This window comes from Culex quinquefasciatus, chromosome 3 (assembly GCF_015732765.1).
Source record: "Culex quinquefasciatus strain JHB chromosome 3, VPISU_Cqui_1.0_pri_paternal, whole genome shotgun sequence".
NCBI lineage: Eukaryota > Metazoa > Arthropoda > Insecta > Diptera > Culicidae > Culex > Culex quinquefasciatus.
In genome coordinates, this window is record NC_051863.1 from 113344788 (window position 1) to 113397229 (window position 52442).

The window sequence follows — 52442 nt, forward strand, 5'->3', positions numbered from 1 at the left end:
TATACAAGAAACAATTACCACGATGTGTGAAGAATGGTGCTGCTCTTCGCGATCGGGTTCCGGTTACAATCGAACACAATCTGTTAAGTCTGAGGTCGATCAGTTTGTTTGATTGCATCATTTCTCAAACCGATTGAATTCCTTATTTTACGATCGAAAAATGCAGAAAATATTCGCGTTAAAACTAATCAAAACACAATTTCAACGTGACGTTCGCGACATTTGTGAATGCAGATGTCATTGGTTCACTGATTTTGAAACATAGAATAGACGGTTCTTCAACTGCATCCTTTAGATATAGTTCAAGGAAGTGACTTGATTTATGTTCACCAATTACTGATTAGTAGTATGTTTAAGTTTATTGAAATCAGTGTCAGTGCATCTGCAATTAATAGACATAAATAACACTTCAATTTAAAATAATTATTACAAAATAAAAACAGAAGTTTATCATGATAACCTAAGCAATATTATACAAAAATGAAAGGGCTTTATTGAATACCTCAAATAGCATGTCACATTTTTATACAAAAGATCACAACAATAGCTGCTACTAAAATGTCATGGATACCCAAAACAAAACACGCAAACAACTTCCGATGACCAATAATTATGAGAACATTGTGAACCTATTAGCACCAGGTCATCAAATCTCCACGGTTCATCACGATAATCAGACGGTTCAGTTCGGTTTCGATGACTCAAACAAACCCATATGAAATCATAGTTGCCAATGCCCAAACTTCATGAAAAAAACGATCGCTATCGTCTTTGTAATCCTTGACGATCGGATGGAATTTAAATAGCATCTTCTAACACAAGTCTAGTCCGTGGGTAGCAAACAGTAGAAGCAACCACACCAAAGAAATACCATCAACGGGTTGACCAAGTCAAATGTTGGAGTGTAAACATCATCCACCTATCGGTATCACGCTGCGTGCGACAAAGTTTGGCATTGAAATTGATTAACTCTGCAAATTCGTTGGTAGAAAGGTAGGAGAAGATTCACAGACGCAGGTTGATTTTATTTTTTTCATTTTGTGTTTTGACGAGGAGTTCCAAATAAGGAATAATTGGTGCTAATATACCACATTGTTGTGAAACACTTTCAACTAGGCTGGATAAATTATGAAGAAGTGTGCATTATTGCTGGTTACTAACAAATCTGACTTCGTTTTTCTACTTATTCCTATTTATTCAGTAAAATAAATATTGCTTAAAAGTGAGGATTCATGTTTTACTTCAATTTTTAAAATGCATTATGATAATTTTCTACCAACTCACACAAAATCGGGAAAGGTTGCCCCGACCCCTCTTCGATTTGCGTGAAACTTTGTTCTGAAGGAAAACTTGTGTCTCTGATCATGAATCCGAGGTCCGTTTTTTGATATCTCGTGACGGAAAGGTGGTACAACCCATCCATTTTTTGAACATGTGAAAAAAGGACATGTTTTTCAATAATTTGCAGCCGGCAATGGTGATGAGATAGACATTTGGTGCCAAAAGGACTTTTTTGTAAAATTGCACGCCCGATTTGATGGCGTACTAAAAATTCTGGTAAACGATGAAAACATCGAAGAAGCACTAACAAAGTTTAAAAAACGCTGTCATTTTCCGATACTCAACTGTAATTTTTTTTTAAGCCTGTCATTTCGAGGAAAATTTAAAATTCTTTTCGAATCCATATTAAACCAGAACGTCACGAGATATAAAAAACGGGCCTCTGATTCGTGATCAGGGACAGAAGTTACAAAAGTTTCCGAAATCTCCAAACATTGAGAAAAAAAATCAATTTGTTTACCTACCGTCAGTGGGGGTGACTATGGGCCAAAAAACGATACAACTCTCGTATTTTCTGAATAACAAAAACAATTTAAATAACATCGAAAATCTTTCTACGTAGATTTGTTCTTAGATAGTTTACTAACATTTTCCCAAAATATGGTGGATTTTGATGAACACTACCTTAAATGCCAATTGTTTGAAAATTGACCCAATCTCACTCCTTAGAGGGGGTGACATTGGGTCAAATGAAACTAAAATGATGCACAAATACAACGACATGGTAAAAACAAGTCATCCAACAGTGTTTCTTGTTCGAGGGAATCGTATTGACACGCTACAATGTTTGAAGTGGAGATTTTCAAACATTTGGGTAGTTTTCGAGCAATTCTAACAATAATATAAGAAAAATGATTTTTCGAGAGGTCATTTTTGCCAAAAACGTACCCCTACTTTAGACAGCTGCCAAAATAACAGGATTTGTTCTAGGAACGAGATTTTTTCAGCGAAGTCATCTTAAGATGTCCCCTACACAACCCTTTCAACAGAATTCATTTTCATTGAGAAGAATATGAGAAATGGTAAAATCCGTAAAAAATCACTTTGACCTAATCTCACCCCCCAGACCCAATGTCACCCCCACTGACGGTACATTACATTGGAAATATACAAAAATAAAAACTAGAGATGCTCTATATGATTAACAATGCAGAAAAATGCATTTAATTTTTTTTGCGTAATCATTGACTTCATTAAAGCTTTGAAGTTTGCTGGAAAAATATTTAATTTGTTACCTGATTTTCCGGGGCCGATTTCGAAGGAGAGGCGACATAACCTTTAAAAGTATTGGCAACGGTCCATGAAAAGTTTCATTAAAATTTACAGTTTAAAACTCTGACGTAACTCTGATTGTCACAGTATTTCTGAAAATTAACAATCATGGAATTTTATTCAAATCTCGATTTTGATGAGGTCCTACAAATGTAGACATTGAGTGTATCCCTTTCACACCTTATGTCACAGTTCATCGGAGTAAGCGAATACATTCAATGTTAACATTTGTTTATAGGACCTAATCATAAATTTTTAGAAATTTTTCCTTAGATATAGTTCTGACCATTAATTTAAAGAAAACGGTCTCAGGATAAATGACAATAGCCAGAGAATTCCCAGAAAAAAAACTAAGTAAGGAGCGTTTTGCTGTTTTTTTTCTCACATTTTTTCAATACAAAAATTGTAAAAAAAATTATAACAAGAAAAAAATGTTTAACATACTTTTAAATCACTATTAGGGAGTTTCAAATGTTTTTCAAAGTTTATGTGAAACCAAATGATTGTAAAACAACTATACTGATTAATAATGCATTTTAGGACACTGAGTCGATAGAATCGTTCCCTTAAAATTGATTGAGGGCTCACTGCCAAAATCGAAACAATAATGCTACCAACTCACACCATCAAACAAATTCTTTAATTGAAACAATAAATCTCCAACAAGTGCCATACATCGACATCTGATCACTCCTTAGCCACCAAGCTGTGGTGGCCGAGGCATTTAAGTCATTGGATTAGTCTGTCAAGGGTCTCTGGTTCGATTCCCATAATCGATACTTTTTGTTTTTTTTTTGTTTTGACGGATGAACATTTTTTGCAAATGAACCTCGAGAGAATAATTCTCTTGCCCATCACGAGCTGTGTTCTCTGTGTCCGTGAATGGTACCACTGCTATCTCTCCCTTTTGGGTGTATGAATGCCTTAAAAAAAAGAATTGTTTCGCCTCGCTTTGAAGTGAAGAAAACATCTTGTTCATATCCGGCGCCGACCAACAACGACGCTTTATTTTCTCTCTCCGCGCGCGTTATCATCAGAACAAGCGCGACGATCTCTGGTCGCCGACTGCGATGTTGTGACGATGCTTTGGCGCGCACTCACGTGCTTAATTCATTAGGGTGATTTTTTTTTTAAATAATATTGTGAAATTATGATCATTCATAAGTTTCGATGAATTTGAAACCAAAATTATATTTAAAAGAAAATGTAAATTTGTTAAAATTTATTATGAACTTGCAAAAATTCAAAGTTCTAAAAATTATTGAAATTTAAAAAAATACCAAAAAATAACGATATATAATAATTTATAGCAGAAGATGAGATCACCCTGACGAATCTTCTTCTCCTCGAGAAGATAGCGGATGACGACGAAGAGGTCTTCGGCTAAGCCGCGCGCGTTGGAGCTCCACTGGCGTGGTATAAAAACAGTCTGACAACTTGAAGCACCTTTTAGTTCTGATTTGAATTTTCACCGGACAACGGGCGACGACAACAAGCTCCTGTGTCCGTCGTAAAGCGAGTGCGTGCGAGTGTGTGTGCTCATCACTGCCAAATTTTGTGGGAAAATTTCGTTTTGTGTGTTCGTCGTGGCATGCTTTGTGAAGTATATTTGGGGACCTTTTTGGAGTGAAGACATTGGAGGGTGTGGTGGACGATTGCCTTCCACGTGGTTTGGCCAGGTGGGTCGCTGAAGAGACCGTTTCAAAACCGGAACTAGTCGTGATTAGTGGGCCAAGGAGTGCAACAGCAAGTGCGATTCTGACTGAATATTACGCAAGGATATCGTTATCTCGGAAGTTGGTGGCAGGAAGATATTAAAATGGTGAGTGAGTACCGGCTCATCGAAACGTCTCAACAGTAGTTACACTGGGACTAAATGGCAAAGTGTAAACCCGTGGGGACCTTGCAAGGACCTCTCTGAACCGGCTGACTCGCATGATTGATTGCAAGTATGGTAACTTTTCCCCTCCTTCATGCGGGTGAACCGGTAATAAAGAACCTGCTGCTGAGAAGGCTGAGATGATGCCTGTGTACTTTGTTGCTGTGAAAACTACACCCAAAAGAGTAGTTAAATAATATGGCTACCATTGAACACCATCAAACGCTATTAGACCTTTCGTGTTAAAACGTTACTGTAAATCACTCGCGACGCGATTTTTTGCAATTAAATCAGCGAAACAACGTGAATATTTCAAGCAAGAATTAGCACATTAACGCATGATGAATCCGTTAGATTTTAAAATTAAAGCATATGATGACAAATCATTTAGAGTATATGTGATCTCATGTATCATGTTTATGAAAAACTGCCGTTTCATCCATTCTCTGGACTCGAGTCTAGAATTGTTTTATGTTGCTTTTTCAAGTCTAGATAGAAACAAAACAATACTTACAATGTTTGATAAACCCTATTCCATCATCATTTTTTCTTAATGGATGTTGCTTTGCATGCAATTAAGTTAATCATTTTATAGATCTTAATTATTTGTTGATTAGGCATATTTTAGGAATCAATCTAGTATTTTTTTTAATAAATGATAGATTTGAAAAATAAGATTTATTAATTTTTTAAAAAAATCTTCATCAATATGCATTTTTATATGCCTAGTTAAGCTATTTCAAATTGTGGAATATCGTAGGAGGGAGTAAAAACCTGATTTAAAAGCATATTTTTTAATTTTGAAGCAAAATTGTTTCATTTTTTTTCCTATATGTGGTCCAAAAATATTTTTTAAAGGATCCTTAAGCCCATTTTAAAAATTAATTTAACATTTTTAAAATTAGCATTGTATTATTGATGGTTTATAAACAAGTATTTTTTGTATAAATTTTATTTTCTGATTTTTTAGTTTGCAATAAAAAATTTTTGGATTCTGATTTTTCTGAAAATTGGGTGGAGAGGATACAAACTAATACAAAATAATAATAATACACTGTTTAAAAGTTTCCCATACAATCTTTACCCTTGAGTATTATAAGTATTAATAGAAAAATGGCCAATTTTGGTCATATTGATCGAAAAGGAAGCGATACATCAAACTTGTTACCACCGTTCAGCTGTTAGTATAGGAAACTTGAAATGATTTGCTTTTTTTGATCATATGGATTTTGTAAAATTTCTGTCCCCTCTCTTTAAGTATGGACACATTTAACATTCTCTAACTATTAATCACAGATTTGAAATATAAACAAAGCAATAAACTTTCCCAAAGTGTTCTAACCTGTTATGCAATTGTACTATGTAAGCAGTTTCCAATTAACAGAAAAATTTATATTACAAAAATCAAATTTAATAAAGTTGGGTTGCTTTACGCTTTTGTTATAGTTGTTCTGATTGAACTGGATAATTTTTGTAGATATTCCATACAACTAAATATAATTTACATAGTATTTGAAGGTTGTTTTTTAAACTTAGTGACGCAGTGTAGGAAAACAATCGAAAACTTTTCAATGTTATTTACATCAACCAAAACCTCTAAATGAATAAACTCATGCCATTTGAAGTGTAAGAAAATAAAACTGCACTTTCGTGTTCAAGCCTGCTAAAGTGCTTAAAAGTTCAAAGAGCTCTAAAATTCCCGATAGACTCGATAATCGTTTGAAAAATTTCCGCATTTGCCCACCCAAAACGCACTAAAGATAAGAAGAAAAGCCGATGTTGACAATTTGAGTTTGCACTCAATATTGGCACTTCAATTTTCGAATAGAGTAGCCAAAAGCAGCGTGACCTCATGCGACGGTGCATATATTCGCACTTCAACCCATCCCCAGAGGTGACCAACAACCGACTTGCTCATGCTGGTTGTGGTTATTTTGCGAAGAAGAAACCTGTCCGCTGATTGTGTGACCTCCCTTCGACAATTGCTTTTGGGGCGAAACGAGAGTCCGTACACGTATAGGAACGTTTATTGCCTCCCCAGTGGACAATCAGAAGATGAAAGATGATCTTCGCAGGTTTCGTCCGCCAAGCCCTTTCCCTCAGATAATGCCATTGGCCACACCTTACAGGCAAAAGACATCCTTCCACGAACTGGTTTCGTGGAATGAAGTCATGTTTTGACTTGAAATTGTCTGTTTTTCGGTCCTTTTAAAATTGTTTAAATGGCTAGCGATCAACAAACTGCTCGTTACCCTATAGTAATCATCCTCATTTACCTTCATAAATTACACCACGCTGCTTAACGGACCTACCAGCGGCCGTCAGAAAGCCTCTGGGGTAGGACTTCCCTTTTTCTCCGTTTTGTTTCTTTAAACCCGTTGCTAACCTTCAGGGGCCTATATCTGGAGAAGATCTCAGCGTGTTGGAAACTCCGAAAACCAGCTGCGGTCCGCGCAGCCGAGAAAGATGTCCATAATTTTCACGCTACTGGTCGTCGTCGCAGACGACTTGGGACATTTTGGAGAGTCTTTCATTAAAAACTCGGTGCGGCATAATCACTGCCAGAGCATCTCGTGGATGCTGCGTGGACAGTTTACCGTCCGAAAATTGGAAGATAACCTACTCAGACAGATTCTTCAGTAAATCTGTTATTTTAATTTAAATTTTGTTATTTTGCTACTCCGTTTATTTTTTATCTATCATTCAAATCATCATTGTGAATGTTTGAATTACGTATTTTCCTAATATGTTTTTCAGTTGTCTAATTCAACTAGCACTTTTACAACATAACAATGTTTTTTTTTGGATTGGAATAGCTTTTACAGTCATCCTCCCTCATGTTCAGAACAGTTTACGGATTGTCTAATGCTTAGAAAAAAAAATCGATAATTGAACATTTAGATTCATTTTTCCTTCCATTGTTTTTTTTCATCTATTCTTTTATCGACCTATCAATAAGCTTCATTTAAAAAAAAATGTATCAAGTTTTTTTAAAAGAAAATCATTGACCTTTGAAACAAAATTTGGAAAACTTTCTGTTACAGATGCGAACTAGCTTTGCTTCATTCCAGGAGTGCATATTTTCTAATAAAATAATAACTTCAAGCGCTTTTACTAATACAACTCAAGCTTTATTATGATCAAAAGAATGTAATGACATTTATAGTGAAACCATCAGTTTCAGGTATTTCACAATTGTGTGAGGTATAATATATTTTTTTCATTCAATGACAAGATTTGTTTTTTTTATTATCAAAGTAAGTATTTTCCAATTCCTAGTTGTAAAATGAATACCATGGATGCATCAACAACATAAGCCATTGCTTTATTTTATTTCAAGTTTTTGTCCCTCCTTTCCCGATCCTTTTGATCTTTTCAAATATTTTGAATTTTGGTCCAGCAGATTGGTACAATCGTAGAAGTCGAGGAAAAACTATTTTCATAAATTTATTGATATTTTGCAAATGTTTGGTACTGTTGTCGCGATCTTCAATTCTGTCTCTCCTCTTTCTGTCCTAGGTTAGCTTAATATTTCTCGCCGCAAATTGCCAATATAAGCAAATAATTATAAATGTTTGGTAGAAGTATAACTGTAATGATGTACTTTTTGCTTAGAATTACGATAATAAGTCTTGAAATTTGAAAATCATTATATTATTATAATCATAGAATTAAGTAAATACTACTAACTGGTGATAATCTACACTTAAATCTAAAGAAGAATAGCCGTTTTTATTTTGCTTAATTTGTTTTTTATTGTGCTTTCGATTTTAAAATAAATATCTTATAAGTATTTACAAAGAAAAGACAACAAATAAAATGATACCAGTCAATGTCAAATTTACATACACATTTGTTAAATTTTACATACTATCATCAGGGGTGACATTGAGTCTGGGAATGAGATTAGGTCTAATCTAATCTAATAGGTCTGGGGGTGAGATTGGGTCAAACAAAAAGGCCGAAATTTGTATGATCAAATCTCACCCGCAGACCCAGTGTCACCCCTGGTGACGGTTAGTATAGACTTTATTGCTTTATACAAAAATATTTTACAAATTATCTTGAAGTCACTACCTTACAGGAGATTTTAGAGCAATAGAGATTTGGACTTATTGTGTTTTTACCTATTTTAATCAAAATCAATCAAAAAATCAGAACAATAACCAAAAAAATACTAAAACAGCTGTTTGAGATATTGGTCCTGATTTGCCAAAAATGTTGGATGAAAAGTCATTTAAAATTATATATATTTTTTAATTTAAAATTATGAATATACGTTGTTTTTTCAAGAACATATAAAATTAAATAGAAAATATTTCAAGCACTAGCACTGCAGATCTGTAAACTAAAATTTCAACAATGTTTACCTTAAATAAATGCTGATATATGATGGTTCCTGGGAGTCTTTTTTAACAATGAAAATTCGACCTTTGGTTGTTCAGTCTAGAGAGTTGCTCTCCCCCTTTTTTCAAATGTACGTTATTATTATTGTTTTTTATAATGTAAAATGTACCTAAGTATCAAAAACTACTCGTTAATAAAATAATTTAAAGCTAAAGATATTTTACTAAACCCTATCATCAGAGTTCATCAAATCATTAAAAGCATGTTAGAAGTGAAGAAGACACTGTTTTGAATAAAAAACACTAACAATGCTATATTTTGAAAATTAAATATGCTTCTTTTTTAACATATATTTGAAATCAAAACTCATGTACATGCATCTTCTGCTTTAGTCAATATTCAGCACTTTTTTTATAAAATTATAATATTTAGCACTCATATGTTACAAAAAATAGCCAAATTAATTCACATTTCAAAATCTCAGAGAACTGCTCAGTTGCGCTGCTACCTTGCCGTATCACAATCAGGACGAAACTGAATAATTTTAACGTGAAAGATGCTTAATCCAAAACGAAACGACCGCGTCAAAGTGTTGTCACGGTGGGGCGGAGTTGACACGTGATGTGACTTGGCGATCTCAACTTTCCTGAGGTCATAAATCAATTTTTAGCGATAAAAACCCATCTTCTGGCGACTTCTGGCAGCGTCTTCTTCTCTGGGTTAACGTTCCGAATAAGTTCAGCCATCAGCGGCAGCCTGTTTAATGTCACTCAAACTCGCTGACGGCGCTCGTCAAGATCGTCAGCAAAAGTAATATTTGGCAACGAAGCGTGTGACCTTGGGCAGATTTGCGACTTCCCCCGTCTGCTCATAGCAAGGTGACACGTTGCAAACACAAAAAGGTGCTAATTACAGTGCTCCATGTCACAGATTGGGAAGCAATTTTGCCCTTTTGTAGAAAAAATTGCGATTTATTAGCACGTGGTCTGTTCGCGAAGCATCTTCCTTCCACCATGCTGAGTTGGTTAGTGCTCATTTATGGGACTTTGGTGACTTCCTTATCCGTTCGGATCATTAGTCAAGTTTTGATTATATTGGATTGTTCTCGGATCGGATTAAATTGATTGGGTATTCGTTAGAACAACGGGATTGATTTTAACGGCTATTTGTCGAAATTCTAAGCCTTTTTGCATACTTGATTTATTTTCGTTGTATTTGATAGTCATTTTATTTTACTCGCGTTTGTCAAGGTTTTAAAGATTATAAATTAATAATTAATTTTTAAGTAAAATCATATTCAAAATAATTCAAAAAGTTGAAAACTTTAAATAAATATAAAAAAATCTTTCGTTTGTAACATTATTCCTTTTGACAAAGTTTTACGGAAATAGAAGAAGGATTGGGCCGGAAGCTGTGTGTGCTAACAGAGTTCGTCCCTTAAATTATTATTCAATCAAAACAAAATTGTCAAATATTAAAACCCTTCCAACCCCAAATTTCTAGATAGAATATTCTGCGATTGTAAACATTCTGCAACAGGTTCATATTCGAACGTAGATAACACACCCAAGTAATAAATTATCTCCAACATCTGCATAGAAAAACGATACAAGACAGAGGTATACGAGGTGCCGAAGCGCAGAAACCTGCCCGTTTGTCCGTCCATGAACGACGGCAAGGTGGGCTTCGAAGGTTCGTCAAGGTCGCGACCATAGATCATGCGTTTTGTTGTTTTGTTTTTTTTTTTTTTTTTTTTTTTTTTGAATTAAATATACTTTATTGAATCTTTCTTATAATAATTACATTTGGTTTACATAATAAGTGGTCAGCTGTGGCTCTTCAGCTTTAGTTTGCTTTTCGTGATTTAAACACTGTTCATTTTATAACTTTAAAAGTATATGATTTATCATTTTTGTAACACTAGGTACAATGAGGAAAAAAAAAGTTAAGAAAACATAACCTAACCTAAAACTAACTTAATCTTACCATAAACTAAACCAATCCTTGAATCAAGGGGTATTCAGATATAGCACATTTTTCCCTGAATTTCAAACATTTTTCTTGAATCTTCTGATCCAACATTTTAACTTCTGCTAATTCATGAACCTCACTTGATCTTGTCCAGCCAGGAACATTCAAAACCATTTTGAGTACCTTGTTTTGGACACGCTGGAGCTTCAATTTATGAGTTCTAGCGCAACACTCCCAAACAGGTACTGCATACTCAATAACGGGGTAAATTATTTGTTTGTAAACTGCTAACTTATTTTTCAAAGATAGCTTTGATTTTCTGTTAATTAAAGGATACAAACACCTGATGAGAATGCTGCACTTGTTCAATATTTTATCTACATGCTGCCGAAACAAAGTTTCGAGTCAAGTATGAGACCTAAATAGACAACTTCCTTTGACCAGGGTATCGAAACATCATTCATTTTAATCAAAACATCATCCTTTGGGACAAATCTGGCCGATTTGGAAAGTGGAAAAATGATGGTTTGAGTTTTGGCTGCATTTATGCGAATTTTCCAGTCGCCAAAGTATTCGGAAAGAACGTCAAGACCCTTCTGAAGACGGCCAACTAAATATCTGGTTATTTTACCCTTATAAATAACGGCAGTGTCATCAGCAAAAGTGACAACACACCATTACCAGGAAGAGTAGGCAAATCAGATGTAAAAATATTGTACAGAAGTGGGCCAAGAATACTTCCTTGGGGAACCCCAGCATCAATGTTGAATAATCCAGAAGCAATCCCATTCAGAAAAACCTTGAACGATCTCTCCGAAAGATAGTGCTGGATAATTTTGATAAGATACATTGGAAAACCGTATAAATACAGTTTATGTATCAAACCATCATGCCAAACATTGTCAAAAGCCTTCTCAACATCCAACAAAGCCATAGCAGTTGATTTAGACTCAAGCTTGTTCTGCTTGATGATTTTAGTTACTCTCGTAAGCTGATGAGCAGTATTATGTCCCTTTCGGAAGCCAAACTGCTCATTCAAAATTATATTATTATCGTTGGTAAAATCCAAAAGCCTTGAATAGATGACCTTCTCAAAGAGTTTGGACAGACTACTCAAAAGACTAATGGGACGATAACTTGTTGGCGATGTTGGATCTTTTGAGGCTTCAAAATTGGTATGACTTTGCCCAGCTTCCAATTGGTGGGGAAGTAACCAAGTTGCAAACATTTATTGAAAATATTGGCTAGATGTTGAAAGAACTGATCACTCTGTTTTTCAACACTAGATTAAAATGTTATCAAAGCCTGGAGCTTTCATATTTTTCATTTGTTTAACTGCAACTTTGACTTCCTCACCAGAAACATGGGAATCTGCAGGAAATTCAAAGGTAGAGTCATTGATTGTTGAAATACTATTGGCAACTGATGTTTCTTTACGGCTGGTCATGGAAGCGCCAAGATTATGTGAACTAACAAAATGAAGCCCAAGTGCATTTGCCTTTTCCTCGGATGTAATCAAAGGAGAATCCTCAACAATAAGAGGAGGAATAGGCTTTGGTTTGTTTTTAAGAACTTTTGAAAGTTTCCAAAATGGTTTTGAATAATTCCCAAGCTGGCTTACATGTTTTGAAAATTCTTGATTTCTGATATTGTCAAGTCGGTCTTGTATGATTTTGTTCAAATTGTTCACTGAAATCTTTTGTCATAGTCCCCAGTCCGTTGATATTGTCTCCTATAAACATTCCTAAGTCTAATCAAGTGTTTAGTATCTACGTCAATATCAGTTACCTTAAAATTAACAGGAACCTCCCGAACGTTGGCAGCCTCTGCTTGGTTGATAGCCTGCTGGATCACCTCCAGCGAACGATCAATATCGGCAGAAGTTTCCGGGTGTTGATCATAGTCGATGTTGCTGTCGACCACTTGCTGAAACTGCTGCCAGTCAACGTTGTGGTAATCTTTCCGGGTTGGTTGCCGCTGCGGAGTAACGGAAGCTCCAACCTCCACAACCACCGGATAGTGATCAGAACTCAACTCTTCAAACACCTCAGGATGAGCCACGTTCTCAGCCATATTGGTAATGAAGAAGTCGATGATTGAGTGATTCCCAGACCGAGCCACCCTCGTTGGACGATCCGGACTCACAACGTTGTAGTATCCGTTTTGCAGATCGTTGTGCAGAATCACTCCGTTCCGATTCCTCCTGCTGTTGCCCCAAACTTCATGCTTCGCGTTGAGGTCACCAGCGATGATGTACTTTGCGCTCCGCCGTGTCAGCTTCTGGATATCGCTCTTCAGTTTTGCTGCTGAACCATCTCTGGAATTCACCTGACGTGGGCAGTATGCAGCAATGAAGAGTACTGGGCCAACCGAAGTGGGAATTTCCACCCCAACGGCCTCGATGATGTCCAGCTTAAAGTGTGGCAGCCGGCGTGGCTTGAGATCACGATGAACAGCGACAAGCACACCTCCTCCTCCAGAGGTGGTCCTGTCGAGCTGCGTCGCGATCTTGTAGTTTTGCAGATAAACTTTTTCACCGGGCTTCAGATGAGTTTCCGTGATGGCAGCTACGTCGATCTCCTTCTCGCGAAGAAAATCCACCAGCTCTAAATTCTTCCTCCTAATGGAGCAAGCGTTCCAATTCAGCAGCTTGAGGGACCTACGATCCATACTGGATGACGAACGAGGTCAGCACTTCAATCTGCTGGGTCTTGGTTTTGCATCCACGCAGTGCAGCGGACATCTGTTTGAAAATATTGAGGAGTTCGGTTGAGGTGTAAAGATCATTACCATTTTCCTCAACTGCTGGTTCTTGGGTTGGTCTTGGCTCCTGGCTGAAGCCCGGTGGTGGTGGTCTCGGCTTCTGGCTGGAACCCGGCCATGGATGATTCACCTCAGCTCTCTTCCTGGGATCCAACGGCAACGGTGCCAAGTTTGGGACCTGGCGTCGCGGTTGAAGAGGTGGAAAATTTTGCTCCACCAGGGCTGGAGGAGTTCTACGACGCTGAGGCTGATTCTTCGTCGATGCTTGCTGCCGAATTTTCACGAACTCAGCTCTCTTGGGGCACTTTCGGTCGGTTGACGAGTGCTCACCGTTGCAGTTGAGGCACTTCACCAGCGAATCTTGGATGCACTGGGATGTGATGTGCGCATCGGTACCACATTTGGCGCAACGACGCTTCAGGTGGCAGTTCTTACCTCCGTGCCCGAAACCCAGGCAGTTGAAGCATTGTGTGACGTCACGATGCACTGGTCGGTATCGCTCCCACGACACGATAATGTTGAAAACCGCTCGAATTGCCTTCAGCTCAGGAAGCGTCGTCGATCCCTTAGCCAAATGCAGCAGGTAGAGCTGGTCACGGTACTTGATGTCTTTGTTGCGTCGGCTCATTTTGTGCACGGCCAACACATCCAGTTTCAAAACTTTTAGCTCGGCAGCTAATTCCTCCACTGGCATGTCGTACAGACCTCTGACGACGATTTTGTACGGCTTATCCATGGCGACATCATGGGTAAAGTACTCCGCCTCGTTTTCGGTCAAGTAATCCTTGACCAGTTGATAGTGCTGCCTGGATTGCACCAGCACCTTAAATCCGTCCTGACACAGACGAATGTTGCCTAGGACTTTCCCAGACTTGATGAGTTCAACCAGCCCCGCTCGAAAGTCGATCGTTGCTGCTGATTGCCGCACATAAAAAGGAGGCAGTTTCTCCTTTCGCTGTTTCACTTCATTCTCCTTTGCTTCCGCTACCTGGTCCTCGTCAGGCAGTCCAGCGAACTTGTTGTTCTTCAAAAGCTGCTCCTCGTGCGACGAAGAGTTCTCCTCCTCCTCATCCATCGGTACAGTACCGTCGCTCTTTTTCGTCTTTTTGCTGTTCGATGTCACTTCCAAAAGCACCTTCCTTTTGGAAATCCCCGGTTTTTGGCCATCAGTTGAGGCCTCAACCTTCCTTTTGGAAATTCCCACTTTTTTGCCTGCTTGAGCCGCAGGTAGGGCAATATTGCCGGCGTTTTGCGCCGGGACGCGACGAGTCATGTTGATACAGACAACCTTCACCAACGAATGCTCGGATAACAATGTTGTTGTTTTGGTTCGCCCTCAGCTTGAACTCAGCTTACTGGAAATCAATAGTTGAATATAAAACTGTAGATTTAAATCCAAATTTTACGATTGTAAGAAGCAAATTGCTAAATTAACATTATTAACATTTTTTCGACTTCTCAAAATGTAACTGAGCAGTTCTCTACGGAATCGGTCTTTTTTCTTTAATTTTAATTTTTGTATTTTTTAATCCGGCTGAAACTTTTTTGGTGCCTTCGGTATGCTCAAAGAAGCCATTTTGCATCATTAGTTTGTCCATATAATTTTCCATACAAATTTGGCAGCTGTCCATACAAAAATGATATGTGAAAATTCAAAATTCTGTATCTTTCGAAGGAATTTTTTGATCGATTTGGTGTCTTCGGCAAAGTTGTAGGTATGGATATGGACTACACTGAAAAGAAATGATACAAGGTAAAAAAAATTTGGTGATTTTTTATTAAACTTTTTGTCACTAAAATTTGATTTGCAAAAAACACTATTTTTAATTTTTTTTATTTTTTGATATGTTTTAGAGGACATAAAATGCCAACTTTTCAGAAATTTCCAGAATGGGCAAAAAATCTTTGACCGAGTTATGATTTTTTGAATCAATACAATTTTTTCAAAAAATCGTAATATTGGTCGCAAAACTTTTTCAACTAAATTTTTCGATGTAAAATCGAATTTGCAATCAAAAAGTACTTTAGTGATTTTTTGATAAAGTGCACCGTTTTCAAGTTAAACCCATTTTTATGTAACTATTTTGAAAATAGTCGCAGTTTTCATTTTTTTATATAAGTGCCCATGTTTGCCCACCTTTGAAAAAAATATTTCTGAAAAGCTGAGAAAATTCTCTATATTTTGCTTTATTGAACTTTGTTGATACGACCCATAATTGCTGAGATATTGCGATGCAAAGGTTAAAAAACAGGAAAATTGATGTTTTCTAAGTCTCACCCAAACAACCCGCCATTTTCTAATGTCGATATCTCAGCAACTATAAATCCGATTTACAATGTTAAAACATGAAACATTCGTGAAATTTTCCGATCTTTTCGAAAAAAATATTTTTAAAAATTTAAAATCAAGACTAATATTTCAAACGGGCCAAACATTCAATATTACGCCCTTGTAAAATGTGAGTCTTGATTCAATTTTTTTTTTCGAAAAGATCGGAAAATTTTACGAATGTTTCATGTTTTAACATTGTAAATCGGATTTATAGTTGCTGAGATATCGACATTAGAAAATGGCGGGTTGTTTGGGTGAGACTTAGAAAACATCAATTTTCCTGTTTTTTAACCTTTGCATGGCAATATCTCAGCAACTATGGGTCGTATCAACAAAGTTTAAAAAAGCAAAATATAGAGAATTTTCTCAGCTTTTAAAAAAAAATATTTTCAAAGGTGGGCAAACATGGGCACTAATTTAAAAAAATGAAAAACTGAGACTATTTTCAAAATAGTTCAGTAAAAATGGTTATAACTTGAAAACGGTGCACTTTATCAAAAAATCACTAAAGTACTTTTCGATTGCAAATTCGATTTTACATCGAAAATGAAGTTGAAAAATTTTTGCGACCAATATTTCGATTTTTTGAAAAAATCTGTAATGATTCAAAAAATCATAACTCGGTCAAAGATTTTCTGCCCATTCTGGAAATTTCTGAAAAGTTTGCATTTTATGCCCTCTAAAACATATCAAAAAATAAAAAAAAATAAAAATAGTGTTTTTTTTTGCAAATCAAGTTTTGCAAATAAAAAGTTAAATAAAAAAATCACCAAATTTTTTTTACCGTGTATCATTTTTTTCAGTGTAGTCCATATCCATACCTACAACTTTGCCGAAGACACCAAACCGATCAAAAAATTCCTTCAAAAGATACAGATTTTTGAATTTTCACATATCATTTTTGTATGGACAGCTGCCAAATTTGTATGGAAAATTATATGGACAAACTAATGATGCAAAATGGCTTCTTTGGGCATACCGAAGGCACCAAAAAAGTTTCAGTCGGATTAAAAAATACAAAAAAAATCGAATGACCGAAATCTCAGAGAATTGCTTAACTATTAAAGTTCTATAAAATGTATAACTGATGTCACTCACACTAAATTGCTATTTAAATTTAAAGAACAAGTGTTCTTCATTATCGCAAACCATCCTACTCATCTTACTTTTATATAAACCAGCGGGATGGTCTCATCAGACCATCCCTCTGCAATAAAACAAAACAGTTCAAAAGAGGAGTTGGAACCACTCCTGCATCCTTGTACGAAACCAGAAATTCCAACATCGGATGATGATCCGAAGCGGACCAAAAGTACCTATTCGATTCGAAAGATGTTCACCGCTGATTGATTTAATATTCGCACGAGTGACCTTGCCGTGTTGCCGCACCTCGACTGTGGAGGCAATTTGTCACTTTATAACCACCCTGGTACGGTTTCGTGCCAAAATTCAGCAGATATGACCCGCAATAAAATTTAGAGTCCAAAATTAATCTTTTGATGATTTCTGAATACTGCGTCTTCGAGGTTAAAAGAATCATCCGTCGTCGGTAGAGAAAAAAATCAAAATAACAGGTGGCAAAGGTCATCCGGCTTGGCGATGTAGCCAATTAATTACTATATAATGATTAATATAAGACACAAGGTATATTATATGGATGGTATATGGAAGCCGGAAAATTGATGGCTGAACTTGCAACAAAATTACTGGATATTGTTTCAAATATATGGTTAAGCTAAATACTTAAGAAGACATCTTTCAATCGTCTTCCTACTTGACCCAACCACAATTAACGTGGCCAAACTTCTCAAAAGCGGTTCGAAGACCCTCAAGATGTCACACTCATTAATCATCTCAACGTCATCTTGTGAGCAATCAAGTGCACTTACGTATGCTGAGTATGTTTGTGATACGTCCTCCCAAAAACGGAGTAAAGCTTCAAACCAGTTATGCCGAAAAATGAGACACAAAAAAATGAAGATTAATAATTGAGCCTAACGTCATGATTCGAAATCCGGACACTTAGTAGCATATCATTTTTGTTATAGCTGGCAAAACATCATGTAATAAGTTGGAAATGTAGAAATGTCATCAGGATTTAGTATAAACAGTCAGTTTTAAGAGAATGCATGCAAAATATGTCTTTTCTAACAATTTTTCATCAGAATTTGAAAATTAAAATGACTTGTTGTGCTTCGAATCCCGGACACTGTTAAAAGCTGATTCGCAATCCGGACACTTTAGCTTCGAATTCCGGACACTCGTTTTTGTTAATGAATCGCACAAATTTGGACTGAAATGTTAGTGAATGGCATTCTTCAGGTCTCAAATAAGCTGTTAACATCGAAACAATTGATATTTTATATAAAAATTTGCTAGAATTTAAGGAAATCAAAACCATAAATTTCTGCTTTGCCTTTCCGGTGCTTCGAACGCCTATGAAATATTTCACGTGAAATATTTCGCATTTTTGGTAAACTTATAATTTTATTGTATTTAATTGTTTTGGCATTAAATACAGCGTTCAAACAAACTTTAACTGAAAGTTGGTGTTGGAATTCATCAAATAACACAGATTTGACATTCATAATGCGAACTTATATCCAAATAATTGATAAAACAAGATGAAGTGTCCGGGTTTCGAAGCGTCCGGGAATTCGAATCATGACGTTACCTTACTCAACATTTTAATGTATAATCCGATGTTTGCGAGACTGAAGGTCGAAAAAGAAGACTCCTTCGTGGAGGAGGTGTCGTCACCTTTGAACTCATGCGTATCGGAACTTCCTGTTTGGGCACATTCTTAACAATACTATTGAGATAATGATGTTTAACGTTAATCAACGGGTTGGGGAAAACTGGTGTGACCACTTGTGAGTAAGCAAATTTGTATACACTACACACAACTTAATTATCATAAGAAGGCGATTTGTAATCTTACTGAGACTATATTCTAATGCTGAGCTTTAAATGTTTTGATTATCCCTACAATCTGCGATTTCGGGTATTTCATGACATCTCATTTGTTCCAATTCACTCCAGTTGAGGGAACATGAAATTTTATTTGTTATTCATTCTTAAGCAAAATACCATTTAGGATTTGCCGATTTTTTGCTATTTTTGCCTTCCTTACTTAGGTAACGCTATAATCCTGCTCTAAAAGTCGACTTTTCTTAGAAATCTCGTACACCTACCATCATGTATACCTATCAACACAGAATCGAAAACTGAACAAATGTATGTGTGTATGTGTATTGTGTGTGTATTAGGGTGTTTGAACAAAAAAAAGTTCTCAGATTTTCCGATACCTCGTGACGGAGGGGTGGTACGACCCCTACCATTTTTGAACATTCCGAAAATGCGTGTTTACCAATTATTTGCAGACTGAAATTGTGATGGTTCGGAAATTTGGTGTCAAAGGGACTTTTATGCAAAATTGGATGCTCGATTTGTTGTTGTGCTCAGAATTCCAAAAAAAAAACGAAACGAAGGGGAAAGTGGGGCATGTGTAACAAGCTAAGGAAATGCACGTTATAACACATTAAAAACTTTAAAAAATCTGTCGGATTTTTTTATAATCATCTTATTCCAGGTCTTGACTAAGACTTTGATAGAACACTGAAAAAAACAATTCTCGAAATCGTGAATTAAATTCACGAATGAGAGAACCACGAAGGAATATATTCACGTTTATAGAGCAAATGCATCATACTCATGAATAAATTCCTTCGTGGTTCTCACATTCGTGAACATAATTCACGATTACGAAAATTGATATTTTTCTGTGAACAAGTGTTTAAAAAATCCTGTTTTTAATGTAAAAAATTGATTTTAACATTTTTGATTTTCCGTGCGTTCTACCCAACTAGTAAGGCAAAACGAGCAATGCATGAAACAACATGTTATTTTGCTAACAATTGAAATGTTATCACTTAGATACATCAGATTAGAATGTACTTGAAATGTTTCTTTCATTTTCAGATTAAAAAATAAAGTTTACTTTAAATTTGATCGTTTTTAAGAAAAACAAAATAACTTAGATGATAAATAGTAAATTTTCATAACATCACTATATTTTGTGTGGACAATTTTTTATCAACTGTTTATCAGTTTTTAATTACTTTTATGTATTTATTTCCCAATAAAATATTAATCTTCTCATTGAAAAGTTCCGGCGACAAAATTGGGCGAAAAGCTCACCGCCCGGAGATCGCGAGTTGGCGCGAGCGAATGAACACCGCGAAAAAAGATTCAGGGGTGCATTGGGGTTAAATGCTTCAAGTAGCTTAAGTTAACCACGATGGATACTCCAGGCTATATTGGATTGTTATGGGTCACCCAGGAACTCCCGGAAGTAATTGCCTGGATATCTACATAATCAACGGTGTTTTATATGGGTGAACCATCGGTACGGTTTCAGATAACTTTAATGAATCACGATTCAATGAACACCCTTAAGTAATGGCCTGGTTTAAGCAGACACCCATGCCATGATTTCCTGAATTTCTGGATAACCCAAAACATTCCAACAAGCTGCAGAGTAAATATCGTTGTCCACTAAAGTTACCTTAAGTTATATCGATTGTAATACACCCATGTAAACCCCCGTTGATCAGGTAGATCATCAGGTCATAACTCTCGGGAGTTCCTGGAGAACCCATAACAATCCAACATGGCGAAAAGTATCCATCGTGGCTCACTGAAGCCTGAAGCTATACCGATTGTTAATTCACCCATATAGACCCCCGTTAGATCTAGGCCATGACTTCCGGGAGTTCTTGGATACCCAGATTTGAGGATGGCCCCTTATCAGTGTTTTGTGGATGACTTCTTATATAAATGTTTCGTTTATTTGTAAATAAAGTACATTCAAAAAGAAAATCCCGTTTTACGCCAAAACCCCGCAATAGCGCTCCCCCGATTTGAAACCCCGAAATAACGCTCCCCAGAATTGCGCTCTTCCTCGGTTTGCGCCTCCCAAAAAGAGCGCACTTTAGGGATTTATTGTACTCAGTTACATTTAAAAACGGGTTTGAAAGATTGGTCTAAGTTGGTTTTTGATGCTTAACACTGCAAATATGAAATTTACCGGAAGTTCCGGATTACCGAAACTGTTGCCCCCAAAAAAGCCCATGGTGGATTGAAAAACCTTCTCCTCAAATCAAATGCAACTGGAAGCAACCCGCCGATACATTCGATTGCCGCAGTGCACAGAACCCTCGCCAGAGCTAGTTTTACAGATTGGAATCAAGAATTAGCCACCCTTACCTTTCATTTACCGCCAGAACATTTGAAATCGGCTAATTTCCATTTTTTGAGCGACGTTCCTTCAACGTTCGACATTTCCAAATGTTGATCCAGCAAACAAAACAGCGCGCTGCTGACAGACCGCGGATGAACTTTTCTTTTGTTCTACTAGGGAAATTGGGGGTAAAACGGTCAAATTGGCAAACATTATTGTATTAAAATTTTGCCATTCTGGTGCGATTAAATGGTCAAATTTGATGTAACAATGCCTAATTTACTGTAAAAATGAATTACATCGCTTCAAAGTAGCGATATTTACTAAAAATAATTATTTTCTAGTTAATCCGAATGACGAAATAATCATTTAACCCCAATGCACCCCTGAATCTTTTTTCGCGGTGTTCATTCGCTCGCGCCAACTCGCGATCTCCGGGCGGTAAGCTTTTCGCCCAATTTTATCGCCGGAAGTTTTCAATGAGAAGATTAATATGTTGTTACAGCAATTCGTAATTTTTCCATACTAAAAATCCATATGGTACACTTGCCCCACCTGAACAAGACTTTTTAAAAGCTCTCAACAAGCATTCGATTCAGTAGTCAATATTACATGGAAAGCCTAGTTTAAGTTAATTAACAGAGCAGAAAAACAGCCTTTTCAATACAATATTCAAAATACGAAATTCTCCACCGTTGTATCGACACGCTACAAATTCGCTCCCAGAACAGTAACCTAAACGTAAAATCCTAAACTCAAAGTTGATTCTTATGGGAAATTTAACGTACTTTCAGAATATGTAAAAATATTGAGGTGTTTTCTTTTAAATTTCCGAGTTACATCCAAAAAAACTAAAAAAAGAAACGTCAAATCGTTGTAACGTATCGGCAGAGTCGAGGGACATAAACTTAAAATAATATTTGTAACGACCATACTTTAATACAATAATGTAAAAACATATCATGTGAAACAATGCTCACCTACCAGGTAGAATGAATCACGAAATCTACTGGAATACATTAATTGGAACATTTGTTCCTATTGCGGGTAATTTTATGTTGACCTGAAACGATTGAAGAAAAAGCAAGAAATCCCATCATAATATCCATGTTGATTCAAACCACTGAGGACAAGCCAGTTTGAAACCAAATCAGATAATATTTGGCTTGAGAGTCCTTACGGGCATCCCCTACAAAATGAATCTGAGAACATTTTTCTAATACTGAGCTGTGTCAAATATTTAAAATCATCATTATTTCAACATTTTAGAAACGAGTTAAACTTTGTTCCTAAAAACTCTCTTTAACCTTTCTAAAAACTTCCTGCTACGGTCTGTCGGTTATCCTCGCCGGCAGTAATTTATTGTCATCAACGTTGTTGCGAATTCAAAAGTTAGAAAACCGACCCGCCAGAGATGAGTGTGACTTACCCCGGGAGGAGCTCTCAGATTGAATCAACACCGCCTAGCTGTAATTTGCATATTTTATAATTCAGTGTTAGGCACAAAAAAGCTGCTTGGTTTTTTTTTTCGTCCGATGCAAGTTGCCGGCTAGCCGACCCCAAACGGAGAGGAAACTCCCCGAAGAAACCAGTTAGGATGGCCTCTCACCGGGGGGGGGGGACGACCGACAAAGTGCGTAGTCGCATCTTCGTCATCGATGTCGTTATTGACAGTGAACTTGCGGTGAGGTTGTTTCCCCCCTCTTCAAAGCACAACCTCTGTAGCTCAAAGTAGCGGACTTTGGAGACTCTCTGGTGAGCTTCAGAGGTTCGTCATGCGTGATGCGACAACGAGATCTGTACGCGAGGTTCGTCGCTAATGGATTTAGCATTTAAATCATCTGTTTGCTGACATTGGTATGTCCGCGGTACGGGTGATGTGATAATTATACACTGATTCTGTTCTTTATCAGGTACACATTACGCAAAGCACACAAAACTCTCTGTTTTTGGGGGTTGTCACACTGAATTGATGATTAGTCAATATTTTCCAGTTTTTTTTTTAAGATGGATTAAACCACGCGGAATAGTTTTGATAAGATCTCTATAGGCACAGTAGGGTTGACCTTTGCGCAATCAGATATTCAAATGATTCTACAAAACTTTGTCAAAACTCCTCAACTGAATCCACCAGTTCTGATGGACTTTTCACAAAGGAATTTTTTGAATTTTGAATTAAATATACTTTATTGAATCTTTCTTATAATAATTACATTTGGTTTACATAATAAGTGGTCAGCTGTGGCTCTTCAGCTTTAGTTTGCTTTTCGTGATTTAAACACTGTTCATTTTCTTAACTTTGAAAGTATATGATTTATCATTTTTGTAACACTAGGTACAATGAGGAAAATAAAATTAAGAAAACATAACCTAACCTAAAACTAACTTAATCTTACCATAAACTAAACCAATCCTTGAATCAAGGGGTATTCAGATATAGCACATTTTTCCCTGAATTTCAAACATTTTTCTTGAATCTTCTGATCCAACATTTTTACTTCTGCTAATTCATGAACCTCACTTGATCTTGTCCAGCCAGGAACATTCAAAACCATTTTGAGTACCTTGTTTTGGACACGCTGGAGCTTCAATTTATGAGTTCTAGCGCAACACTCCCAAACAGGTACTGCATACTCAATAACGGGGTAAATTATTTGTTTGTAAACTGCTAGCTTATTTTTCAAAGATAGCTTTGATTTTCTGTTAATTAAAGGATACAAACACCTGATGAGAATGCTGCACTTGTTCAATATTTTATCTACATGCTGCCGAAACAAAGTTTCGAGTCAAGTATGAGACCTAAATAGACAACTTCCTTTGACCAGGGTATCGAAACATCATTCATTTTAATCAAAACATCATCCTTTGGGACAAATCTGGCCGATTTGGAAAGTGGAAAAATGATGGTTTGAGTTTTGGCTGCATTTATGCGAATTTTCCAGTCGCCAAAGTATTCGGAAAGAACGTCAAGACCCTTCTGAAGACGGCCAACTAAATATCTGGTTATTTTACCCTTATAAATAACGGCAGTGTCATCAGCAAAAAGTGACAACACACCATTACCAGGAAGAGTAGGCAAATCAGATGTAAAAATATTGTACAGAAGTGGGCCAAGAATACTTCCTTGGGGAACCCCAGCATCAATGTTGAATAATCCAGAAGCAATCCCATTCAGAAAAACCTTGAACGATCTCTCCGAAAGATAGTGCTGGATAATTTTGATAAGATACATTGGAAAACCGTATAAATACAGTTTATGTATCAAACCATCATGCCAAACATTGTCAAAAGCCTTCTCAACATCCAACAAAGCCATAGCAGTTGATTTAGACTCAAGCTTGTTCTGCTTGATGATTTTAGTTACTCTCGTAAGCTGATGAGCAGTATTATGCCCTTTCGGAAGCCAAACTGCTCATTCAAAATTATATTATTATCGTTGGTAAAATCCAAAAGCCTTGAATAGATGACCTTCTCAAAGAGTTTGGACAGACTACTCAAAAGACTAATGGGACGATAACTTGTTGGCGATGTTGGATCTTTTGAGGCTTCAAAATTGGTATGACTTTGCCCAGTTTCCAATTGGTGGGGAAGTAACCAAGTTGCAAACATTTATTGAAAATATTGGCTAGATGTTGAAAGAACTGATCACTCTGTTTTTCAACACCAGATTAAAATGTTATCAAAGCCAGGAGCTTTCATATTTTTCATTTGTTTAACTGCAACTTTGACTTCCTCACCAGAAACATGGGAATCTGCAGGAAATTCAAAGGTAGAGTATTAATTGTTGAAATACTATTGGCAACTGATGTTTCTTTACGGCTGGTCATGGAAGCGCCAAGATTATGTGAACTAACAAAATGAAGCCCAAGTGCATTTGCCTTTTCCTCGGATGTAATCAAAGGAGAATCCTCAACAATAAGAGGAGGAATAGGCTTTGGTTTGTTTTTAAGAACTTTTGAAAGTTTCCAAAATGGTTTTGAATAATTCCCAAGCTGGCTTACATGTTTTGAAAATTCTTGATTTCTGATATTGTCAAGTCGGTCTTGTATGATTTTGTTCAAATTGTTAACTGAAATCTTTTGTCATAGTCCCCAGTCCGTTGATATTGTCTCCTATAAACATTCCTAAGTCTAATCAAGTGTTTAGTATCTACGTCAATATCAGTTACCTTAAAATTAACAGGAACCTCCCGAACGTTGGCAGCCTCTGCTTGGTTGATAGCCTGCTGGATCACCTCCAGCGAACGATCAATATCAGCAGAAGTTTCCGGGTGTTGATCATAGTCGATGTTGCTGTCTACCACTTGCTGAAACTGCTGCCAGTCAACGTTGTGGTAATCTTTCCGGGTTGGTTGCCGCTGCGGAGTAACGGAAGCTCCAACCTCCACAACCACCGGATAGTGATCAGAACTCAACTCTTCAAACACCTCAGGATGAGCCACGTTCTCAGCCATATTGGTAATGAAGAAGTCGATGATTGAGTGATTCCCAGACCGAGCCACCCTCGTTGGACGATCCGGACTCACAACGTTGTAGTATCCGTTTTGCAGATCGTTGTGCAGAATCACTCCGTTCCGATTCCTCCTGCTGTTGCCCCAAACTTCATGCTTCGCGTTGAGGTCACCAGCGATGATGTACTTTGCGCTCCGCCGTGTCAGCTTCTGGATATCGCTCTTCAGTTTTGCTGCTGAACCATCTCTGGAATTCACCTGACGTGGGCAGTATGCAGCAATGAAGAGTACTGGGCCAACAGAAGTGGGAATTTCCACCCCAACGGCCTCGATGATGTCCAGCTTGAAGTGTGGCAGCCGGCGTGGCTTGAGATCACGATGAACAGCGACAAGCACACCTCCTCCTCCAGAGGTGGTCCTATCGAGCTGCGTCGCGATCTTGTAGTTTTGCAGATAAACTTTTTCACCGGGCTTCAGATGAGTTTCCGTGATGGCAGCTACGTCGATCTCCTTCTCGCGAAGAAAATCCACCAGCTCTAAATTCTTCCTCCTAATGGAGCAAGCGTTCCAATTCAGCAGCTTGAGGGACCTACGATCCATACTGGATGACGAACGAGGTCAGCACTTCAATCTGCTGGGTCTTGGTTTTGCATCCACGCAGTGCAGCGGACATCTGTTTGAAAATATTGAGGAGTTCGGTTGAGGTGTAAAGATCATTACCATTTTCCTCAACTGCTGGTTCTTGGGTTGGTCTTGGCTCCTGGCTGAAGCCCGGTGGTGGCGGTCTCGGCTCCTGGCTGGAACCCGGCCGTGGATGATTCATCTCAGCTCTCTTCCTGGGATCCAACGGCAACGGTGCCAAGTTCGGGACCTGGCGTCGCGGTTGAAGAGGTGGAAAATTTTGCTCCACCAGGGCTGGAGGAGTTCTACGACGCTGAGGCTGATTCTTCGTCGATGCTTGCTGCCGAATTTTCACGAACTCAGCTCTCTTGGGGCACTTTCGGTCGGTTGACGAGTGCTCACCGTTGCAGTTGAGGCACTTCACCAGCGAATCTTGGATGCACTGGGATGTGATGTGCGCATCGGTACCACATTTGGCGCAACGACGCTTCAGGTGGCAGTTCTTACCTCCGTGCCCGAAACCCAGGCAGTTGAAGCATTGTGTGACGTCACGATGCACTGGTCGGTATCGCTCCCACGACACGATAATGTTGAAAACCGCTCGAATTGCCTTCAGCTCAGGAAGCGTCGTCGATCCCTTAGCCAAATGCAGCAGGTAGAGCTGGTCACGGTACTTGATGTCTTTGTTGCGTCGGCTCATTTTGTGCACGGCCAACACATCCAGTTTCAAAACTTTTAGCTCGGCAGCTAATTCCTCCACTGGCATGTCGTACAGACCTCTGACGACGATTTTGAACGGCTTATCCATGACGACATCATGGGTAAAGTACTCCGCCTCGTTTTCGGTCAAGTAATCCTTGACCAGTTGATAGTGCTGCCTGGATTGCACCAGCACCTTAAATCCGTCCTGACACAGACGAATGTTGCCTTGGACTTTCCCAGACTTGATGAGTTCAACCAGCCCCGCTCGAAAGTCGATCGTTGCTGCTGATTGCCGCACATAAAAGGAGGCAGTTTCTCCTTTCGCTGTTTCACTTCATTCTCCTTTGCTTCCGCTACCTGGTCCTCGTCAGGCAGTCCAGCAAACTTGTTGTTCTTCAAAGCTGCTCCTCGTGCGATGAAGAGTTCTCCTCCTCCTCATCCATCGGTACAGTACCGTCGCTCTTTTTCGTCTTTTTGCTGTTCGATGTCACTTCCAAAAGCACCTTCCTTTTGGAAATTCCCGGTTTTTGCCATCAGTTGAGGCCTCAACCTTCCTTTTGGAAATTCCCACTTTTTTGCCTGCTTGAGCCGCAGGTAGGGCAATATTGCCGGCGTTTTGCGCCGGGACGCGACGAGTCATGTTGATTCAGACAACCTTCACCAACGAATGCTCGGATAACAATGATTTTCACAAAGGAAAAATTCACAAACAACCGAAATCCAGCTGGGCCAAAAGCCAACTGTGAGAATCGGCAGATGTTGTTTTTGGTGGCGGCAGATAGGCACTTTTTTCAGGGGAGCCCATACTCATTCCGAATGCAAATTAGACCGGTCGAGGCAAGAAGGAATGGTTTTTAGCTAAAATAAATCTTCCCTGCCGCCGCCACCGTCTGGGGTCGCAAGATTTTGGGCAGGTTTGCAATAATTTTGCTTGTGCTGGGAAGGATTAGAATTTATTCTTCACATTATTCTTCAAAGATTCGGCCTTTACCAAACCACCTGCCGAAAAATATTTTTCAGCTTGTGCACATTTTTAAAGAAAACTGGCAATAGAGACCACACAAGACCTGGGAGTCGTTAAAGTGCATGGCTCACTCATTATCAGAAATTAGTCAAACTATATTCCGGAAATTATTTTCTTCTAAAAGTTCAGAACTATAACCTTTAACTATAAGCTGGACTCGCAGGGTCGTCAGTGCGAACCCTGGAATCCCTGGTTCCTTGAAGGAGCAATAGGTTTGGGTGCTCTCCCCATTCAAGCTTTTAGACTCCTAGGTTTGAGCAGAAACTTGCAATAGAGACCACAAAAAACCTGGGGGTCGTTAAAGTGTATAGTTTGATGAACTATATAACTAAGAACTGATCTCAAAAAGGATCCTTTTTCAAAAGTTAATGAACTTAGTTAAACAAATATTAAAGTGCGCAATTTTCAAATTAAACTTTATAAAAAAATGTTACTTAATCCACCGATGTACACCCAAAGGAAAAATATATCTCAAAATCTGCAACAGTGGATTTGCTGCAAAAAATGTTATATTTTATAACAGTTTTTGCAGCAAGCTCATAGCTCATTTTTGCCCGCGTCGTAAACATGTCAGCGATCTGCAGTTCTCACCAACACATATAAAGCTGGCGCGTTTCCGAGCAACACTTGAGAGAGCAGAATGTGTTGGTGCTCTGTCCCTCTCAATTCATCAAGCGTCCATGGCGCAGTGGTAGCGTGTCGGACCAACAACCAAGAAATTGATGGTTCAATCCTCGTTCTGTTAAGATTTTTTTTGCAATACAGTCAATCAGCCGTCGGTAATGTCGATAACTGTCGGTAACGGGCAAAAATGTCATACCCCTATATCGCAAAAAATGCATGAGGACAGATTTCATGCAGATTCTGATATACTTTCATGCCGCCATGCATCACAATCATGCGACCGCCGTTTGGGTGTACATATTTGTTTCTGTAGTAAGAATGTCAAACCTACAAATTTTATCTAAATTTTACTTCTTACAACATATCTACATGGAGTATGGGGTCTAGAATCCCAAAAATCATTGGACGTAATATTAGAACAACACCTACGGGGCTGTTTCATGAAAATTGTTTACTTTCAATAGTTATATTTCTTTAAAGTTTTTTAAGCCTTAAGGCAGTAAAAAAATATATCTGTTCATTTTCCCGGGAGTTTCAAATCAACAAAATCCCGGGAGCAAGAACTCCGGATAGATCCGGACAACTTTTTCATCAACATATTTGAGATCCGGCCTCTAAAATGTGTACAAATGATACTTAGGTGCTCATAACTTTTGATAGGGTTATCAGATCTTCAATCTTTTGGGCTTGTTGGAAAGGTCTTTTGATTACCTATCCAACGATGGGTCGCATGGTAGATCCGGACAACTTTTTCATCAACATATTTGAGATCCGGCCTCTAAAATGTGTACAAATGACACTAAAGTGCTCATAACTTTTGATAGGGTTGTCAGATCTTCAATGTTTTGGGCTCATTAGAAAGGTCTTTCAAATACCTTTCTAAAAATGTATGATCAAATGGGTTTTCTTACAAAAACCACCCTTTTTACAATATTTCAAACTTCAGCCAGAATCGTTTTTTAGCATAACTTTTGAAATACTTAACAAAACTTCATAATAGTTAATATAGGTCTTGTGGGACCCTAAGACGGATCGAATGAGACCAGAACGGCCCAAATCGGTTCAGCCAGTCCGGAGATAATCGAGTGCATTTTTTTCGGTGCACGGACTTACAGACATACAAACGCACAGACATTTGCTCAGAATTTGATTCTGAGTCGATAGGTATACGTGAAGGTAGGTCTACGAGGTCGAATTAAGAAGTTCATTTTTCGAGTGATTTTATAGCCTTTCCTCAGTAAGGTGAGGAAGGCAAAAACCATGCTTGAATTTGACAATTTTCATTTGACACCACGTTGAATTTGACAAACTTTTGAGCTGATATTTGTTAGAAACTGAGTGACTGTCAAAGTCATCCCTGTTTTTGAATAACAATTTTCAATGAAGCTGTTTTATAAATCTCTATCGATTTTTGAAATCCTCAGACAACTCTTACCAGTTGAATAATATTTAAAACAATAATAAATTCAATCCTAACAATGTCACCCCGTTTTACGATATTTTAGCAAGTAAAGTGGCCAAAGAGCGCTGAAAGCAGTTTCCAGTGTATAGCTCTTTACGTTCTTGGCGAAAAAAATGACGTCACACGGAGAAAAAAAGAGTTCCCAAAATCGTGAACAAGCGTTCATGAAAATGGGAACCTCGAACAAAGTGTTTAAATCCCATGGAACGATTTTGAAAAACGTACCATGAAATTTGAACACTTTGTTCGAGGTTCCCATTTTCATGAACGCTTGTTCACGATTTTGAGAACTCTTTTTTCTCTGTGCACTCGGCTCTTGTTTGGCCAAAAATATTTCAGTAAACACAGACACATGTGTCGGCCTTTTCTTGGACGCCAATGCCTTTCCTTTTTATCCTTTAGAAAACAAAAATTTTCAATGATTATTTTCAGAATTGCAAAATATGTTGTATGGAACTCGTAAAAACTCGATTTTACCTTGTGCTGAAAAAGTCTTCTTTACTCACCAAGCATAAACAACTTTAACACAATTGGCAACCCTGCCTAAAGTTTAGACTACTTTTCAATGCCAGATGTCCTCAATTTGAACGAAAACGACTTTTAGAGTAGAATGCTTCGTACACATTAGCGTTTTCTACTCTTTCCTCTTGGCCGGGGCGCTGAGGTGAATCAACGAACAAAGTTGCAGCAAACTTTAAGCGTCAGATCAGAGATAACCTCTAGAATCCAGAGTCTTGATGCATCATTTCCAGGATATTTCGATGAGAGGCGACTATGCAAATCAACCGAAAGATAAATTCAAACTAATTAAGAAACTCCCACACTAATCTACTGCAAGCAAGTTCACGCCAAGGCGGCGGTCAATCGCAGGAAGTTTCCGACAAAAAAGAGTTCTAAACGCAAATTTCGCGCTTGAGTCTAGGAATGATGTAATGGTCAGCGGAGATGAGCATCCATTTCACGCGGGTAGTTGCGTTCTGCATGAGAATACTTTGCGATTTTGCGCGTTGATAGCCGAGTCGTATAATGTGCGTTTTAAGTATGTAAATTTCGTTTATTGCAAGCAACCCGGAGGAGATGATGAAGAAGGAGTCTTCACATTCTATTACCAATAGTCAGCAGGGGGTAGGCAATTGATCATCGCTTCGCTGAACACGCTGTCGGGAAGCATGCCCATTAGAGGCTGGTCAGCAGAATAATTAAGGGTAAAGATTGCTTGTTTTATTAACTACCCCCATGAATAAACGCCTTGATTACGCAGGGAATGGTGCTCGTTTCTAGACTCTTACAAACTTAGGGCGCGAGGGTGACTTATCCGGCTACGATTGGTTGGAGTGGGATTTCATCAGTTTCGCACCTGCCACGTCGTCGTCGTCCGATCAAAGTGCTAATCTTGCCTGCACACGGGCGGGGGGTTCTTGGATGGCAAATAGGTGGTCAGCTGGAGAGGGAGGATGTGCCACGTGACCTTGGCTGCGTTTCTTTTATAACCATAAATATTAGTTGTGTAGCAGTAGCAGCAGCAGATCACTTAGTAGCGCGACTAATAGTTAGGGGTAAAACAGACTCATTCATGGGAGGATAAACTGCCACGCGATGACGATGGAAGCCACCGTTCAAGGTTCGAAGATCGTTGCGCAAGTAATTACCATGTTCGATGGCTATGATAAAGCATGATAGATGCCTTTACAACCATAAATTTGTGTAAATTTACTATTTAAAACAATATACATTATTACGTGAGCCATCAAATCCTCTAACAATTTTGCTAAAACTTCTGAAAATTGATTCACGAAGACGAAGATCTTAATGACGGAATTCAAAACAGTCTTAAAATGAGGTTCCATGTTTCATTGAGTTATATGCTCTTCTTCAAAATACCATTTTAGGATTTTTATTGATGTGTGACACTTATCTTGTCATAAAACGTACCACACTAAAACCGTGAAATACTTTCACATAAGCAAATAAATCCCCACTCTCCTGTCTTCCTCACCAGTCCAATTCGCGCAAAGATCAAAGTTCCACGACCGTAGCGAAAACAGGTCACACGACCTGCACCATAAATGCCCATTAGTATTCCACCCAGCGCGGTACAGTTCTAGCCCGGTTGAGAATGCTAATTTCAGCAAAGACGACTAAAACCAAGCGTGGCTGCGTCCAGTTTTCCACCCAGAATCGTATCAACCGTTACGAAACGAACTGATTTAAATGTGTTATTCACCCATCTCTGGTGGTTAAATTCATTCAACTTCTCAGCGATGGCGTCACAATCAAATTATGACGTGACAAAGTTGGACCCCGCTTCACACCTTAACATTGACTAAGATTTTGGACAGTAGTATAAGTCGTGGCGATGTTTATTAGTGTAAATGACGAACGCAGCGCTGTAAAAACTTACAGAAGGTCGCGGATTTCTACAGCTTCTAGCTAGCTACACAAATATTTATCATCTTATTATCATATAATGAAGACGCGTCTCGAGTTGAGCTGGGGGAAGATATGCGCGAAAACCACAACCGGATCAGATTTTGCCCCAGCAGAGCTGGTTTTCGAATGAAACCTTAAACTTTGCCTCGAAAAACCAGTTTGAGACGAAACTTTCGCGACAGATGTCTGAGATATTCTATGTGTATTCAGAATAAATTTGGTGGGAATTATGGTCTAACACGAATCATGTGTGCTGCATTTACAATTCAAATCATGTGACAACATCCACCTCGTTGAGAGGATCTAATGGCGTTGATGCAATTCTTCAAATTCTTCAGATGCAAAATGACTAATTCCTGGTTTTCTTCTTTTCTCTTCAGAATCTTCTGCTACTGATAGCCACGACGCTGCTGGCAGTCTGTCGAGCTGACATTCCGTTGCTGGAACTCGGACTAGACCCGGATGCGCAGCAGTTCCAAAACGTAGTCGAAGCGAGTGAATCTGAGAATGTGTTTGCTGGATATTCCAAGGAAAAACCGATCGTGCCCTTCCCGGAAGCTTCGAACCAATGTGAAGGTGGCCCGGATGTCTGCGGATACACCTACGATAAACCAGCCTGCCCTTGGGAAGTAAAAACTGAATACATTACGAGCACTGCAACGCGGGTGCAGACCGAAACCGAAACCAAGATCCAGACGCAAACCGTAACGCAGACCATACCGACGACTGTCACCGAGACGTCAACCAGCGTTACGCGATTCTGTGGGACAACCAACACGTACCTGCCTCCGGTGGAGGAAGTCACCACCACGGTTCGTCCGAATGCTGTGACCAAAACCACAACGCTTCCACCAACTACAACCACGATCACCTCTCGAGGACCTCCGAGTACCACTGTCCGCACGATCACTCCTACCACAACCGTTGTAATCAGTCAAACTCCTTTCGTTACGAATACTCGCACGATCACCCCGACTGTTACAAGCATCTTCACCGCTAGCAGTACCTCGATCACCCGAACCATCACCCCAACCTCGACATATCTGAGCTACCTCGCGTCCGTTTCCATTACCAGAACCATAACTCCCACCTACACCGATCTTGTCTACCTTGACTCCGTTACTGTAACGCGAACAGTAACACCCACTTCAACCAACATCCAGTACCTACCATCGGTGACCGTCAACCGAACCGTAACACCAACCTCAACCAGCTTGTTCTATCTGCCGTCAGTCACAGTCAACCGAACCGTAACCCCGACCAGCACCAACATCTTCTACGAGCAGGCAGCTACCGTAAACCGAACTGTAACGCCCACCTCCACTAACGTTTTCTACGATGCTTCAGTAACCGTGAACCGCACCGTTACGCCAACGTCCACTCGACTCACCTACCTGGACTCGGTAACGATAGACAGGACAGTAACCCCCACCTCAACCCGACTGATCACCCTGGACTCGACCAACACCCAAACCCGAACGATCACCCCAACCTTCGTGGTGCAAGAAACGGCTGACACGCGAACCGTTACTAGGTAAGTTATTCACGAATTCAACGTTTCGTAACGCTGGCTAACGCTCTCCCCATTTCAGGACCATCACCCCTTCGTTTGTCGTTCAAACGTCGGTCCCCACGAGCACCATCACGCGCACCCTGACGCCATCGAGTGTCCTGACCACAACGGCCGCCACCACCAACACCATAACCCGCACCGTAACGCCACAAGCCACCAGCACCACCACCATCAAAGCTCCCGTGCAAACCGTAACGGTCCGCGATAAGACCACCGTAACGGTCGTGCCCACCGTGACGTCCACTCCGACGTTGACTCAAACTGTGTGCAAACCGGCCAACACGTACCTGCCGGATGCGGACGCACCCGTAACGCGCACCCGCACCGAAACCGTTACCCAAATCCTCACCGAAACGGTCATCCAGTGTACGCCGACCAACGCGTACCTTCCGGTGCAACAAACTGCCGCCAGCTACAAACGATCGCCACAACTTCAACGAGATATTCTACCCCCAGAAGACGACAACCGAATCAATCTTCTGCTGTAATAACGAGTCCCTATAGTCCCCACGTATGAACAGGAAATACTCATCTGAAGAGACGAGTAACGATGCTCTTCTCCGATTCGGGCGAAGTTTGCCGCCATTTTAACCCTTTTGATCAAGTCGTCAAAATTACCAAAAAAAACCTATATCAACCTCCCGAGCCAACTTCACCCACCTCCTCCGTTCTTTCTTCGGTTGTTCACTAGAATAATAATACTCAAAACGTCGTCGTCGTCCCACATGGTTGATACAAAGTTCAATGCTGTGTTAGCAATAGTATTTTAAAACGAAAGATAAAAACTCGAAACATGTGCGTCTTAGTGTAAATATTTAAGGGTTGCTGAAGTTTTCAGACGAGCGTGCTGCGCGTGTGCGCTGTGAGACAGTGAATGTTGCGAGCTGTTTTAAAAAGTTGAGTTGTGAATTTCTATCCACGAAAGGAAACCACTGCCACGTGTACCCAGTAGTAACAGTATTTGTAAAATTGCATTGAATAAATTGTAGTTTTGTTGTACATTATAAAAGTTGTTTACATATTTGATTCGACCTGTTCTTTATATGGGTTGTCTTAAACACACAAAGAAAAGCAGCACCCAACTGAGCATGAGCATGAGCATGAGCATGAGCATGAGCATGAGCATGAGCATGAGCATGAGCATGAGCATGAGCATGAGCATGAGCATGAGCATGAGCATGAGCATGAGCATGAGCATGAGCATGAGCATGAGCATGAGCATGAGCATGAGCATGAGCATGAGCATGAGCATGAGCATGAGCATGAGCATGAGCATGAGCATGAGCATGAGCATGAGCATGAGCATGAGCATGAGCATGAGCATGAGCATGAGCATGAGCATGAGCATGAGCATGAGCATGAGAGACCACCCATGGTTGTACTTCCTCAACTTTATCAACTCAACTGATCATACGCTTCAACGATTTAGTAACGTTTCTCTTATCAACAGCATTTTTGAATGCGTTGAAAAAATTAAACATCAAGATTATCAAAACTAGAGCTGGAGAGAATAGGTAACAGTCGTTGGCCACCAACGGCGCCCGCTATGTCAGTTTGTAGATCTCGAGGGAATGGGACGGGAATGTTAGTTAGCACAGGTTGCTATACGATATCCACACCCCCACGTGTGCCGGAAAAAATACTTCTACTTGGGATTTTGTTAGTAGGTAAGGGTAATGGTCAGGATTCATCATAGAAGATGATGATGCGACCCAAAAATCAATATGTTTTGTTTATAAGGTGATGTATTATTCTCAAGGCAAACAATCGGATGCTGCTGATGAGACAATTCCCGTTTACTTGTTGTTAAGGTTAATAAATAGATAATATCTTAAACAGCCCGCTGTGAAAAGATATAACCAAATTAATATGATATTATTGGTACATATTTTAAACTCCGATTTACATATTTGAATATATTGTGCTATAAAGAAAATCGCGTTAAATAAATACTTGCCGCCGTGTCATCACTGTGTCACCGATGACCATTTAATATTTCGGAATCGTTCTGTTTACGAAAGTGCCCCTCAAATTTCTTTTTGTGAAAACAGAGGATAAAAAATAAGAAGAAGAATTTCAAAAAATCTTTAATTTTAGCAAGGTAATTGGCTAGACTAAACACTAGTTAAATGGTTTCAATGATTTCGTGATCGTGAAGTTTTGTAAACCTTATTTTGTAAATATCAAAGTTTAGATCAAAACTATCTTAATCCACCTATGTGGTTGAAAAAACATAAAAAAATCTTTAAATTGCTCTCAAATGCAAACTTTGATCGATTTCAATTCTCTTAGTTGCATTCGAATGGTCTTTTGAAGCCGTTCAAAATATACCATAAACATTCGAGATTGGTTTGACTTCTTTTCTAAGCTATTGCAAATTACTGTTTAAAATATATGTTTTTAAAACCTCATTATATTTTTGCCACAACCTCCAACACCGATACTTCCGTTGGTTAAAAGTTTGGGGAATTCAGCTGTCCATAAAAAAATGATTTATGAAAATTCAAAAATCTGTATCTTTTGAAGGATTTTTTGAACGATTTGGTGTCTTCGGCAAAGTTGTAGGTATGGATAAGGACTACATTGAAAAAAAAAATGATACACGAGAAAAAAATTTTATGATTTTTAATTTCATTTTTTGTCACTAGGGACCATCCACAAACCACGTGGACACATTTTTGGAAATCTCAACCCCCCCCCCCCCTCGTGGAAAATTGTCCATACAAAAAAAATATTTTTTGTATGGAGCGTGGACAATCGCCATACCCCCAAGTGTCCACGTGGTTTATGGATGGTCCCCTAAGGCCGTTGCAAATATTTTTTGAAGTTTATGTCTCTCGAAACGTCATTTTTTCATTCAAATGTTAACACCGTGGCCTGTAATTTAAATTTTTAGCTTTTTTATTTTTTTTTGCTTCTGTTCAACGGTAAGTCGGATGATGGATCAGAACAAAGTTTTCATAAAGATAAGTCAGAGCCAGTCTAAAAGTTGCTTAAACGTTTTGCAATGTTATAAAGGTGTTACTTGAAAGCCTACAAGTTTTGGCGTTTTCCTATGCCAGGTTAAAATAGTGTTGGAAGGCTTTAAACAATGTGAACTCTTCCACCATGGATTCTGAGCCAAATCTTCAGAAGATAGAGTCGGAGTCGTAGTCGCATCAAAAGCTGCCCAAATCGCTTCCTTTCAAATGAAAACTAAGAGAAAAAAATACTGAAACAAATTTCTTTTTTATTTATAATCATAGTTTGCAAAAAAGTACATAAAAAAGCACACAAAACTGAGCCATCATTCGCGATCACAGTCCACAAATGATATTCACTACCCTTAAAAACGCCTAAAATCACACTACAAACTAGTCAACACCGTCCACGCTTAACTTGCTCGCAAGTTGACGACTTCAAAACCGCGGAGGCAACGCGCCCAAACTGAGCACATACCGCGCTCTACGCGTATCGTTCGGGTTGAAGCTGCTGCCGGCAACGCTACGCCTGAACGCACTACCAGTATCACCGGTGCCGAGGTTGAGCACATTTCCAGAACCGCTGTTGCCACTATAATCGCCTCCCGTCGGCGGAGGAGGTAAATAAGTGTTTTCCACGGACTGCTTGTAGTCATCCACGTTGGCAATCTGGCCACTGTTGTCCGGTGGGAGGTACGTGTTGGCAACACTGTCGTCCTGGGTAGCGATGCAACTGGCTTGTACGGTTGCCGTAACGGTGTTGACTAGCGTCACGGGACTCGGCGTGATGTAAACGGTTCGGTAGTCCGTTTGGTACTGCGTCACCGGAGATACCACCGTGGAGTAGGACGTGATCAGGCGTTCCCGGACAACGGTTGAGGTGAAGTACACTGGAACTGTCACGCTGTTGGTCAGGATCTGTGTTTGGTAGACGGTGGCATCGGTGCTGAAGACTTTCGTGATGGTCGCGGTTTCCGTTTCCGTAACGGGCAACGGCAGCGGACAGCTCGGCTTTGGGTAGTTGTACCCTTGAAAGTCATCCTGGCCGTAACAGCCCAGGATCAGCGCCACAAAGTACACCACACTTTTCTGTAAGAACAAGCCCTTTTAGTAATCCATGGTTTAGAACGGTCATTTTTTTAAATTCACCATTTTCACACAATGCACACTTTACACGAACTTGACCACTAGTGGCGGTTGGAACCACGCTGCAATGTGTCCTACTGAGGCAAAACTTACACTTTTTATACAGAGGGGGTCCCACACGGGGTGGGAACGACAAGCCTCTGCCATGAAGTAATATTTCCCGAGAGTGATAATTGACCTACAATTAGATTGAATATCGTAAGCACCAGCTTTCGAAGGCATCCTGGTCAGGTTTGTGTCGAAAATATTTTGAACCTCTGCACGCGCCTGTGGTAAAGTGCAACAGAAACACCGTCCGACAAAATTTTTATTTGTTTCCAACAATGATATTCTTGCTAACATTGGTTCAAAGTTTTGTACCCTCACAACAAGTGTTACATGTTTACAATTTTTGTCGGACGGTGCTATCAGTGGTATAGTTTGAACCACGCCAAAGATGTAACTCAATTAACACTTGCGCCGACAACTACGAATCATTCAAAGGTATTGTGATGCACAAGGTCACCACGAGTGGTAGTTTCAAGAGGGTCGCGGTGCAGGTCACACATTAGGTGTGCATAGCTCTATTTTTAAAACATTTTTTTCTAGTGCAGCAAGGATGAACAGAGTTTGTCCTGTGGATCAGATCCGGTTTTGTACTATTTAATAGGGTTCTAGGGCGAAGTAATTTTGGGTAATTACTTTTCTGAGTGTATGTCAAATGTCACATTCGAAACCAAAACAAAATTTCACCGCGGCACCAAACTGGAATGTCGCAAGTGGAGTTGCGAAGAGACAAGCGCCGCGGCCGAAACTGATCAAGGAATCGACCTCAAAGTTCTGCTAGAAATCGTTCAATGGGTGTGGATTTGATGGACAATGCCAGGAAGTCCAGCCTGAAAAAGATTATGATGGCACATTCGGCTTTCAAAAGGGTTTAGCAACCTCGTTAGCAACCCAGCCCAAGATTGTGACCAAAACTCTTAATAATTTATTCTAGATTTTATCTCTCCTTCTGAAGCTGGGAACAAATTGAAAATCATTACATGACCAAACCAAAACAGTTCTAGGTACAGCTAGTTCAAATCAAAATGATTTTAATCACTAATTATTCAAACATTATTGACGCATTTCTTGGCAAAACCACGTAGAACCACACGATATTTTTCAACGACTCAAACAAAACCCAGCAATCAAAACAAAAAAGCTAACACACAGATTCGAAACAGCCCAAACATGCTTGACAGATATTTCGCGACAGAAAATCGTCGCGAGAGTTAAACTCGCTCAATTCGGTTTAGTGCCGCGGCGACAATAATATTTAGAGAATTCTCCAAAATTGCATTTTTTGCAATCTGAAGTGTTTGCGTGTAAAAAGTACGTTGAAACTTTTAATACAATGCAATTATCGGCGAGAAATATTAAACTAACCTAGGATAGAAAGAGGAGAGACAGAATTGAAGATCGCGACAACAGTTTTTTCAAACCTTTTGTCACATGGTGGATAGATCCAGACAGGGCGCTGGCAGTTATAAGGGGAAATGAGGTGAAGAAGCTGAGGGCCATTCATGCTTAGTGTAATATTTGGTTGAACGTCATCCGTCGGTTTGACACGTTTAAGTTTGGCACTTTTTTTTTTGTACGCCGTTGGTTTCACAAAGTCAATTTAAAAGTGACCAACTGTCACGACACGTGAAAGTGTGTGTGTGTGTGTGTGTGAGTATCGTGTAAAAGGGGTGTTAAACAAAAAAAAAATGACCCAGAAAGCTTATTAATGAGATTTTAAACATAGAAAGATTAACGAATCAATCAATTTACCAAGTAATAAAACAATAAATAGAAACACAATTACATAAATGCCAAGCACTCAATTGGCCGCAAATTTAGTACTAAAATGCAAATTCCAACATTTGGATGAGTCGCGTGTGAAGCATGAATTCAGGAAGGCACGGAGCAACGCATAAATTTTCCTCCAAATATAAATTTCACATAACAAATTTAACGACCCCACAGCCAACGATCCCAGCCGATCGAGCCATATCAGAATGCTATAATCCAGTAAATCACCCCAAAGTTCGTTGGCAACGGATCTTCGATTCTGGCGGTTGAGAGTTTTTTTGCAAAGTTCATCTCACTCTTGAGTCGTCGCACATTTGACTTGGTCACGTTCCTTCATTCACTTTGACATTTGATTCAATTTTTGGGGCTGCAGCCCGCGGTCGGTGGTCGTCCAAGATGCAGCTCAAGGATGTGTACGTTCCACCGTACATTCTGGAGTGGCTGATGAAGCAGAACTATAAACCGAAATCAGCTGAATTTGCAATGCCTGCAGGTATCATGTTTGCGGAATTCGATTTGAGTGTCATAACAAATGGCTAAAATAGCATTTCAGCTTAAATTCTTTTATTTGAATGTTTGTTGATTTGTTTAGTGGTTGATTCATCTAGAGACATTTGGACTAATACAAGATGATCTCTTGACGATTGATTCTCAATTACACTCAAGTAAGCTGAGTTGTGTGTCGTGAACTCTGGATTTTTATATACAAGCAAGAATCAAATATAAATTCATAGAACCCAGGATGCTTTCTTCGGACTGGCTGCGCTTGTGTTCGATTAGGTTTATTAGGTTAGGTTAGAACCCGAAGTAGATAAATAAGTATAGTACAAATAGTTTTGAAATTTGAAAACATTTTTTTCTACTCATAAGTTGAGGCTATGGTTTGTTTTTTATTATATTTTTTTATTTAGAGCTAGAAAACATGTATTGGGTGTCAAATGCCGAGCAAAAACAGACTCAAAAAACCAAAATTTTCGTTTCTGAACCGTATTTCTTTCAAACTTGAAAGATTGGAATTCATAAAGGTTTTACCCCGAAAAACAAACAAAAATTCCGAACATTGAGCAAGTATGCAAATTTGACAAGCAGTCGTCCTGGGCCCACACGATCAAAATACGTATTTCTCATTCATTATGACTAGACGAATTAGCTAAGCCCCCAAATTAAACATCCATTTTATGCATAAATTTCCTTCCGATTTTTTTTTCTTTTTGTTTTTATCTGGTCTGCCAAAGACAAGTGTTTCTATTTGAAAAGGCGAGCTTTTGTTCGCCAGCAACACCCTCCATCCGATCACGAATGGTGGCGCTCTTGGCCGATTTGCATGGCTCCAGACGAGCGCTAGACTTTTTGGTGAAGGTTGGTTGTAACCTTGTGGCGACAAGCATGAAGAAAAAATCATAAACCGTTCCAGGGCCGATTTTAACGAGTGATTAATAATGTCAACACTAAACTGGAAGCTTTTGTGACGCTTTTCGGTAGCTTCCTCGTCGCACCTCTTCAGAACGCCCTCACGACTAGTTCGTTGGCGTTATAGTTGATGACAGGGTGACAATGGCTCAAGAAACAAAACATCAAAGAGCGTCTGCTGAAGCTTTTACAAACTGGTTCGTCTTTGGTCAGTTAGTATTTCTTTAGAAAATTTTTTTTTCCAATTTATTTCGGATTCAAAAATGTATCATAGAAAAAATTGCCGATAAAAATACATTTGTATCATAGTTGGGTAATTCTCTACCAACTCACACGAAATCGGGAAAAGTTGCCCCGACCCCTCTTCGATTTGCGTGAAACTTTGTCCTAAGGGGTAACTTTTGTCCCTGATCACGAATCCGAGGTCCGTTTTTTGATATCTCGTGACGGAGGGGCGGTACGACCCCTTCCATTTTTGAACATGCGAAAAAATAGGTGTTTTTCAACAATTTGCAGCCTGAAACGGTGATGAGATAGAAATTTGGTGTCAAAGGGACTTTTATGTAAAATTAGACGCCCGATTTGATGGCGTACTCAGAATTCCGAATAAACGTATTTTTCATCGAAAAAAACACTAAAAAAGTTTTAAAAATTATCCCATTTTCCGTTACTCGACTGCAAAAATTTTGGAACATGTCATTTTATGGGAAATTTAATGTACTTTTCGAATCTACATTGTCCCAGAAGGGTCATTTTTTCATTTAGAACAAAATTTTTCATTTTAAAATTTCGTGTTTTTTCTAACTTTGCAGGGTTATTTTTTAGAGTTTAACAATGTTCTACAAAGTTGTAGAGCAGACAATAACAAAAAATTTGATATATAGACATAATGGGTTTGCTTATAAACATCACGAGTTATCGCGATTTTACGAAAAAAAGGTTTGAAAAAGTTACTTTTTGCGTTTCTCTTTGTTTCGTCGTCCGTGTCTGTCGCGGGTGACCATGAATGGCCATGATCAATGACGACCAACTTTTTCAAAACTTTTTTTTTTGTAAAATCGCGATAACTCGTGATGTTTATAAGCAAACCCCTTATGTCTATATATCAAAATTTTTGTAATTATCTGCTCTACAACTTTGTAGAACAATGTTACACTCTAAAAAATAACCCTGCAAAGTTAGAAAAAACACGAAATTTTAAAATGAAAAATTTTGTTCTAAATGAAAAAATGACCCTTCAATGTAGATGTAGATTCGAAAAGTACATTAAATTTCCCATAAAATGACATGTTCCAAAAATTTTTACAGTCGAGTAACGGAAAATGGGAGAATTTTTAAAACTTTTTTAGTGTTTTTTTCGATGAAAAATACGTTTATTCGGAATTCTGAGTACGCCATCAAATCGGGCGTCTAATTTTACACAAAAGTCCCTTTGACACCAAATTTCTATCTCATCACCGTTTCAGGCTGCAAATTATTGAAAAACACCTCTTTTTTCGCATGTTCAAAAATGGAAGGGTGTTGATAATTGGGGTGCACCGGGTAGCGAAATAGCCCAGTGTCCCGACTAGCCAACCACAAATAACAAATACAGCGAATTCTGAATGTAGTGCCAAATTTATTCGCGCGATTACATGCTTCGATTCATCGTTCTAGATCTGCCTCTTGGTCTCTAAAGCCTAAAACCTACGCCAACCTCTTTCTATTCATCTTCTTATTACTAGTGCACTACTCACACACGCGATGGGCCCATCACTTCTTCTTTGCACAGTCCTCGCTCAGCTCGACGCGCTGCCTGCTCATCGTGCGCGCGTGACGTAACACGCCTTACGACAACCCTGGCGGGTGGGCTGTTGACCGACGAGCCGTTGCGATGCGCGTGCCTCCTCTCCAATGCGCCGGCGTCTGATCTCCGACGCTTTCCCGCCGCGTCCCCACGCGTGCCTCGCGAACCGAAAGCTCCTCTCCGGACTGCCGGCCTTCCGCACGTCCAACCCCGAGCGCCGAAACTCCAATGACTCAAGTGTCCCAAAAACGCCCTGCAGAAAGACACACATCAGCACGCTACCTCTTGTTGTGGTTTGTTTTTGCTCCAACTTACCCCGATCTGATTTGGGGGCGTTGTTTTGTTTTCTTTCGCGCTCGGCCTGCTCGGCCGCCTCGAAGTCGCTCGTCTGGGAAATGGACATGTGTGAGATTCGTCACCATGCGATCTTCTTTGGTTTCTTACCGGCAGAATCAGGACTTGTTTGCGTCCTCGGTTTGTGCTCGTCTTGCCGGTGCTTTCTTGAGACTGGCTCGCTGTTGAAGAATGTGGCGTTAGAGCAGAATTACGGCGTGCTGTGAGTTCACTTACTCGACGACAGGCTGATCAGGCTGACCGCCCTCCGTGCCTGATTGATCGTACGTCCCGTTCTGTGCGTCCTCAAGCTGTCGGGCCCACTTGTCGTCCTCCCGTTCGTGCCTTGGGGCGCCGAGCCGTTCCTAAATGCGAAATCTCGTTAGTACGGTGTTCGAGTTCAACTTATGGTCTCTTACTCGATTGGCGATCAGTTGCGGTGGATGCGTTCGCTCGTGGTTCGTCCTACTTTGCCGACTTCGTCGCTAGTTGGTGTTTTCCGCGAACTCGTGCTGGATGATCGGCTTGATACCCGCCTTTGGTCTCTTCCTGCCGTGTCCGATCAAGCCGCTCTAGGGAAAGACGAACGTGTTATTACTGCTCGCTTGTCGGTGAGCCCGGATTGTTTACCGCTGACAACACCCTACACCTCCGGTCCTAGTGCCAGCAGTCGGCTCCGGTGCTTGCGGATTTGTTCTGCGGCGGCGTCGACTTGATTTCGGGCCAAGCTGTTTCGCAACCGTTCCGGGATGTGTGCGCGGTCGGTGGTTCTCGATCTCAGTGGACGCCGCCCTCATGCACACGCGTCGCTCGCCGAACTTTGTTGTGCTCACAGCACGGACGTGCACCTTTGCTTGGGACTCGCAGGCAACTCACTCTCGCTGTCGATCGCCCTGCGATCGAGCCGCGTCTTCTCTCCCCCTCTTTCTTCTTATTTCTTTCCGGAAATAGCATCGAAGTAGGCGGTGATGATCGAGCGCAAGATATTTTGCTGCTGGCATCGAGCTTTCAAGCGGGACTGTGGATCTCCTTTTTCGCTAGCGCTGTGCTTCTTTTGCACGCTTATTCTTATTCTACCCATTTGGAACACAAAATTTCAAAATAAAGCTACTTATATCAGAATTCGCAACGCTCATGTAACAAGGGGTCGTACCGCCCCTCCGTCACGAGATATCAAAAAACGGACCTCGGATTCGTGATCAGGGACAAAAGTTACCCCTTAGGACAAAGTTTCACGCAAATCGAAGAGGGGTCGGGGCAACTGCTGTGTGAGTTGGCGGAGAATTACCCAGTTTAAATATATTTAGGTGAGATCCAGCTTCAAAACAGTAAATAAATATCACTTAAGTGGCCATAACGTGAGGCAGGGTTGCCAGATCTTCAATATTTTGGACTCGTTGGAAAGGTTCTGAATTCCTTACCAACTTTGTATAACATGATGGTATTTGAGTTGTTTTCTGGTCACTTATCTAACATCTGGATAAATACAAAAAAAAACATTTTTTTACATAACTTTTGAACTACTTATCAAAACTGTATAAACATCAATAGGTACGTATGGGACCATAACCCTTTCAGGCCTGATGGGTCATATATGACCCATACCAAAATCCGGTTGTATAAAATCACACAGTGCTCAAAACGTACAACATTGTTCAGCAAAGTTGTAATTTATGAGTTTCTCTACCTAGGTAAAATGTGTGACTGGTTGTTAATGGCCTTTTTGACGACCTAGAACATCCTGAAAACCTGAAATTTGGAAACTTCAGAAAATTTTGAATAAAAATCAAACTAACAACGATTTTTCCAGGCAAATGAAGTTATGTTACTTTGGATCTCCTTTGAGATGATCTAGGTCCTCCAAAGTGTCCTGGAATACAGATCTTAGAGTCTACCACCGTAACAACACGATTCTATCAAGTTTTCGATTATGGTTCATATTCAGTGATGTCCTTGAGATTCTTTGGCAACAATATGAGCTATTTGGATCAATTTGGGATATTCTGGGTCCTACAAAGTGTTCTAAAATACAGATCTTGGAGTCTACCGCCGTAACATTACGATTGTACCAAGTTTTCGATTATGGTTCATATTCAGTGATGTTCTTGGGACTCTTTGGCAACAATATGAGCTATTTGGATCATGGTCCTCCAAAGTGTCCTAAAATACACGGAAAGAGGATCCATCGCCAAATCGCGATAAAGTTCGCTAAAACTAGCGAAAAATGTCGCTAATTTCTCAGCCTGCACAAAAATTACCTAGAATCGCTAATTTTTTTCGCTGGTTTGGAAACCGATGAAATTCTACCAAACCAGTGAAAAAAAACACTGGTTTGGTGAAAAATGTCGCTGTTTGGGGGATCACTTTTGCTAGAATCAGAAAATTTTCTCGGTGGTTTGGAAAAAGCGGCAGGGCACCAAAATCAACCAGGAGATTATTGTACTGGTTTTGGGAAACAATTCGCTGGTCCAGCGGATTTCTTCACTGGACCAGTGTTCTTTTACGCTGGATCAGCGTTTTCTATCGCTGACGTCTGGGTTTTTTTCCGGTGGCAGCAGCTCGTACCAAAATGAACCAGGAGATTATTCTACTGGTTTCGGCGAAAAATCCGCTGGTTCAGCGAAAGTTTCCACTGGACCAGTGTTTTTTTGCACTGGATCAGCGTTTTTTATCACCGACGTTTGTTTTTTTGTTTTGGCGGCAGAAGCCTATGCCAAAATAAACCAGAGGATTTGAGAACCAGAGGATTTGAGAACCAGAGATTAATTGAGAATCATGTAAAAGCATGTGGCAAAGTGGTTTTTTAAAACCGTCTTGCATGTTATAAGCTGAATTTTGTGAATGTCTTGATTTGTGCACAGTTTCATATTACCAGTCTTAATTAAATTTTCCTAGTAGATTAAAACTTTACCACTTTTGCTGCAATGAATGGCGGGGTTTTGACTAACGTTGATTCATGGCAGCATGGCCTACTAATCCCGCGACGGTCACACTGAATGCCACCTGCGACAATTTGTGCACTCATCTATGCAGCAGTACAAATACATCTCCAGCTTCACTGCACCGTATTTTTCTGCTGCGAGAACTTTATGGAAACGTGCTTCTTTTCATTGATTCATTGAAAAGAACCATCACCTGTTGAGTATGTATTTTAATGCTGAACACTTGATGCAGAACTTTTTCATGCTTTTTTGTTTTGAAAAAACCCCTAAAGCAATTCGATTGCCACAAATCGCTTCCAAACGTGAACAATAACAAACATTTATGACGGCTGTCGGAAGGATGTGTATCAAACCAGCGAAAACTTTCGCTGGAAAAGAAACCGTTTCGGAAATAACAAACCAGCGAAACCAAGTTGCTGGATTTGATTTCGCGCAGCCACCTTTTTCATCGAAAAAATTCGCTGGTTTAGAGAAAAATTTCGCTGATATCAGCAAAACCAACCCAGCAAAATTCGGTCGCTGGTTTGGTGATCGATCCCCTTTCCGTGGAGAAAAGTTCATTTTTAGAGCAGTATTTATAGCCTCACCTGAGTGTGGAAGGCAAAATCGTAAAAAGTCACATTGCATGCAATATGAAAGGATCGGTGGGGACTTGTAACGTCATGATTCGAATTCCCGGACGCTTCGAAACCCGGACACTTCATCTTGTTTTATCAATTAAGTGGATATAAGTTCGCATAATTATTGTCTAAACTGTGTTATTTGATGAAATTTAACATCAACTTTCATTTCAAATATGTTTGAACGCTGTGGCCAATGCTAAAACAATTAAATTAAATTAAATCATGTGCTTACCAAAACTGTGAAACATTTCTGTTGAGATATTTCATAGGCGTCCGAAGCACCGGGAAGGCAAAGCAGAAATTTTTGGTTAAGATTTTCTTAAATTCTATCAATTATTTGTACAAAATATCGATTGTTTTGATGTTAACATCTTTTTGAGACCTATACAATGCCATTCACTAAAATTTCGGCCCAAATTTGTGCGATTCATAAGTAAAATCGAGTGTCCGGAATTCGAATCAAAAGTGTCCGGATTTAGAATCAACTCTTATCAGTGTCCAGGATTCGAAGCACAACAAGTCATTTTAATTTGGGAATTCTGAGGAAAAATGGTTAGAAAAGACATATTTTGCATGCATTCTCTTTAAATTGACTGTTTATACTACATCCAGATGGTATTTCTACATTTCTAACTTATTACAAGATTTTTTTGCCAGCTATAACAAAAATGATATGCTACTAAGTGTGCGGATTTCGAATCATGACGTTAGTGGAATGAAAAAATGTGATTTTTTTTAATCCAAGATGGCGGCCTAAATGGCAGCTTTGGAACATTAAAAATGCATTTTGTAATTTATCAGGCAATCGAATATTCAAATTTGACTAAAATGAGGTTGAAGAACTCGAATTTTATGTTGAAAGTAGTTTATGTTGCTCAGTATTGGGACTGATTTATTCCCCAAATTGTTTTAATCACCTTTCATTGTGTTTGAATTACGGGATCTTGTCGGTAGATTTCGGTGAGATTAAACCCTCAAATTAGAAGAAAGAAATGAAACTGATAGGTGGATAGGTGACAAATGTCTTAGGAGAAGATTGAAAAGGACGGAAACTAAGTCAGCGAAAGGGCCATATGAGAAAGCGTACGTGTGTGTTCAAATCTTTTAACCATCTAATTTGGCTGTGTACAAGTACTGAGTCACAACCTCAGTAAGTGTACACAGATAAATCATCCCTGTGTGTCATCCAAATGTCTCCAGGACAGTTAGTTTCCGTCCTTTTCATTCTTCTTCTAAGACACTAGTCACCTATCCACCTATCAGTTTCAATGCTTTTTTCTAATTTGAGGGTTTAATCTCACCGAAAACTACCGATAAGAGCCCGTAATTCAAGTAGTTAATGTTGTTGTTGATGTTATTATGTGAAGTTCAACCCGATATTAAAAGTAAGAAAAAAATATAAAAAAACGAAAAACATTTTTAACTCAATCATTATCTGTACACACACTTCATCTGTAGCCATATGTAGGTTTTTATGTTTTTATTAAAGATTTTTGTATATTTTTCATCAGTATTTTATAACTTTTTGTTGATGCAATTACCTTTAAAAAAGGTGGGGTGAATCGAGAATACAGTCGGAATAGGGACAGCAGTTTTTACTTAACACTTAATACTTCAAAGTCTAATACAATATCTGGTTTATTTGACATGAAAAACATAAAAAATAATCTTAGTTCAAATCATTAACAATGTTGTACCAAAAGCAAAAAGAATAGTCGATTTACGAAAACGCCAGAGAACAACGCCCAAATTTAATACGCGCTAACGTCGATTTGGTGGTAGGTAGTTGCTCCGTTTCCAAAATTCGAGCAACAGAAGAAAAAAAGCGTTTCGAATCCGGGTCTAACCAGACCAATTTAGGCGTCGAGATTGTTGATCCTGAGCGACGCTGAAAAATAAGAATTTTTATTCAAAATAAAATGAGCATAATCATTCGACCAGAACTGGTTTTGCGCTCCGCTATCGCAATATACGAGGTTTATGCTAATTTGCACTCCATCCAGGAATGTCTGTTTAGAACCATAAAGTAAGCTGAGCTACCTCCGGTGACAAAATCTCTCGAGTGATTCGTGGTCTTGATCGCGCCATTTTTAGAAAGTTTGTTTTAGCCAACGGCTAACGTTGAATCAGAACGATCTGAACAAACAACGAAATCAAACATCAGCTCGAGGATCCGCATTCTGGGAGCAAAAAATGCTGACAAATTCTGAAAAAAATCCCCTCAGAAAACAATTTGCCCAGCAAATTCTAAGCTCATTTAAAATTACTCATAGGTAGACACACATATGCTGAGGAGATGGGCCACCAATACCACCAAGAGATCCCCGAAAAAGGTGGGATTGCCGACTTTTGCGCGAAGAATCCAAATACCAATGGCCCCTTGACATTTGCGGGCCCGTTCCCCTGTGATTTGAACGCATGTGGTGATACCATCTTCTCAGGTCGTATCGCGCAAACCGTCGTCAAGGCCAAGGAACAAGGAAACCATTTTTTCCGCACCGCGAGAGTGTGACCCAAGATGGGAAAGGATGTATTGCGTCGAAACTAATCACAAGCTATTAAGAAAAGTCATCTGCAAATATCAATATCACAAGTCAATTTTATCGGGCTTGTCAATTTTCAAATTTATTCGTGCGATTTCAAAACGCAACCTTCGAACACTTTCTCGCCGCTTTATGGGATTTTGTTCCCGGTTGACGATGGATCCGGCTTCTAATTAAAGCACGCGAACCTGTTTTATCCCAAACTCCAGGTTCGTTTTATAGCTTTTCTTCGTTTTCCAAATCGGTCGATATCAACGTCCGGCCTTGACGATTTTTTCGCGTCCTATGTTTCATCCTTGGTTTTGGATAAAGGCAGATGGTGAATCCACCTAAGAAAAGCTTAATTTCCTTGGTTTTTTTTTTCATACAGACAAACACAATATATAAAGCATCCAGCATGCCCTGGATTCATCTATCAGATAATTGATGAACGGGAATTCCCGGGACAAATTTCCCGAGAAATTGGTATTTTTTTAGCCTCTCGATTTCCAAGAAATTTGGACGAGATTCGAGGAATTTTGATACTTAAAAGAATTAAAGCGTGTACGCACGAGAGCAAGCAGCAGTGAACTGCCCACCATTGAAAAAACGGCTAACATCCACTTTTGCCAAAAACGAGATGTTAGCACTAGGTGATAGAGGATGTTCCAACGCATCTTCTGGAACTTGAATTTCACTGAAATAGTGTTTAGACTTGGCTACCGTTACGAAAAACCAAACGGCTAATATGCCACTCTTATGGGAAATTGCCTTGACGGAGATTTTGTGACAAACACTAAAACGCGTTTTTCTCGGAATACTTGATTTGGCATAATAGCCGAATTTTCAATTATGGGCAGTGAAGTGCTCTGTGCTCTACCGTTTTTTCAAAAAATTTCGCCGTTGTTGATTGTGATTACCCGCGAGTTTGCTTCTCCAGCATGCCGAAGGCCGGCCGTGGCCGTGGCAGTTCGAGTGAGGCCTCGAAAACCCGCGAAGTTCGTCTACCGGCCGTGTGCAAAAAGGTAAACAAACCAACGCCGTGTCGGCCGCCATCGCGCAGGGGAGCGTCAGCGCAGATGGAATCGACAAAAAGCTACTACATCCCGGATATGTTCCAAGATCACCAGTGGCACATCAACATCCGCCAACATCCCCATCAGGAACGAGTTCCAGATGCTGAGCGACGATGAAAACAACAACAACACCGACGGTAGCACTACCGACGACGACGACGACGACGGGCGTGCACGGAAAAAAGTGTCGACGCCAAAAAAGAACAATTCTCCAAAGGAACGTAGACCACCTCCAATTTTTGTTTTGGACACGTTGTCAGACGATGTTGACGAGTTGCTGGAAGGCCTCGGATATTGTCTTAAAATCGGTAAGTCGTCAGTGCAAATCTACACTTTTGACGAAAAGAAATTCGACCTGGTTCTGGAGAAACTGAAGAGTAAAAACTTCAAGTTCTACACATTCGACCCCGTGCAGAAGACAGCCGTTAAGGTCGTCTTGCAGGGGTACCAAAACCGCCCAATCTCCGACCTCAAGAAGGACCTCTCGGGTGCTGGAATAACGCCGCGTGACATAAAAGTCCTCTCGCGGAAAACAACAGTCACAGGTACACACACACTGTACCTGTTGTACTTCGACCGCGGCACCGTCAAGATTCAAGACCTGCGGCGATGTAAGGCGTTGGACGGGTTTTGGGTAAACTGGCGGTTCTACTCAAAGAACCCGTCGGACGCAGCACAATGCCACCGTTGCCAGAAATTCGGCCACGGCTCGCGGAACTGCAACCTCCCGCCCCGCTGCGTGAAGTGCGGTGAATCACACCTCTCTGAGGCGTGTGCACTGCCGTGCAAAGCGGACTTGGGGGACAAGGCAGAGCAAACGAAGGCGCGCATCAAGTGCGCCAACTGTGGAGGTAACCATACCAGCAACTACCGTGGATACAACGCACGGAAAAACTACCTCGAGGAGCAGGAAAAGAGGAAGAAGAAAGCAGCAGCGTCCCACCCTCCTCAGCGAAGTACGAGCGTAACCGTGCCGGCAGCTGGTCATCGTACGATTCCAGCGGACAGCTAAGCGTTCCCTCCTGGATGGGGGCGATCGTTCGCCAGCGTGGTCGCTGCCGGTAGCGGCGAAGCGGCCCAGCAAGAAGTTACCGGGGAAGATCTCTTTACCCTGCCAGAGTTCTTTGCTCTCGCAGGGGAGATGATGACGCGGTTTCGGACCTGCCGTAACAAAGCGGAGCAATTCCTGGCCCTTGGGGAGCTGATGATCAAGCACATCTATAAAGGATAAAAATCTGTGATCTAGTTCTAAGCTTTCTCTATTTCTTTCCCCTTTCCCTTGCAATCTTAGTAAGTTTTTTTTTAATTTTTCTTACTCTTGGTTACACCTTTATTTACAAGCAATAATTGTTCCAAAATGGATTATGCTGTAACACACAGCTGAAAGGATCTCCAAAACTCTGTTATGCACCTCAAAAGCACTTATTGTATCTTGATTATTCACCAATAAAACCGAATTGAATTGAATTGAAAAAAGAATTAAAGCAAAAATATATAAATCCACCAGTCAGCGACAAAAGATAAATTAAATTCCAAAAAAAGTATGTTAAATCAGAATCTCAAAAAAAAATCAAAATCAAAATAAAATTATTCGCTCTACAGCATTGCCTTGGCGATCTCGATTGCGAGATTCCTACTCGAAACTAGGTGTCCGAAGGCTTGATTGTTGAGGCAATTGCAAACCTCTTTTTACACCTTAGCTTTCATCCACCCCGGGATTCGAACTGACGACCTTTGGATTGTGAGTCCAACTGCCTACCAGCGACTCCACCAGGACAGGACCCAGGGAGACG

At 39.8% G+C, this 52442-nt stretch overlaps 2 protein-coding genes across 2 annotated transcripts; one reads left to right on the forward strand and one right to left on the reverse strand.

The window, feature by feature from the left end:
- The first annotated feature begins 4074 nt into the window (after window positions 1-4074).
- On the forward strand, window positions 4075-34810 carry LOC6042848 (mucin-2). Its single transcript, XM_038264923.1, has 3 exons — window positions 4075-4435; window positions 32841-33994; window positions 34053-34810. Exons 1-3 carry the CDS (start codon window positions 4433-4435, stop codon window positions 34519-34521), a joined length of 1626 nt encoding a protein of 541 aa, XP_038120851.1. The 5' UTR covers window positions 4075-4432; the 3' UTR covers window positions 34522-34810.
- A 2621-nt stretch (window positions 34811-37431) lies between these two features.
- Window positions 37432-38201, reverse strand: LOC119769203. Its single transcript, XM_038261122.1, has 2 exons — window positions 38143-38201; window positions 37432-38082 (listed from the first exon to the last, which is right to left on the reverse strand). The coding sequence occupies exons 1-2, from the start codon at window positions 38143-38145 to the stop codon at window positions 37432-37434; spliced, it is 654 nt and encodes a 217-aa protein (XP_038117050.1). The 5' UTR covers window positions 38146-38201.
- Window positions 38202-52442: the final 14241 nt, after the last annotated feature.

Excerpts from the sequence above, each read along its gene's own strand:
- LOC6042848 (XM_038264923.1), top strand. Across the intron at positions 33,995-34,052 it reads GACACGCGAACCGTTACTAG|GACCATCACCCCTTCGTTTG; the intron begins GTAAGTTATTCA and ends TCCCCATTTCAG.